The sequence below is a fragment of the Triturus cristatus genome, chromosome 7, assembly GCF_964204655.1.
Source record: "Triturus cristatus chromosome 7, aTriCri1.1, whole genome shotgun sequence".
Classification (NCBI taxonomy): Eukaryota; Metazoa; Chordata; class Amphibia; order Caudata; family Salamandridae; genus Triturus; species Triturus cristatus.
In genome coordinates, this window is record NC_140590.1 from 1,508,676,027 (window position 1) to 1,508,748,115 (window position 72,089).

The following is a 72,089-nucleotide window of genomic DNA, read 5'->3' on the forward strand; positions in this document are numbered from 1 at the left end:
TGTGGGCCAGTGTAAGTGAACAGCCCGACACATCACAGGAGTGACATACATCTACATATCTGCATTCCAAGGATGACATTTTATAAAGACAGCTGGCGGCCAGCTAGACGCACAGGTCACATGTCATCATAAATTTACAGATCACACACATTGCAATGAAGGGGTACACGTGATTAATGAAAACACAGACATGGAGACAACGCAGATATGTCCTCATGTAAAAAATATCATGTTCGGACATCCAGACACACGTAACGTGTGAAGCCACATGTGGCATGGTGTGCGTATATGTGTGCCATGCCCATATACACACAGACACATGTTGGATGCAGCAACAGCAGATGCAGTTGAAGGAACACCAACAGCAAGCTCATGGGAACACATGACACACACATGACATAGTCACATCGGGGCACGCTGGTAGTTAGATGTCAGGTGTTAGTGTCCCTGTCCCTGGCATCATGGGACAGTTGCGGGTGTTGGAGACTGTGCCATACCAGTGATGCAGTGCTTGACACATTTGTACTACATGCACACATGTGCAAAGTGGGAAGGGGAAGTGTGCCACATAGTGCCCCATCACACATGACATGTGGACACAGGTCATCACACATCTATTGTGCTAACACATGATGAGACATGTGCCATATCACTGCCTGACACGCCTAGGCCCTGCACATGAAGGACTGCACTGACAATGACTTGATGTACAGCTGTGTGCGAGTCTGAGACCTCCATTGGTTTCGTGTGAGCCTCCTCTCACCAGTGTAAGCTGTGAAACTCACGGTACACACGCTCTGAGGGCATGTGTATGGTCGTATCGCGTAGGAATATGCGTATGTGTACGGACCGTACACACGTACGTGCACGACCAGTGTGTACGCGTGTGTGTACGACCAGTGTGTACGCGTGTGTGTACGGACCATACACACGTACGTGTAGACACTGGTCGTACACGTACGTGTACACACTGGTCGTACACACACGCGTATACACTGGTCGTACACACACACGTACACACTGGTCGTACACGTACGTGTACACACTGGTCGTACACACACGCGTACACACTGGTCATACACACATGCGTACACACTGGTCGTACACGTACGTGTACACACTGGTCATACACGTATGTGGGTATGGTCCGTACACACACGCGTACACACTGGTCGTACAGGTACGTGTACACACTGGCCGTACACGTACGTGTACACACTGGTCATACACGTATGTGTACACACTGGTCGTACACGCACGCGTACACACTGGTCGTACACGTACGTGTACACACTGGTCGTACACGTACGTGTACACACTGGTCATACACACACGCGTACACACTGGTCGTACACACATGCATACACACTGGTCGTACACGTACGTGTACACACTGGTCGTACACGTATGTGTACACACTGGTCATACACACACGCGTACACACTGGTCGTACACACATGCATACACACTGGTCGTACACGTACGTGTACACACTGGTTGTCAAGTGCGTGTACACACTGGTCGTACATGTACGTGTACACACTGGTCATACACGTACGTGTAGACACTGGTCGTACACATACGTGTACACACTGGTCGTACACACACACGTACACACTGGTTGTACAAACACGCGTACAAACTGGTCATACACATACGTGTACACACTGGTCGTACACGTACGTGTACACACTGGTCGTATACATATGTGTACACACTGGTCATACACACACGCGTACACACTGGTCGTACACGTACGTGTGTACGGTCCGTACACACACGCGTACACACTGGTTGGACATGTACATGTACACACTGGTCATACACACACACGTACACACTGGCCGTACACACACGCGTACACACTGGTGGTACACACACTCGTACACACTGGTCGTACACGTACGGGTACACATTGGTCGTACACACACGCGTACACACTGGTCGTACACACATGCGTGCACACTGGTCGTACACGTACGTGTACACACTGGTCATACACACACGTGTACACACTGGTTGTACACACACGCGTACACACTGGTCGTACACACACACGTACACACTGGTCGTACACGTATGTGTACACACTGGTCGTACACACACGCGTACAAACTGGTTGTACACGTACGTGTACACACTGGTCATACACGTATGTGTGTACGGTCCGTACACACACGCGTACACACTGGTCGTACACGTACGCGTACACACTGGTCGTACATGTACGTGTACTACCGTAGTACACGTACATGTATGACCAGTGCATACACGTACGCGTCAAACGCACTGTGCAACTGGTGCCATAGGGGTACGTGTGAAACGCACCGTACCTGTGTGTGGATTAGAAAATTAAAGAGGGGACACATGGGGGACAAGTATTCGGGCCTAAATGCATGCTGGTTGTCATGGATACAGAGTTCCCAGTTCCAATTTTCCATCAGGTGGGCTGCAAGAGTCGGTTAGCCACTAAATACATTGTTGCAAAGTGGTTGTTGACTTGACATGATGCTCAGATTTTCAAACCATCCAAAGTCCCTCACTGGTGTATGTTTAAAGGGATTGGAGAAAACGTAGGATGCAAATGAGCCTGACCAATCACTCGGTACTCCTGTAAATGAAAATGCCCAGCAAGGCAGATATAAGTCAGGCAGGACCCATGAGAGGGCACTTGCCTGCACAACCTTTCATTCCACACCACTGCTGCTGTCTGTGCTTCCTCTGGAACCATGTCAAGGTCTGTGGAGAGGGCCCAGCCATTCACCCATGAGGAGAATGAGACGTTGCTGGACGTCATCCTCCCACAGTACCCCAGCCTGTATGGGAGAATAGGGGAGCAGGTGAGTGCTGACTCCACTACCTTTGACTGTGGCCCTTGTTTGTGACTGTCACTCCTGGCATTGTGTCCAGGTGTGACAGACATGCAATGTTGTTTAGAGTGGGTCCCAGGGGTGGGATTGGCTAATGTCTCTCATACAGAGCATGATGTAGTTCATGTGTGCACTCCTCACTTGCATTGTGCTTATTCTGACATTCACTGCATAGTGCATGGCACATTCAGCAAGGCTAATCCTTTTGGCAATTTTTGGTATATAGTCCTGAGGTGATTCAGTGGTCCCCCCGGTGTGACAGGTGACTGTACCCACAGATGTGTGTGAGTTGAGTGGAGCTGTGTTGAGACTGTCCAAATGATGTGTACGCCCCCTGGACATTGATGTGTGTGAATGTTCCTTGTCATGTGGTTGAGGGTCTATGTGGAGTGTTGCACCACAGCTGCATGGAGGAGGCAACAGCTCTACCCATCTGAAGTGAGAAGTAAGCCGTGCTGTGCGTCTGACTTGCTGAACTAGCCCCACACCTGTGACACCCCACAGGCAAGTGGCACATGTGCAGAGTGAGGTTTGTAGCTGCTGTTGCCTATGGCAGGTGATTGATCTGTGCCTGTGTGTGTCTGTGTACTCTGCTGAGGTTGTGTCAGTGGCCAGGGGCATGTGACTGCTTTGAGGTGCTGTCCATCAGCCTGGTGTTGCTTTGGATGCACAGTGTGTGCCATGATCAGGGAGTGCATCGCACCCCTCATGCCACCTGTGTTCTTTCAATGCCATGTAGTGCATTGGGGCTTCCACAGAGGCAAATGTCCCTATGACAAAGGTGCTATTGGTTGGCACCATCCTATGCTCTGTTCAACATATCAAAGATGTTCAAATGTGTGTCTCTGTGACATGGAGCAGGTGTAGTGATGTTGTCTCACTTTTTCATCCTCACAGGTAACTGCCTACCAGAAGGGGGAGATATGGAAGCGGGCCGTCAGGGCCGTGAGATCTGTGGAGGGTCACAGTCGGCACCTGGCACAAGTGAGGAAACGCTGGCAGGACATCCGGTGCTGGACCAGGAGGATCGCCCGGGTCCTGCTGGAGGACTCAACACCACACCCCCACGGCGGGCGCCGACGCCTGACCCACCAGATGAAGCGTGTCCTGGCGGTGGTCTTCCCTGACATGGATAGGCGGTTACAGGAGGGACAGCAGCAAGGAGGGGGTAGGTACATGTGTGTTTGTTGTGTGTCACCAGATTTTGGAAGTGCTCAGTCGCATGGATACACTGCCAGGGTTCATATGTGCAGTGCATATCCTGTTGCCCAAAGTCAACCGGTGCTGTTCTTCCTCCCTTACCCTCCTTGACATGTGTTCCCTGGTCTGTGTGCAATCACTATTGCACATGGTCATCTAGGCTGCCAGGTAATCCAAGTGCACACTGCTTTCTGCATCATGTGTGGGGGTGGTCTGTGACATGTGTTGGTACCTTGCCTGTGCCCTGTCCTGTTCAGTCAGTTGGGGGTCCATGTATCTTGGCACTGATGCTGAGTCTCAACCTAGGAGTGTGAGGATTCAAATGAACAGACTTGCAGCATGCATGAACGATGTTGTCGCATCAGACATGATGTGCATGAGTGGGAGATATATATAGTGCCGGGACGGTTGCTCATGTTACAGTCAGATCATTCCAGGACCATGGAGCAGTGTGCCCACTACAGTCCCCTGAGACACCCTTGCCTCATAATCATGTGTGTCATCCAACACTGTGCCCATTTTCTGTGTGTTCAGCATCGGTTGGCCTCTGTGGCATTGTTCCCTGGCCTCAATAGTATTTATGTAAAATGTGCTACATGTGTCCACTGTACAGGCTGAGCCCATTTTGCTTGTGCATCCTCACACTGGCCAGTGCCTGTGTGTCTATTCACAAATATCTGTTGATGGTTGTTTGTCACAAATATGTGTTGCCAGCCTCACAAGGTGATGTGGAGTACATTTGGGAATTCTTGCTGCACATTTTTGTAAACCCTGATTAAGAGTTGTCACTTCTGTCTCAATCACATTGTCTCAGGTATGGGGGGTTTTTGCGGGCAAGGCCTACATGTCCAAACCTTATGTCTCCTTGCAATGTCTGACCTGTGTGTGATAATTGACAGGACAGACACTCAACGTGCAGTGACCCAGTCATGTTGTGCAGGGTTCAATGTTTGTGCCTTGCAGCATGTTTCAAGAGTTAAAATACATGGTTCCTGCTCATCCATTTTTGGCACCAGTGTGTGGTCGAGATGCTACGTAGTTTGGTCTGTGTGTGCTGACATCTGTGTGGACATTCTTGGTTCCCATGAGGGTGTCTCCTCAGTGCCGGTGCTCCTTATTCCGACACAATTGCAGGCCCATTTTCTTATGCATTGTCCTGTATTTGGACATGTGTGCCACTCCACATGACAGGCAGTGGGTCAGATGTGTTTCCAACTGTGGCATCATGGTACGGATGGCCATGTGACAGGTGGCATGATTCAAGTTGTTAGTCAAGAAGTGTTGTACCTTGGCACTCACTTCACCTGTTAACATGTCCCAATTTTAGCAATGCTCTACTTTTCTGTTTTGTTGCGCAGGACAATAATGTGCCTGCATGACAGATGTCTCCCAAGGAAGTGCACAAGAAACCACCTTGACACATTCCGGGGACACGCTAGCACATTTAAAAGAAAGGCACAGTTCGAATGACACATGTTTTGAGATTATGCATAAACATGTTCCCACAGTGTGGTTGCATTTGGGTAATTCCTTGGTTGTTGCTGATTACAACTTACGAGTGTCAAGTCATCCAGACCACCGTTGTGCCATGTATGTGTAATTACTGATACCCCATCTCTTCTTAACAGTGGCTTTTGTGATTTAGGCTGCAGCTCATACAATGACTGTGGAAATGTAGTTTAGTGTGCACCTCCTTGTGTGACTTCTGTTATACAGGCACATGTGTGTTCTGTTCACAAAGTGGCACATTCACACATTCTAAACATGTAGATTGTTTCAATAGTTGTGATTCCCAATGGATCACAATGTAATTCTTTTGGGTTTCCAATGTACTCACAGGTCTCTGATGGTGGGGACACCTTCAGCATTGGCGTCTGTTATTTGGCCTTGGGTGCACCAATACTGTTTCGTTCACAGTGAACAAGAGGTGGCATGCCTTCATAGTCTTGCTGTGCTCAAATGTTCCCAGACACTGGCTTCTCAGTATAATTCGATATCAAGTTATTTGCTGTTGTGTCCTAATTTTCATTGTTACCAAGTGGCATGGTGGGTCAACCAACTGGGGAGTGCAGGGCTTACATATGTGCGGAGTATTCTAGATGTTACTCATGATGCATTTCCTGATGTGCACTGTGACCTATTTTGTTTGGACTCATGTGTCAGATGTATACAGGTGACTGATTATTTTCTGTTTCTTCACCTTGCCCACAGCATCATCGGAGGACACCGAGGGCGACACCTGCACGGAGCTGGAGGAGGGATCCAGCACCGGTGCCACCACTGCTGGCGAGTCTGCGGAAGCAAGTGGCACGGAGGGCAGTCAGGCGGAGGACCTGTCTAGTACCAACACTGACTACAATGCTGACGGGCCCGAGGCTGAACTCCCTGAGGGGGCGGAGGCTGCTACAACAGCTGGCAGCAGCACTACATCTGTCACCGCCCCCTCCATTCCCATCACCGCCCTCCCAGTTGCTCCGGTCCCTTCTGTCCGTGCAGGGCACCACAATGTCTCCTTCGTGCCAGGCACCGCTCCCCCTGCCCCTGTCCCCCCTGCTGCCCTCACTGCAGAGTCTGTGGACATTCAGCGGCAGTTGCAGGTTGGCCAGACATCAATGCTGAATGTCCTCCATGGCCACACCAGACTGCTGACACAGATGGTGTCGTACATGGAGGGCATGTCATCAGCGATGTCTGACCAACGGATGTTGCTGAGGTCCATGGACTCTTCACTGACGGCAGCAGTGAGTCTCCTGCAGCTCTTCGTCCCCCCTACCCCTGCACCATCCACACTTCCCACTCTCATGCCTGTCCCAAGCACACCCAGACATTCCCAAGCAAGCACCCCACCAGACACAGGCAGCACACCAACACGGAAGGGCAAGCGCACACCCCCTCGCACGCACACTCAGGGGGAGAAAGGCACACCCACTGGGTCTGGGGCACACAGGCATACACGCAGCCACAGTCCGAGTCCACATGCCTCACCACCCAGTCCCTCCCATCGCACTCCCCTCAGCTCCCCTGCCCCACAATCGGAGAAGGAGAGCTACTTTGCTGTGCTGGGCCTCAGCCCCACTGGCTCACCAGCCCGCAAACGGGCAAGGCACTCCACGGGTAGGGGAGTTGAGTCCCCCCCTGTCCACCCCCTCCCCCAGTAGTGCTGCACCCCATCCCTCCGACCCCCCCCCTCCTTGGGGCCTGAGGTTTATTCGGGTGCAGGGGAGACGCTGGGCGGCCTGGCAGTAGTGTGCAGCGCCGTGCTCGAATCCACCTTTGGCGCTGCCCCACCCCCTGTGGTGAAGTCGTCCGGGCCTGCACCCACCACACCTACCCTTACCCCTCCTGTCCCTGCGGTGCCTGGTCCTTCCCCACATGATGCCCCCCCACCAGTGGACGAACCTGAGGGTTCGGATGTGCAGGCAAGCTAGGGGAGACATGTGCCCCAGTGTCCCCCCCAAGGACTTCTGAATATGGACTGGTCATGTGCCTTTGTAAATAGTGTCCTTTTATGATTTTGTTTTTAATGCTGAATAAAGCATTTTCTTTTCTCTTTCAACACTATTGCATTTCAGGTATTGATGTGGGTGCTGATGCTCCAGGAGTTTGGGTTGTGTTAATGTGTTATGTTTCAGGGTAATGTTGTGGTCTGCTGCTCATGGGGTGGACCATGGTATCTGCGTGCCATCACAAGGTCTCTGCAAAGAATCTTTGGTTGTGTGTGCTATTTGTGTTTGGAGACATTGTCCCAAGGAGTGTTCCTTCCTCTGTGCCACCTGACATCTTCCCTGCACGGAGTTGCCCAATTGTTGTTCTGACCTGTGTCTACATTTCCTTTGTTGGTGACGGATCCCTTCAACTATGGCCATGCCTGCTCATCAGTGTCTCCGGCTGCATCATCTGTGCCATCCTTGCTAGTCACTGTACTTGTGTATTGAGTATGTTGCCATGCCTTGATGGAGAAATTGTCCCTTTTCCGCACACTGCATGTGTGTAATCCCAGCCTAGCACACATATGGTACTTGTTCTGCAGGGTATCTGGGCACCTGACTCACATTTGTGGCCATTGTATCTCTGTGAACTCCACCCTATTCCGGCCATGAGAGACAACATCTTGGTGGCTGTCCCAGCACCTGTACATCCCTATCAGTCCGGGGATGTGCGTGACAGTGTGTGTTCCCTTTGGCTTTCTTTGTCTATTGGGCATAGACATGACTATACAGTCTTGTTGCATGGTCTCTGTGTGTGTATTGTGCTGCATCCACCAGGGGTCTGTATGCATGTCTCATTTGTCCTCACACCCACATGTGGTGTATCATGCAGTGGGGGAAAGACATCCATCCTCATGGGAGTGGGACACTGCTGTCTGTGATGTGTTGTTATGGCACTATCAACATAGTCCATTTTGAGGGATGCGTACATACACCCATGGAGTTGTAGCCATCTGATTATGATGCACCCACCCCTCACATGTCTCTGTCCACTGCTGGTATTCCTCTGCACCCACCCCCATGTCTCTGTCCACTGCTGGGAGTCGTCTACCCACACCCCTCACATGTCTCTGTTCACTGCTGATATTCCTCTGCACCCACCCCCATGTCTCTGTCCACTGCTGGGAGTCCTCTGCACACACCCCTCACATGTCTTTGTCCACTGCTGGGAGTCCTGTGCACACACCCCTGACATGTCTCTGTCCACTGCTGGTATTCCTCTGCACCCACCCCCATGTCTCTGTCCACTGCTGGGAGTGAGAAGCACCCACCCCCATGTCTCTGTCTACTGCTGGGAGTCCTCTGCAGCCACCCACCCACCCACCCGCCCCCTTGGTGCAGTACACTGCTGTCCTGTGCATACACACACACCAATATACTGCTTATATGCTGCACCAGGCCCTAAGCCAACATTCGTGGCTTGTGTACACCTTGTATCCATTATGTACTGGTGCCGTAGGGGTACGGGTGAGATGGACCGTACCCCTGCATTCATAGGGTGCATATGGTCCGTACCACGCGTACCCCTATGTCACCACTACGATGGTGGTACAGACCGTACCCACGCCCTCAAAGAGTGGGTACAGTCCGTACCACGCGTACCCCTACGTCACCACTACAATGGTGGTACGGACCGTACCCACGCCCTCAAAGCGTGGGTACGGTCCGTACCACGCGTACCCCCACGTCACCACTACAATGGTGGTACGGACCGTACCCCCGCTCTGGGGGCGTGGGTACGGTCCGTACCACGCGTACCCCTACGTCACCACTACAATGATGGTACAGACTGTACCCACGCTCTGGGGGTGTGGGTACGGTCCGTACCACGCGTACCCCTATGTCACCACTACAATGGTGGTACGGACCGTACCCACGCTCTGGGGGGCGTGGGTACGGTCCGTACCACCATTGTAGTGGTGACGTAGGGGTACGCATGGTATGGACCATACCCACGCCCTCAGAGCGTGGGTACGGTCCGTACCACCAATGTAGTGGTGACGTAGGGGTACGCGTGGTATGGACCATACCCGCGCTCTGAGCGCGTGGGTACGGTCCGTACCACGCGTACCCCTATGTCACCACTACAATGGTGGTACGGACCGTACCCACGCCCCCCAGAGCGTGGGTACGGTCAGTACCACCATTGTAGTGGTGACGTAGGGGTACGGACCGAACCCACGCCCCCAGCGCGTGGGTACGGTCCGTACCACCATTGTAGTGGTGACGTAGGGGTACGCATGGTACAGACCGTACCCACGCTCTGAGGGCGTGGGTACGGTCCGTACCACACGTACCCCTATGTCACCACTACAATGGTGTTACGGACCGTACCCACGCCCTCAGAGCGTGGGTACGGTCCGTACCACCATTGTCATGGTGACGGGTACATGTCCACGTCCACTTCCGTTGTGGCGGTACGTAGGGATTGGTGGACACGCCCCCCGAAGTGACCAGACCCTGGAGGTAATGTATGCACAGGACATATATACTTTTTTAATTGGGTGGGGGTTGTTTCCTGCCCCTGCCCCCCCCCTTTGCCCCTGGGTGTTGTTCTGACCTTCTGCTGCGTCTGCGTGGGTTTCTGTGCACCACGTCGTAGGCTAGGAGGGCCGGGATGACACGTAGGATGGGGTCCATGGCTGTCCGTCGCGTACCGGTGCTCCTTCGTCGCGTCGTCCTCAATTTCCTGGCAGTTTTTGGCTGCCATAAAAAAAAAGCCGTGCGGAGTGACGTAGGCACGAATCGTACTTGCTGGTCCGTAAAACGCTGCCTGACTCCATCCGGACGTCACGTACGCGATGTCCCGGATCAGAATTGTGGGTATTTTTTCCCCGCTCGTATTTTTTTACGATTCGTACAGAAATGGTATTTCTGTACGAATCATACTTGCTGGTTTGTAAGGTGGTTTTCCCGGGTATGAGCCGTACGGAGAATACGCTCCGTACGACCATTCGTACCTGGGTTTTACAGAATCGGAATCGGCACCTAAGATGTTAAATTGTGTTGCAAGAACGTATATGGGTCCTAGACAGTGAAAAGAGCCCCTGTAACACCCCACATCAAGGATAATTGTGAAAAAAACTTTTGCACACCCCAACTGGGTAGTAAAAGGGAGCTGACCAGTTGTTCAAAGACTGAGCCAAAAGGATGAAGTCACGGCCATTACCATTAGTCTACTGTTATGAAAACCACAAGCTCAACATCAGCCCACAGAGCCCATTCCAGTTAGAATGTAAATAGAACATGAGCGAGACAAGAACAGAGATCAAGACTAGGCCTGGGCCAAAATTCCGTTCCGTTCGCGGAAATTGTGATAATTTGGCATTTTCGCGTTCCGTGGAAAGCGCGAAAATGTCAAAATTTCCGCAATCCGCAGCATAGCGATAATTTGTTTCTTGCTCGCGCTGTAAAAAAATACATTTTCGCGTGCGTGCGAATGCCTTACCTGAATCCCTGCGCTCGCTGACAAGTTTTCCCGACCCGGTCGCGTTCTCCACGAGATATTGGATTGTTGGTAGCCATTTTGCGCTGTCTCGCAACAGTTCGCGCTCGCATTATTGTCACTTGTCGCGCGATCACGTCATTTGTCGCGCGATCACGTCATCCTTCTCGCGATCATGCACCGCGCGAGTATGAGAAGATTGAGATCTCGAACACGTCATTCTCCACCGCGAGCGAGAGAGTGAGGACGCGGGCACGTCTAATCGAACGCGAAAAGGAGAAAGAGACCCCGAACACGTCATATCCAACGCGACAGGGAGCGAGAGAACACGGTCAAGTCATTTTGGACACGCCATCGACATCCGGCAGAAGTATTGTGAAGCTTGAGAACTCGAACATGTAAAATTTTCAATTTGGAGAAGAATATCAGCTCTAGCAGCATGAAACCTTCTGCAAATGATGATTTTGGATGAAAACAACTCCTCAGATTGACATTTGGCTGTCCTTTTTTGTGCAAGGAGTCCTTTTTTTTTAAAAGGTGGGGAGAGGGAGGAAGTGACACAGAATCTCCAACTTCCTGTTCCTGTCCAGCAGGCTCCTCCCAGTGCTTTGTCCATCTCCTGCTCATTCTGCCTTTGGATTTTGAGTTGGAAAGATCACTCTTTTTGTCTGCTGCATCATTGCAATTGGATTTGAGGATTTTTTGATTTGGATATTTTACAAGTAAGTGGTTGTTGAGTCTGTTTGATTGTGGGCATTGCAGTTGTTGTAACTACAATTTATTTTTGGTAACTATCATCATTCCATTTTTTTAAAATGTTGTGGGTAGTAGTAGTCAGTAGTAGGCCCGAGCTAGTCATGGGCATGGCCTCATGGGTGTGTGCTTGATGAGGCAACTGTTCCTTTGGTGTCTTTTTAATGTATTTCATTTTCAAGCATCATTTAGGGCATGGATGGCATTGGATTCAGTTGGGGAAGTGTGTTTTTTTGGGGTGGGCTTTCTGATGTTGTTGGGCCTGGCCATGTGGCTGGTGGCCATTTTGAAGCCTAGGCCTGCAAGCTTGCCTGGCCTTGTCTGCCAACAGGCCTGCTTTCATCCACTAGGATCAGAGCAGGTAGCCACAGCTTTATTAATCAAGTGTTTTCTGTGTGGTCTGTTGAATTTAGACATCATTTATGGCATGGATGGCATTGGATTGAGTTGGGGAAGTGTGTTTTTTTTGGGGTGGGCTTTCTGATGTTGTTGGGCCTGGCCAGGTGGCTGGTGGCCATTTTGAAGCCTAGGCCTGCAAGCTTGCCTGGCCTTGTCTGCCAGCAGGCCTGCTTTTTCATCCACTAGGATCAGAGCAGGTAGCCACAGCTTTATTAATCAAGTGTTTTCTGTGTGGTCTGTTGAATTTAGACATAATTTAGGGCATGGATGGCATTGGATTGAGTTGGGGAAGTGTGTTTATTTGGGGTGGGCTTTCTGATGTTGTTGGGCCTGGCCATGTGGCTGGTGGCCATTTTGAAGCCTAGGCCTGCAAGCTTGCCTGGCCTTGTCTGCCAACAAACCTGCTTTCATCCACTAGGATCAGAGCAGGTAGCCACAGCTTTATTAATCAAGTGTTTTCTGTGTGGTCTGTTGAATTTAGACATCATTTATGGCATGGATGGCATTGGATTGAGTTGGGGAAGTGTGTTTTTGTTGGGGTGGGCTTTCTGATGTTGTTGGGCCTGGCCATGTGGCTGGAGGCCATTTTGAAGCCTAGGCCTGCAAGCTTGCCTGGCCTTGTCTGCCAACAGGCCTGCTTTCATCCACTAGGATCAGAGCAGGTAGCCACAGCTTTATTAATCAAGTGTTTTATGTGTGGTCTGTTGAATTTAGACATCATTTATGACATGGATCGCATTGGATTGAGTTGGGTAAGTGTGTTTTTTTGGGGGTGGGCTTTCTGATGTTGTTGGGCCTGGCCATGTGGCTGGTGGCCATTTTGAAGCCTAGGCCTGCAAGCTTGCCTGGCCTTGTCTGCCAACAGGCCTGCTTTTTCATCCACTAGGATCAGAGCAGGTAGCCACAGCTTTATTAATCAAGTGTTTTCTGTGTGGTCTGTTGAATTTAGACATCATTTAGGGCATGGATGGCATTGGATTGAGTTGGGGAAGTGTGTTTTTTTGGGGTGGCCTTTCTGATGTTGGTTGTCTTAAAGACATGCTTTTGTTGTATGTGTCTGGTGTGCACTGTGTTGGTGTGCAATGCATGCACCCTGCAGACCTTTTTGGGGCCTGTGAATGTTCGTATTTCCATTTTGTTGCATTAAAAAGGCAGAGCAGTGTGCTTTAGCATGCATCCTTTACCTGGCTTTTATAGGCCTTTTGTCAGCTCCTGGTGTTTCCCAGGCCCCCTGCTTGTTTGTGATTTGTGAGTGTCCATGTGGCTGGTGGCCTTTTTTTGTGTTTGGACTGGGAGTTATTAGTGTCCTGCTTTTGCCATAGGCCTGCATGGTTTTCCTATTGGCTATTTGGCTTACTGCTTCCATCCATCCACCCCCTTTGCCAGAAGCAGCTCCATGGATGCTGAGATGCTCAAATAATTTAATGGCAAATAGGGTCCACCCCACTTCCATTACATTTTTATTTTGGTGGTTATTATTAACTTTCATATCCTTCCTGAGAGTGTAGTGTGTGACTGTACACAGTAGTATAACATAGCCCTTGTTAAAAAAAAAGTCATGACTGGCTAGACTATATCTTTTGTTTGCACTAGTACAGTACTAAGTAACTGAACCACAACAACAAATGCAACATTTCACTGATGTGCTTCTCCTAGCTTATTTGCTTTTAAATGCACAAAAGACAGAGGAGGAGGTGTCATCAGCATCACCCGACTACCCGTTGTACTGCCAGCCAGACAGAAGTCCTGCTGCGCATCACGTCCACGTGTGACCAGAACCTGTTGTGCATCTGCATCCTGCCTGACATCTGAAGAAGATGGCCCCAAAGAAAGGTACCAGGTCCAGTACCAAGAAAGTTGCCGGTGAGAAGAAGGAACAGAAAAAGGAAGTGCAATTAACCACAACTGGTGGTGTGCCGGCCAATGTTTTTTTTGGCACCAAAAAAGTTACGCCTGCAGCAGTGTTGTCCGGGAACCAAGCTGGGAGCAGCACAGCGGTCCAACCCCACTTACCTAGGCCCAAGGGCTTTAGTGTTGCAGAGGTAGCCAGTCTACTAACGAGCAGCGATGTTGAAGAAATGTCATTACCGCAAAGTAGTACACAATCAAGTTCAACGCAGGCGCAAACTCAGCAGATAAGTGTGCAGCCGCAACAAGAACAGCAGCAGCCACAACAAGAACAGCAGCAGCCACAACAAGAACAGCAGCAGCCGCAACAAGAACAGCAGCGGCCGCAACAAGAACAGCAGCGGCCGCAACAAGAACAGCAGCGGCCGCAACAGCCCACCATAGTAGTTGTTGCTCCTGACGTAGGGGCATTTCAGGAAATCGAGCTTCCTGCAGACAAAGTGGAGCAAAGTCAAACCACTGTTTCAGAAGATCTATTGTCTTCCAGACCACCAGCAAGGAAAAGGAGGCTTAGTCCATCATCTTGTTCTTCAAGGCCCGCTTCTGATGATCGTGATGCCACTTGGCTCCCACCAGCTCAGTCTAAGAGTGATGTACGCCACATGACAATGCTTCTGAAAAGGAAGGTCCCAGAAAAACTTAGAGTTATGGAGGTAGATGTAGAAGAGGGCGGTGATGATGTTGATGAAGACAAGCCAGTCATCACGCACATTACTCCCGCCCCAAAGGGATTGGAGACCAACATTCTCACCCTATCCAGAAAGGCTGCTACTGAGTGGGATGGAGCACGGATATCACCAACACAGGTTACACCACCACTACCTCCAGCTGCCATATTTTCCAAGGCACACTCTCCAGTTCATCTGGTATTGAAAGTGGCACATCCAGCAGTGCCAGAAAGTTCTCCACCCCAGTTTGGGACTTCTTTTCTGTTAGCGCCAAGGAGGAGAATGTTGCTATATGCTCAATTTGTTGGCAAGGTGTTCGGCGTGGTAAGCTTGGTACAAACTATGGTACCGGAGGACAAGCAAGTCATCTCAGAATACACCACGCTATCGTGTGGGAGGATCACCTACTTCAGTTAAAAGAAAGTAGAAAAACTCAACCCATTGAAGTTGGTCAGGAAGAATCAGGGAGCGATATTATTGCGGTGGAAGGTGAAGAAGAGGGAGGCATTTCTAGCCCTGTCCCCAGTAGTGGAGCCATACTCTGAGTCAGGCTGAGACACCAAGGCGACCGAGTACCGCAATGAGGCAATCTGTGTCATTGAGCCTTAGTGGGTTAATGAAAACAGCACCACAAAGGAAAGTAATCCAGCCTACCATTGAGAGCATGTTTAGGTTGGAGGGGCAATTCCAACGCAACCACCCAACGGCACGATTGTACAATGCGAAGCTGGCTAAAATGTTAGCGCTGGACCTTCTTCCTTTTTCATTTGTGGAAGGGGTGGGTTTCCTTGAATTTGTGTCTGCCATCTGCCCTAAATGGAAGGTTCCCAGCAGGTCCTATTTCGCAAGAATTGCTGTTCCGGCACTACATCATGATGTGCTGGAATTGGTTGGACAAGCTTTGCAGCAGAGTGCTGTTCACAATATCCACCTGACAACAGCCATGTGGACCAGTTGCCAAGCCACAGATTACATGTGCATCACTGCACACTGGATCTCTTTTGTGGGGGTTAGAGATAAGCTATCTGCACGAGGTGCTGTTGACACAGCTGCGATTTTTGAAGGTACTCAGAAACATGCCACTGTAGCCATGTTCGCCATGGAGAAATCTCATACGGCTGAAAACATATTACACGAGTTTCACAGCAAGGTTTTGGAATGGCTGCAGCCAAGAGGACTTGGTGTTGGTTTTGTTGCCACAGACAATGGCAGTAATGTACTTAAGGCCATGGAACTTAGTTCCTATTTCAGGGTTCCGTGTTTGGCGCACTGCATAAACATTATAATTCAAGACTTTCTGAAAAAAGAACCCATAGTCAGCAATTTACTGGCCATCTGCCGAAGAATATGCACTAATTTCAGCCATTCTTTTAAAGCTCGGAAGCAGCTCAGGATCATCCAATGTGAACATAGGATGCCAGTCAAGGCACTCATCCAGGAGGTGGCAACACGTTGGAACTCAACGTATTACATGTGCTTGATCGTCTGTATGAGCAGTACAGGTCACCCCATGAATATGTCTGGAAAAGAAGAGGGGGTGCTACTGTTAAAGGCATGAACCTTGACATGGAGCAATGGATCCTAATTAAATGCCTGACTGAGATGCTTTGTTCTTTTAAGGTCTTCACACATGAAGTCAGCAAGGAGGACTGTACAATGGGCCAAGCTATCCCATTATTGCAAATGCTAGAGCATCAGCTTAATAATGTGTCTGATTCATACAAAGGTGTAGAGGACAAAAGGCAAGCCCATGACTTGGTGGAGAGCTTATCCCGTCGCTTAAAATTTTGTCACAAGAACATTACATTTGTGCCACAATTCTGGATCCACGTGCAAAATTTGGACTGAAGACATTCTTTGCTTTTTCCGAGATTGATGTTGCCCTCTATAAAACTTGTATAGCTGAAGCAGCCAGTAAGTTGGAAAACCAACAGCTGCTAATTAAAAGCCCGCAAGATCAACCCACAAGAAGTACTGCAGCAGGCTATGCAGGTTCAAGTGCAACTTCGTCGGCTGAGGGCAGTGCGTTTGGATCACAACACTCACCATCACTATCGACCACAGAAACAATAACTGGATCATTAGGCCGAGTACAATCATTACACGATTGGTATGTAAAGTTAGGCACAGTGCTGATGCACAGAGAAAAGAGCACAAAAGTTTACCAGCAGCAACCCTGAACATTGAGCGGATGGCCCAGGCCTATCTGGACGGCCCAACAGAGGTGCACATTTTTTTTTTTTTTAAGTTTTATAACTTTTTAATATTTTTGTTGTTTACATCCTGTTTTAGTTTATTTGGTTTTATTGAATAAAAACAAAACTAACAAAGTCTAAGACTGCTGTTGTATTTCTTTTCTCAATCTATTTATCATGTAATCCTTCCATCAGTTGATCCTCTGGAATGTCTTAAGATCCTTAAAGGTCTAAAGTCAGGCTCGCCTTCGGACCCTTGTCCTGCTAGGATTCTGGCAGCGGTAGCTGAGGTTGCTAATGCAGAAGTGACCTCCCTCATTAATTTATCCCTCCAGAAAGCGGTGGTTCCTCTGGCTTGGAAGGAGGCCAAGATCTTACCCCTCCTGGAAAAGCAGTCATTGGACCCCCTTTGTCCGGGGATTTACTGGCCTATCTCCCTCCTCCCTGCATTGGTAAAGGTGTGTGAGAAGGTGGTGAACAATCAGCTCACCGACTTTGTGGAAAAGGGGGCGCTTCTAAACCCAGCTCAATCTGGGTTCCGGGCGTCACACAGCACAGAAACTGGACTATCTGGACGCAGGCGGGAGGGCTGCGCTGATCTTGCTCGACCTCTCGGCTGCGTTTGACACGGTCCCGCACTCACTTCTTTTGTCACGTCTGGCCAAGATTGGTCTGTCAGGCACTGTGTGGGGCTGGTTTCGATCCTTCCTGGAAGGCCGGGCCTCCTATTTAATATCTATGTGACTCCTCTGATTTACCTGACAGAGGAGCTGGGGGCTAAGATGTTGGCATACGCGGATGACACCCAGCTGCTTTTTACCTTGGACAAAGGTTCGGACTCTGTAATACTGGTCCAACATTGCCTTTCATCTATCTTCAGATGGCTGGCGGAGGCACAGCTCAAATGCAATGAAGGGAAATCCGAGATTCTGCTTTTTGGCACATTTCCCCTTAACTTCAGAGAGCGGCTCTGGCCTCCCAATTACCCACTACCGACTTCAACTGGGAAGCCAGTCAAAAACCTGGGGGTTTGGTCTGATGGAGGCCTTTCCTTTTCAGTACACATCAAGAAACTGGACGGCGGTTGTTTGGCCTGCTTAAATCTTTTAGAATATTCTTTCCCCTTCTGCCGCTTGCAGCGAGGGAAACAATCACTTGTGCGTTACTCTTATCTCGGCTGGAATATGTAAAAAAAAATTTAAATATTTTTTTTAAACTTTATTTATAATTTTAACATAGAGCATTACAATATATACCAATACAATGTACAGTGAATCACATCAACCTTACAATAGTTTCCTCACTCTGGTGTCACAAATGCAATATAGGCCAAGAACCCTCTCCTCAGTGTCATCACACCGCCAGGGAAGACACAAGAGACACAACAAAAATCATCGTTATACAGCAATTCAGAGGGAGCCCACCGGCTGTAAACACCCAACGATGTAATGGTTATATCTGCTGCTGACAGCCCAAGACCCAGGGGGGGGGCACCAGATTGGACCCTCACTCTTCCTCGATATTCTGGAAAACGCTTTTGTCCTCCAGCCACAGCTATTATTACTCAAGGGGCTGCACTTTAACCAACTTGCACAGCTGCGGAGTTCTGTGATAGCAAGTACCCCGGGAGAGGCCCCCATATGTCTCTAGGCCTAGAGTTGTGTGGAACCGTCTCAGCATAGATGGTGTTCTGTTCCTGGCAATAGGCTAAATCCGCCAACCACTCCTTAAATTTCGGGGCTCTCCCTCTTCCCCAACGGCATGCCACCCTTCGTTTGGCCAATAACAGTGAGATCGTAAGGAATTTCCTATGAGCAACGGGTATCTGTGCCGTGTACCCTAGGAGTGCAAGTAGAGGGTCTCTTTCTATTAACCTGTTCGTCATTTCTCCCAACGCCCCCAACACCCGCTCCCAAAATTCTTGTATTGCTGGGCATGACCATGCCAAGTGCAAGAACACCCGGCTGTCTGCATCGCTCACAGCTATCAGTGTCTGCCAGCTGAAATTTGTGTTTCTTAAGCAGCGTGTAGTATAAGCGATGCAGAAATTTATAATGTATCACTCGATGTCTACAGCTTGCCGAGATCTGCGCTGTTTGGAGGCAGCAGTATTTCCACTGATCATCGGTGATTTCTCGCCCCAATTCCTCTTCCCACTGCACCCGAGACGGATTGTGTAGTCCCTCCCTCTGTGACCGTATACTGTGGTACAGGGCTGACACCAGATGCTTTCCCTCCGTAGAACCTAGCATTTAATGCAGTGGAGGGAGACTCAAGGGTTCCCGTGGGAAGTCAGGGATAATCGTCCGTATTCCCTGTCTTAAACGCACGTAGAGGAATACATCCAAAGGCGTATGAGACGTATTCTGGAGCAGCTGCTCGCAAGAGCGAAACTTCCCAGCATCAAATAAATCTCCCCATGTAGAAATGTGGGCTCTACGGCACAGTCCCAAGAAGCCCCCCTCCTGCAACAGTGATAGCCCAGGGTGATGAGTCAAAGGAAGTCGAGGAGAATACAAGAAGGGCAAGCCCAACACAGCCGCTATCCGATACCATGCATCGACCGTACCTGTAATAGTTGTGGATGCTGTCGCACGTGTGCTCACATGCCCATATATCAAGCCATTCAGTGGGATAGGGTCTGCCAACCAGTCCTTGACCGCCACTTGCGGCATATATCTCGGGGGGTATATCCAGTAATAGGCGTAATGAGCCTGCGCACTTAGGAAGTAGAGGTCAAAATTGGGTATGTCAAACCCCCCTTGTTCATAAGGTCGTGTTAGGGCCGACCACTTAAGCCTCGGCTGCTTCTCTCCCCAGAATAATCTGATCAGCTCAAAACGTAAGGTCTGGAAAAAATTCCGTCCAGGGTGATACGGGATATTAAGAAACAAGTAAAGAAATTGCGGCAATATGACAATCTTTATGAGGGACGCCCTGCCTGCCAACGACAGCGGCAAGGAGATCAATCGTGTAATGTTGGCACTGAGCCTTGTAATAGCCGTACCATAATTTGCCCTTATAGTTTCTTCCTTATCTCTAGTGACCTGTATTCCAAGGTAACGCAGTTCAGCGTCACACCAGTCTAGCGGAAAATCCAGTGGAAATTTAGACACCGCGGGGGTAAGCGGAAAAACCTGTGACTTCCCCCAATTAATATGGATACCCGACAACCCGTCGAACTTAATAAATTCACGCAGTATTGGGTTCATGTTTGTCATGGGGTCTCGAATATATAGCGTCATATCGTCCGCGTACAATGAAATTAATATTTGCCGCTGGCAGCAGCGAAATGCCTTGTCCTTATGGACTTGTCGCACCCTGGACGCCAACAGTTCCACCGCTATGGCGAACAGCAATGGGGATAAGGGACATCCCTGTCGAGTGCCTCTCAAAATCGTTATCGGCTGAGATAAGTGCCCGTGGATCAGAATCCTGGCAGCAGGGCAATGATACAGTAACTGGATCCAGGATATATATAGCAAAGGGAAACCCATTCTCTGCAAGACCCCAAACAAATAGTCCCACACCACCGAGTCGAACGCCTTGGTGGCGTCCAAAAAAACAGCGGCAAGCGGGAATTCAGGGGCCACCATCTGGATGAGAGAAATCAAGGTGCGCAGATTATGAGAGGTATTCCTGCCTGGCACGAACCCTGACTGGTCGGGCAATATTAGCTTATCTATTAGGAGAGTTAAACGGTTAGCCAGTGTTTTTGCCAAGATTTTTGTATCACAATTTAGTAGCGACAATGGCCGATACGAGTCACAGGACTCAGGATGTTTACCGGGCTTCAATAGAGACGTAACTATTGCCTCCCTCATCGAGGGGGGGAGTACTCCCACTTCCAATGATTCTTCAAATACCTCCTTTAAGACCAGCGCCATGATGTCTATATAGCTTTTATAAAATTCTGCTGGTAGTCCGTCGGATCCTGGAGCTTTTCCATTCTGTAACTGCATTATGGCATCTCTAATTTCATCAACCTCCAAGGGGTGCATCAGGAATTCCCTTTGTGTATCACTGAGCCATCCAAGCGCTATATCTCCCATGAAGGCATCTAAGTCTGGTGGCTCTTGTCTCTGGGAAGTGTATAATGTACCGTAGTGTGCAGTGAACGTATCTAAAATGGCCATTCTATCACGGTGCCGTAGACCCCAGGTCCCTGTATTTCTAAAATGTGCGTAGTGAAACGTGGGCTTCTCGTCACCTCCGCAAGCGCACGTCCCGGTCTCTCCCTCTCCCCATATTTGCGAGCTACCCAATACCGGCCTTTAAATTTGGATTCTCTGAGCGCCGTGGTCTCATATTCAGATAATTTCTACCGGAACGCAGCCTGCACCCGCCCGAGTCCCCCCCACCATGCGTCCCTTCATCTCCCTCAATTCTCGCTCAATTTTGCGACGTGTGTTCCGCAAGTCCCTCAGTACCCCAAAGCTCTTAGATATGCAAAAGCCCCTCATGGTTACTTTGAAGGCCTCCCAAATCACCTCCACACTGTCCACCATTCCCTTGTTCCTGATAAAGAAGTCTTTGATCTCCTCCCCCAGCTCCGCCTGAAACACTGCATCCAGTAAAGCTGTGGGTTGGAGCCTCCAACACGGTCGGGGCCTATCATATCCCGGGGGTGTGAGCGACACCCAAACCGGACAGTGATCAGAGAACGTCCTGGCCAAGTGCGACACCTTACACAGATTGGGGCCCCATCCCTTAGAAAGGAGACAATAATCTATCCGTGACCATGTTCCCCTATGGGCTGTGAAGTGCGTACCCTCCTGTCGTTGTGGATGCACGTATCGCCAACTATCTATTAATCCACCCTCTTCAATGATGCCGCACAGCGCCTCCTGAGCATTGGTGTAATGATGGGTGGCCGCTTGTGATCTATCCTGAACAGGGTTCAGGGCAACATTAAAATCCCCACCCCAAATAACATGCGTAGACCCAATGTTCAATATTTGGCCCAAATAGTATGAAAGAAGGTAGGGTTATCGGTATTGGGCCCGTAACAATTTGCAATTGTGATTGAGTCCCTACCTAGCCCCCATGTGATGACATATCGCCCTTGCGGATCCTCCACCACCCCCGCCATTTCAAAGGGTGTCTGTTTCTTAAACAAAATTGCCGTACCCCAGGCATACGAGGAGTAAGATGAGAAAAGACGACAGCTGGCCCATTTACTGGCAAAGGTATTAGAGGCCCTGGGACTAATATGGATCTCCTGCAGCAGAGCAACCTGAACCTGCTGTCTGTCCAGATAGGCCAGAACCTGCCGCCGCTTCCTTGGGTCCCCCAGTTCCCTGACATTCCACGACATCACTCTCAGTGTGTTGTTATCCTCCTGTACCATCGTGCCATGGCAATATCATCTGACCGATAAGATTATGCATGTGCCTGTAGTAATAGACCCAGTCATGAAGAAAGATATGTATCACCAATAAAGCATACGGTTGTTTCACTGTGCTGAACAGTTTCCCCCCATCCTCCCCCTCCCACTGAAACATCCCAAACATGCCAGTATCATCAACCCCTCCCCCCTCCCAATCAGCCCCTTGTGGCTCCAACACAACTCTGAAGTCCATAGTTCCCTGCAGAGAACCCGGAAAACAAATTCGAAGAATAAACAATATTGATAAGAACCAAAAGGGGGATCTCCCGGCTGGGGGAAACATCTAGGTGGCACACTGCTACCCCGCAGTCACCCGGGAACAGCACACCCAGGTCCTGATCCCCGGACCACTTCCGGGGTTGTCTGGCTATAATGTGTTTATATGCTCCCTGCGGGATGTGTAAAGTCCTGCAACCTTATGTCCCCTCCGTAGACTGTGCCCAAATGCAACGGGGCAATAGGGGGAATCACCCATCCTATCCATGGTATACAGATATGCTCCCCACCGTACCCCCAGCTGTTGACAATGTTCTGCAGTGCTCAGCGCCTGTCTGGCCTATGGGAACGGGGCGAACCATCAGGTGTCCCCGCATGTCCTCTAGTTTTTTTAAGTTGCTTCAGGAAGTCTTCAGCCTGCTGAGGCTTAGTGAAAAAAGATTGGGTTCCCTGGTGTGTTATTCGTAAACGAGCGGGGTAGAGCAAGGCATAATCGATCTGTGCTTGTCGCATTTTCTGTTTCACTGCTATGAACTTGCGCCGTTCTTCCTGTACCAGCAAGGTGAAATCGGGATACATGGTAAATGATATTCCATCATAGGTCAGCTGTTTTTTTTCTCTGGCCACCCGCAACACAGTATCCCTGTCTCTGTAATTTAACAATCGAGCAATGATGGGCCGGGGCATACTTCCAGGGGGCGGCCTAGGCCCGAGGGAGCGATGGGCTCTTTCCACTATAAAATGAGAAGACAGTGAGTCAGCACCCACCACCGCCTTCAATAACTTTTCAATATATTCCTCCATCTTGCCTGTATTGGTGCTTTCCGGTATCCCCAAAACGCGTATGTTGTTACGCCGACTTCTTGCTTCTATGTCCTCGTTCTTAGCCGCAATGACTTTAAGCACCTTGTCCAGTTGTGCCGTCGTCTTTTGCACCTGTGCCGTTGTATCTTCAACATCGGAGACACGTTGCTCCACCTCTTTTAGGCGATTGTCATGACCCTCCATCCTGCGAGCGATCCCATCCATTCGGGTACTCAGCGTATCTATTCTGTCCGCGATAGTCGCAAACCCCTGTCGCACTTCCTGCAGTACGGATTGAAGGTCCCCCTCCGATGTCACCCGCCGCTCCTGTTGCGGATCATCCACAGCAGTATCACCCTCTGCGTTTGCTGTTTCGCGGCCTTCTTGCCCTCGAACGTTAGCCGCGATTGGCGCACTTCTGCTTTCCCCATCGCGCCCGCTGTTCACAGTACCAGCCCAATAGTCGCAGCTGAATCACCAATCCGATAGCCTTATCTCAGGTATAGATCACCTCGAGTGGGGGGGGACCATCAGCGAGAGGGCAGCTTAGCTGTATACCCCACTCTTTAATATGCTCAGTCCACACGGTCCAGGCCTACTCTCCTCTTGCTTTTGACCAGGTGTGGGGATCTCTGCAGCCAGCCGCCCTCCGCAGTTTTGGTATCCTGCGCTCCGCTCTCCTATCTGTGTCCCTTCTCCACCCCGCTCTCAGAGGATCCGTCGGGGGTATCCGCTTACACTATGGTTCGGTGTACTCCCATGCCGCCATCCACAGCGTTCAACAATAGGGCTCTGCAGGAGCGTCTCGCCGCCATGCCCAGCGGGGGCATCCACTCCTATCTTCAGCCGCTCCACCCGTCATCAGGGGAATGGCACACTCCCACCGCTCCTGTTTCCCATCCACAATCGGGAAGTCGCTAGAATCTCACCCAAGAAAGCCGCATGTACTCGGGCTTTGCATCCGTCCACACACCCGATCTATGTCGCTCACCGGTAATCACTGCCTCCTCCGGCACCATCTCCCGGCTCACCGCTAAGCCCCGCAGGCGCTCGTCGCAGACACTGCAGGGAAGCCTCCGCAAATTACAACGGCAAGCCAGTCCACCATCAGCGCAGGTCGCCGCCCACGAACCACAGCTCGTCCCGCCGATCTCTGTGGGCCTGTGCACCACCGCGAGACCACGACCCTCGCGTAGCTCCCGGCGCCGCTCCGCAGCTCCAGAAGGTCTTAGCCGGCGCTCCGGACCGCCACGCCTCCTCGCAATCCCCAGCGACCTCTCTCAGCCCCGAGCACCGCACCGCTCTGTTCCTGGGCAATTCACAGGTAGGGCTCACACAGTTTGTGCGTGCTCACCCGCATCGGAAGGCAAATAAATGTTGGATAATGAGCCGGACAGTGGGAGCCTCACAATGTAGCGGCCATTCCACACGTGCGCCACCTAGCACCCCGAACAGAGGTGTACATTGATCAAAACCCATTGCAGTATTGGTATAGGAAAAGGTCTGAATGGCCACAGCACAGCAGGCTGGCGATAAGCTATCTGGCTTGCCCTGTCGCAAGTGTCTTTTCGAACGTGTTTTCAGTGCTGCTGGTTCCATTGTAACATTGAGAAGGACCAGTCTCTCGCCCAAAAACGTGGAGAGGTTAACAATGATCAAAATGAATCAGCACTTCATACCACCGAATTACACAATACATGAAGCAATGGAGGAAGATGAGGACAGTGGCTCAGGTGACGGAAGTAGTGTGTCACATGATGATTACCTACTACTGGCTGACCCCCCAGAGTCTGAGGACGAGCTATACTTCCCTGACAATTAGGCTTGCACTTATGGCTTCCTCCCTTTTTTCCCACCGTTATTTGTGTGTCTGTCGTTCCGGTTACAAACTTGTGAATCACAACAAATCCAATACCACTGTCTTCTACTCTTCTTATTTAATATTCAATTTTCAGGTGTCTGCAATTTGACAGTACAGTCCTCTGAATCCAGCTCCTCCGCTCCATCATACTGAATCTCCCGCCCAAATCCATTGCCCTCATGAATGATGATTGGATGATGGTAAAATACTACAAGAACAAATTCAAACTTTCCTAGTCCTGCCAAAAGAAGTGGAGCATGAATCAGATGACTACTATAGCTATCCTCCTTTCAGAGCGGAGAGAGACTGGCCATTAACTGAAAATAAGATGGAACAGGTAATGATTGATGCCATGCATTGGACGCAGAGTCGCAGACTGAATGATTTTGTTGTGTTTGTTGTGCATGAATTTATGTAACTGTGCACTGCCACTAATCAACTTTCTACAGAACACACTAAACTTAACTCAAGGTGAATTCAATTTCCCCTTCTTGCAAATAAGAAATTTGTACTTCTCCTGCAGCTTGGTGATACATTGCTTTTAATTCAATACAGGAAGGGGACTCACTCTATCTGCGCAATGAGTATGATTGACACAACACCACCGTCCATCATGATGATGGCGAAATAGACCGCCCGTTAACTTAAGATGAGAAGGAACAGGTATTGACAATGAATGGCATGCATTAGACACCTGACTCTGAGCGATTGGTCTTTGTGTTTTCGTTGTTTGTTTGTTGTGCACAAAGTGAAGTCAAAGTGTACTAGTAATCTATCTTTCTGTACACACTAAAGACTGACTCAAGTCAATAATATTTCTACTCTTGTTGTGTAATAACAATTTTACTTCTACTGCAGGCCGATCTACACAGTCAGTCAGTAAAAGTATCGGAGATGATGATGAAGTCAGGAGGACGTTTCATGAGTGGCATAAACTTAAAAGCCTAAAGGTAAACACGTCAACAACAACCACAGCAGACCCAAATGTCTGTGTTGAAGTGGAATAGAGTGTAGCGGTGGGATGACTGCGGTGCATTGATTTACTAACTTAAACTGTAAAATGCTATGTTGGAATGGATAATGTGCTTTGCCTTTGTCCAACTCTTAAAAAAATAAAATAAATAAGTACTCTAAAGTCTTAACGTAGTATGTGCTACTGCTAAGCACTGTGGGCCTGCTCTCTCCTGGTATTGTTGAAGGTCAATGCTGGAAACAGACTAGAGTAGAGATGATGCATACATGCCACCTCGGAAAGTGTTCTTGTTGCACTACACCATAACTTGTGCATATGTTTCAACTTTGTTTCTCAATATCCCCTTTGGTTTTCCATCTACAAATACAGGCCGGGCCTTGCCCTATACTTTGGAAAACATTACAATGCACACTTACCTTACCAATAAATTGAAATTTTTTTCCCAGCCGGGCAGTGGCGAGGCGACACACCCAAGATTGATGGACGAGAGGACCAAGAGGAATGCCGAGTTGCAAATCCAGTCCACATTTTTTACCAGTATAACACAGTAACAGTATCCACTTTTATCTTCTTTTAAATAATTTGATTAATATTTTGTATACAATCTTTACAACAGTATGTTCTTGGAGTTGTTATTATCATCATTAGGTTTGCTCTCTGTTTACGATTCTTCCCTACCAATATTTAAAATTTCTATTTGCTATCTGTAAAAGTATTAAGGCTGGAACAACAGAACAAGAACTAGAAGTGTATGTAATCCGGGTCTCTCATCATCATGCATGCATTTCCTTTTTCTCTCTTAACATATGGATATGGTAGTCTTCAATGATTGTCGTTTGTTTGTCCATGCATACTGTTTTTCTATGTCAAACCTTTCCCAAAAAACCCCTTCCCATCCATTCAACAAACCCTAACCCTCTTTCCCCGGGCTGTGTGACTTATTGTCGAGGTGTGACTAAATTAAATGTACACCAATACTTAATCACACACTTGCTGGGGCGGATGTGGCGAAAGCAACAGAACTTCAATTTCAAGGCAGAGCGATGATCTTCTTCTGCTTGCCCACCCATGAGTAGGATATTTTAGAGGTTATTTTATTTAACAAAGGAACATATACCTCAGCATTAATTGCCGGCATTGATTGGATTTGTTTGTTGTCATTCCTCATATACAGCACTAACTGTTAGGCTGTAGGCCTAGTCAAGTGACTCGACACAACTATAGTTTGTAACTCTGTCTAGTAGGCTATCCCAACCACCATTCTGTTTTGTTGCAAAATATTTTAGCATATTATTGTTGCTCGGTAAGTTCTGTACTGTACTTCATTCTACTACGCCTCTAACAGTCTCTCAAAGGCGATTGACTGTCTCCTTTTCTTTTTTGCAAATGCTGCTGCCCTGCCAGTGTCTACTACTACTACTATACTACCACCACCACCACCCCAATCATGGCATGTTAGAAAAAGGAAACCATCTTCACCATGCAGCCATTGCTGTGCCAAAATTAAACATAAACATCAAGCACAGGTAAGAAAGAAGTTTGGGGGAGGCAGAATTAATAATGGACATGTTGTCAATGATTTCAATTTCACACACCAGTCCAGATAAAGAATGCATAGACTAGAGGACAGACTGAAAGTACTAGAAGGACAAGTCAATCAGTGAGGTGTGTCGCATCTATCTGTTTGTGTCTTACACAGTCAGCCAATTATTGAAATCAAACACAAGCTATGGGCGGCCCTGCACAAGCAAGGAAACAGTGTGATGTAAAACAGTTACCTCACCTACAAAACATTAACAACATTGCATGTAACATAGAAAAATATATTTAATTTACCCTAACAAAAATAAACTAAACCCACAAAAGCTGACCCACCCCCCTCCCTAACCCCAAACAATGTCCATAGGAAAGTCCAGGAGAAAAAGTCCGTAAAGCAAAAACCCAAACCCAATGCCCAAACCAGTTCCCACCCACCCAAACAAGAATTAAGAAAGGGGCAGAACTTGATGACAGGGACTAAGGTGTGGGGTGGGACTCAAGGAGGACACGCATCTGCTCCTCTAAACGGGGGACGCGGCGTGTGAGGGTGCGGCAGTTGCAGCCACAGTGGGGGGGCACGAGAGATGGCACTACGGTGGCGGCGGGCAGCCGCCTGATGGTGGCGCCGTACTGCTGGAGGGCGGTGGCTGGGGCCCAGGGCACTGGAGGAGGCTTCAATTGCTGCCGCAGTCTCCTCCTCCTCCTCTGCTAAGACCACCAGCCTCCGGTATTCCCGCTGGATTGCCTCCAGCTTCCGGCGCCGTGCCTTGGCGGCCAACTCCTTTTGGTAGAGTTTAGGAGTAGCTGTGTATCAAAAAGAAAAAAACAAGACAATTGTAAAATATACTCTAAGAAAAACAGTAAGACAAGTTAATTATTTATACACATAGTGGCATGGTAGAGTAGCACTATAAAGCACAGTAGTGCATAACATTATAAATCTCACCCGCCCTTCTTCCTTCCACCCGTCTTTCACTTTTTAGTTGAACAGTGCACCAGGTGCTCTTCTCCACAAAACTTTCAAAGCGGAGTTGAAATCAGATAGATGAGGCCATTGGTTACTCAATACTCCCGCTCCTATGACAATAAAAGGGATTCTAGTCTTCTAGTTCACTCTTCAAACGTTCACAACAACTCATACTTACTTACGACTTCGGATGGCGGGCGGACTTTGTCCGCCCGCCATCCTCACGCTAAAAAGGGTGGGGGTCCCGTGGGGACAATTAATTAGGATGATGCGCCTGGCACAGTGGCGGGCGCATTATGTTTTTTTTACATTCTGGTTGGCGGTGCCGAAAGCACTGCTAAAAATACATGTTGCGCTGCTTTTCCAAGCACAACCAAAGGAAATGATGGACGGAGTGTTGAACATTGCAAGCACTGACCCCCAGTCAACTGATCTGGGTTTAATCCACCACCGTTCTTTAGCCCACTCTGCCAGCCCAGTTCAGACATGGCCATATGCAAATCAGTCTGACCCTGTGCCTCATGGGAACAGTCCATCCCGAACTGCCAAACCATGTCTTCCCTGGACCGGAAACAAGCTTCCTAGGAACGGTTTCTGGCATTTCAGCCGTCTTCAGCCAGGCTTGCTTGAATCCAGTGTCAAAGTGAGCAAGGGACTCACGTCTGAGCTTCCCCTACCAATTTATGGCGAACAAAGCAAAACCAAAGGAAATGATGGACGGAGTGTTGAACATTGCAAGCACTCACCCCCAGTCAACTGATCTGGGTTTAATCCACCACCGTTCTTTAGCCCACTCTGCCACCCCAGTTCAGACATGGCCATATGCAAATCAGTCTGACCCTGTGCCTCATGGGAACAGTCCAGCCCGAACTGCCAAACCATGTCTTCCCTGGACCGGAAACAAGCTTCCTAGGAAAGGTTTCTGGCATTTCAGCCGTCTTCAGCCAGGCTTGCTTGAATCCAGTGGCAAAGTGAGCAAGGGACTCACGTCTGAGCATACCCTGCCAACTTATGGCGAACAAAGCAAAACCAAAGGAAATGATGGACGGAGTGTTGAACATTGTAAGCACTCACCCCCAGTCAACTGATTTGGGTTTAGTCCACCACCGTTCTTTAGCCCACTCTGCCACCCCAGTTCAGACATGGCCATATGCAAATCAGGCTGACCCTGTGCCTCATGGGAACAGTCCAGCCCGAACTGCCAAACCATGTCTTCCCTGGACCGGAAACAAGCTTCCTAGGACCAATTTCTGGCATTTCAGCCGTCTTCAGCCAGGCTTGCTTGAATCCAGTGGCAAAGTGAGCAAGGGACTCACGTCTGAGCATACCCTGCCAACTTATGGCGAACAAAGCAAAACCAAAGGAAATGATGGACGGAGTGTTGAACATTGTAAGCACTCACCCCCAGTCAACTGATTTGGGTTTAGTCCACCACCGTTCTTTAGCCCACTCTGCCACCCCAGTTCAGACATGGCCATATGCAAATCAGTCTGACCCTGTGCCTCATGGGAACAGTCCAGCCCGAACTGCCAAACCATGTCTTCCCTGGACCGGAAACAAGCTTCCTAGGACCAATTTCTGGCATTTCAGCCGTCTTCAGCCAGGCTTGCTTGAATCCAGTGGCAAAGTGAGCAAGGGACTCATGTCTGAGCATACCCTGCCAACTTATGGCGAACAAAGCAAAACCAAAGGAAATGATGGACGGAGTGTTGAACATTGCAAGCACTCACCCCCAGTCAACTGATCTGGGTTTAATCCACCACCGTTCTTTAGCCCACTCTGCCACCCCAGTTCAGACATGGCCATATGCAAATCAGTCTGACCCTGTGCCTCATGGGAACAGTCCAGCCCGAACTGCCAAACCATGTCTTCCCTGGACCGGAAACAAGCTGCCTAGGACCGGATTCTGGCATTTCAGCCGTCTTCTGCCAGGCTTGCTTGAATCCAGTGGCAAAGTGAGCAAGGGACTCACGTCTGAGCATACCCTGCCAACTTATGGCGAACAAAGCAAAACCAAAGGAAATGATGTACGGAGTGTTGAACATTGCAAGCACTCACCCCCAGTCAACTGATCTGGGTTTAATCCACCACCGTTCTTTAGCCCACACTGCCACCCCAGTTCAGACATGGCCATGTGCAAATCAGTCTGACCCTGTGCCTCATGGGAACAGTCCAGCCCGAACTGCCAAACCATGTCTTCCCTGGACCGGAAACAAGCTTCCTAGGACCGGATTCTGGTATTTCAGCCATCTTCAGCCAGGCTTGCTTGAATCCAGTGGCAAAGTGAGCAAGGGACTCACGTCTGAGCATACCCTGCCAACTTATGGCGAACAAAGCAAAACCAAAGGAAATGATGGATGGAGTGTTGAACATTGCAAGCACTCACCCCCAGTCAACTGATCTGGGTTTAATCCACCACCATTCTTTAGCCCACTCTGCCACCCCAGTTCAGACATGGCCATATGAAAATCAGTCTGACCCTGTGCCTCATGGGAACAGTCCAGCCTGAACTGCCAAACCATGTCTTCCCTGGACCGGAAACAAGCTTCCTAGGACCGGTTTCTGGCATTTCAGCCATCTTCAGCCAGGCTTGCTTGAATCCAGTGGCAAAATGAGCAAGGGACTCACGTCTGAGCATACCCTGCCAACTTATGGCGAACAAAGCAATACCAAAGGAAATTATGGACATAGTGTTGAACACTGCAAGAACTCACTCCCAGTCAACTGATCTGGGTTTAATCCACCACCGTTCTTTAGCCCACTCTGCCACCCCAGTTCAGACATGGCCATATGCAAATCAGTCTGACCCTGTGCCTCATGGGAGCAGTCCAGCCCGAACTGCCAAACCATATCTTCCCTGGACCGGAAACAAGCTTCCTAGGACCGGTTTCTGGCATTTCAGCCGTCTTCAGCCAGGCTTGCTTGAATCCAGTGGCAAAGTGAGCAAGGGACTCACGTCTGAGCATACCCTGCCAACTTATGGCGAACAAAGCAAAACCAAAGGAAATGATGGACGGAGTGTTGAACATTGCAAGAACTCACCCCCAGTCAACTGATCTGGGTTTAATCTACCACCGTTCTTTAGCCCACTCTGCCACCCCAGTTCAGACATGGCCATATGCAAATCAGTCTGACCCTGTGCCTCATGGGAACAGTCCAGCCCGAACTGCCAAACCATGTCTTCCCTGGACCGGAAACAAGCTTCCTAGGACCGGTTTCTGGCATTTCAGCCGTCTTCAGCCAGGCTTGCTTGAATCCAGTGGCAAAGTGAGCAAGGGACTCACGTCTGAGCATACCCTGCCAACTTATCGCGAACAAAGCAAAACCAAAGGAAATGATGGACGGAGTGTTGAACATTGCAAGCACTCACCCCCAGTCAACATATCTGGGTTTAATCCACCACCGTTCTTTAGCCCACTCAGCCACCTCAGTTCAGACATGGCCATATGCAAATCAGTCTGACCCTGTGCCTCATGGGAACAGTCCAGCCCGAACTGCCAAACCATGTCTTCCCTCGACCGGAAACAAGCTTCCTAGGACCGGTTTCTGGCATTTCAGCCGTCTTCAGTCAGGCTTGCTTGAATCCATTGGCAAAGTGAGCAAGCACAACATGACGGGCCCCGCGCGGAGCCTGTCACGTTTTGCTTTGGAAGGCAGGGGGGCTACCATAGCATAGGTAGGTACCCTCCATGGGGGCCCCCAAGCATACTCTGCAATGTCTGCATGCCTTTCCGTGGGGGACGGCAATGCCGCCACGCAAAGGCATTCCAAAATGCAGCTTATATGGCTGACGGTGTGTTCAGAGAGACACCACCGCCATATTGAACCCTTTTCCGCCTGGTCGACATGTGGGGGTCTGACTCTTTTCTACAGGGATGGCGGGAGGTTTGCCCCTGCGGTGTCGGCGGGGCCCTAAGTCTCAACAGTACAGTATAAATATACATACAGTACACCCTTGCAGTGAGTGTACTGTCAAGTTCAACAATAGTTAAGGATTATGAATCTAAATTACCACCGCCCGCCACTGGTGCTGCCACTCCCCCTACCGCTCCGTTGGTATCTGCAGCAACTACCGCATCTTCTCCCTCCGCGTCGCCTTCGCTGGCCCCGACAATGGTGGTCGGTAGTGCGCCTAGAAAACATTACACATTTATTAGGCGTCATGTACACCTCCCCCCTATTGATCAGTAGCAAGGTTGAAAAATGAGTTAATACTAACAAACATCACTAGTACAAATCAGGTAGTAGTAGAGTAGACACTAATAGTTATATATGGTCATTCTAGCCTTTGCTTAGTTAGCCCGAGCCATGCAACCATTTTACCTTTGTCTCTTTTATTTTTACACATGTGACGTTACCTTGCAGCTTTTTGTATAAGACACCTTTTAGCCCACATGACCTGCCTCACACTGCTACTGTCTAGTCTACGCACTGCGTACAAGCGGTCAACAAAAACATTAACAAGCCACTTTTTTATGAAGTACTGGTGTACTGTTAGTCCATATTGCTTATCAATAAATGCTACACTTTTTGGCACGGCTGAGAAATGCTTGCAAGTTGCAATGTACTAACGCGCACCATTTCATTTTTCGCATTACAGACGGAAGATTCCCTTCTACGAACCAGAATTTGAATTTGAATTTAAAAATATTTCTTGAGCGCTCGGACAACAAACGGTTTCATGGCGCTGTAGAGGAAGTGATACCTGAATGAGTGGGAGTTGCGGCTTAGATTTTAAAAACCTGTGCAAACAAGTTGGTTTTCAAGGTGCTCCGGAACTCCTGATACGATGGTGTTGATCAAATTTGGAAAGGAAGAGAATTCCAAAATTGTGGAGCAAGAACGGAGAACATTGAACCTCCCATTCTGCGCTACTTGAATCTGGGCGCCACCAATAGGGACAGAGAGGAGGATCGGAGTTGTCTGCTGGGGATGTAGGGACAATTGTTGACGTAATAAAAGCTAGGGCTGTTCCTGCAAGAGCCTGGAACGTGATACATCCCATCTTAAAGAGGGCCCTTTCTCTGATTGGGAGCCAATGGAGGGATCTGAGAAGGGGAGTAGTATGGTGTGATTTGGGTAAACCATTTGCCAGGCGGGCAGCTTGGTTTTGCACCAGTTGGAGCCTCCGGATGGCGTATAAGGGGGCGCCGTTGTATAGGGCATTCCCATAATCCAACCGGGAAAGGACCATGGCCATCAAGATCAATTTAAGGGCTGAAAAGGAAAAGAACCGTGAGATCTTGCGAATGATGCGCAAAGTAAAAAAACAGGAAGAAACCACTGTGCTAATCTGGGAATGTAGGGTCAGTTGTTGGTTGAGAGCAATTCCCAATGTCTTGACGGTGGAAGAGGGAGAAGGAGGGGGACCAAAGGTGGGGGGCCAAAAAAAGGGAGACCAAGGGTTGAGTTTGCCGCCAGTGAGAAGAAGCTCGGTCTTATCAGGATTGAGCTTGAGGTGGTTAAAGCACATCCAATCCCTGATAAAGACCATCACCGACTGGAAATTGGAAATAGAATCAGGGGAGTTAGAGAGGTTAAAAATGAGTTGGAGGTCATCAGCGTAATTAAACACAGTGACCTCCATCCTCTGCAAAGCACGAATGAGCGGGCAGATGTATAGATTAAAAAGAAGGGGGGAGAGAGAAGAGCCCTGGGGGACGCCACACAGCACTTTGCTGGCCTCGGAGGAAAAGTTTGCCAAGTGGACTGCTTGTGAGCGGTCGATCAAGAACGAGCTGATCCAAGCCAGGGCAGAACCTCCAATGCCTGCCGCCTCGACACGGGAGAGGAGGATGGTATGATCAACCGTGTCGAATGCGGCCGACAAATCGAGGAGAACCAATGCTTGAGAAATATTGGCATCTTGCCCCGCTCTGAGTGTGTCAATAACAGAGAGCACCACTTTTTCGGTGGAATGGAGGGGGCGGAATCCCGCTTGGCATGATGATAAATAGCCGCTGTCCTCTATAAAAGAGCTGAGGACTTTGGTTACGTGGCGTTCGAGGACCTTAGCCAGGAAGGGGAGAAGGGAAATGGGCCGGTAGTTTACAAGCGCTGTGGGATCTGCGCCTGGTTTTTTCAAAATCGGAACGATGGTGGCTGATTTATGACATGAAGGGACAGTGCTTGATTTGAGGGTCTCATTAAGAAAAATAAGGGGGGGAGATGGGCAAGTAAGGAAAATATCGCACAAAATGTAGGCCGGGCAGATGTTGGCGGGGGATCCTGACTTGACGCATGGGAGCAAGGAAAGGAAGGATGCTTTGGACAGTGGGGCTATGAGGTCAAGGTGAAGAGCGTTGGGTTGGGGGTCGGGGTTTAGGAAAGCTTGGGAATGTGGAGGTATATTGGCCTTAATATCTGCAATTTTATTAATGAAGAAGTTGTTCAGTGAGTCTCACAAGTGTTGGGAGGGTATCGGTTTGGGTGAAGTCCTATCCGAAGAGGCTAATTCAAAGACTGTGGCAAAAATTTCTCTGGGTTGGTTCTCAGCTCGGAGGATCTTGTTTGAGAAATAGCAAGTTTTGGCATCAAGTATGGCTTTCTTGTACTCTGCCTGAGTGGAGGAGTACAGTGATTTGGAGGCTGTGCAGTAAGTGCGTCTCCACGCACGTTCTGCACGGCGAGCGGACAGTTTTTTCTCCTTAAGTTCTGGGGTGAACCATTTGTTAACGTCATGGGCACGTCTTACCCTAATGCGTCTTAGGGGAGCCACCTGATCGCAGGCGTTGGATAGCCAATTATTTAGTATTGCTGCCTGAAGGGGCGGGGCCTGTTCCTCTATAGCTGGACTGGAAGATAGTAAAGAAGAGCACAGCAATGGAATGTCAACTTTGCCCCAGTTACGGGCCCAGGTGTTTTTGGGCAGGGGAGATTTTGTGGTCGAACTTGAGTCCAAAGAGAAGGAGATCAGGTGGTGGTCTGACCACAAGCAAGGGGTAACAGTAGGCTCAAGGATAGGGATGTTGAGGGACCAAATTTGATCTAATATATGGCCCTGAGCGTGAGTGGGGGTGTGAATATGGGATATAAAATTCAGATTTTGAAGTGATTCCGTAAAATCTTTGGAGGGGGCATCTTCTGCTGGGTCCGATGGCCAAAAAGCAAAAAGCAAAAAGCTTTGCAGAGCTTCTGAATGATGCAACAACTACCAGTACTAGGTTCTTCTAAGGTGAGGGGTCCCTTCACTCACATCTTCATTTATAAATTTATATAAACTCAATTCCTAGGGGATGGTGGTGCTGCCTTCCACCACTGTTCAGTTATCATGATTTAATTCCCAACTGTAAGTAAGTGTAACAATGTTTATTGTTTTAATGTTATTGATTTTCCGGTTGGTGCTGCATTTTATAATAGAACAATGTACAGAGCTTCTCAATTCAAAATAAACATTTTTAAAGTACATACACTTGGTGGTATTTGGTGTGGACTAACTTACACGAGTGAGCAAATTAAAGTAAGGGTGTGCATGTGCATTGCTTCCACGACTGAGAGGTTGGGTGTGTTATGTTCTGGGTTGTGTACTTGTTGGGTATCTTGCAGGGAGGGTTTGGAGACCTAATAGAAATGACAAGACAGTACTATAGTCGAGCAGGGGATTGTGGTGGGTTCTGAATTTCTGATTGAGGTGTGTGAGGAAGGTCCAACCTGCCATCACCAGCATCCTATTTTCTTGTGCAAAGGTCTGTGTATGTGCAAGTTCCCTACAACAGTAGTAGTATGTCCTATAGGCTATCCTTTCAAAATAGTAATAAATCTGGTTGGGCTTTTGTTGCTGTGAATTTTCAAAGCCTCAAGATTTACAAAGACTCAAGATCAATAAGACTAGAAGTAGTACAAGAGGACGACCCAAAGGATTGGACTCAATGGCTAGAGCTACTGGTGAATTTGAGTTTTATATTACAACCTTTCACATAAAGAGTGGCACTGGCCAACTGGGCAAGCTTAGCTACTACAGTACAGACAGACTGATAGTAGTAGTAGTACTGAGAGTCATCATAGCAGAGGCAGGGATAAGATTTTTGAAACCGTACAGATCGAAGGATAATTGTTGGTAAAAAAAATAGCATTTGGAAACAAACAATAGTTCGTGAAAAATATGGTGCAGTAAAAGTTATGGAATAAGAAATATTATTAAAAACAAGAAGACTTACTGGGGCCAGCAGAGGAGCCCTCATTGGTGTCCTCCTGGTGGTGCTGTTCGGACTGTTGTCCCGCCGACTCCCCACTCCCTGTCTGTCTGCCCCTGGGTGCTGATGAACAGGAAAGATATAAGAAAGAGACAAACATTGATGGATGGTGTCAAACAAATACAATATTTTTCAACAACGGTCAAAAAACACTTATGTAAACAACAATTGCAATAACTAAATTGACCGATCTCATCTGGTCAACAAGTAGTATCGGGGGATTCGCGGATCGACTACTTAAGTTACTATTTATCAACAGTAATCCAGTCTTCCATTCTGATTCCAGAATACTAAGTTACAAACAACTAAGCCTAAGTACGACATACCACCCAACCTAGCCCACGTATTCCAGGCATGCCAATTGAACATTAAGTATGCATTTCCACTTCTTTTATTCCTCAACAATGCATATGGTCAAATGGAGGACACATGACTACATTTTTTGTATACACCAAATTTTGGGTTGATTGATTGATGCTGATGTTCTGCTAGTGCTAAGCCAATTACCACCACTCATTGAACAAACTAGAAAAGGTTCAAATAAAGACTGCCGTACTAGCAGCACGTCACGTAACTGAGGGGGCATCACGCATACCACTAACAAATTAGAAACTCATACAAAGTACCTAAACCTAAGTATCAATCAATCAATCAATCAATAATTAGTGACAGGACAAAGTAAGGAGTGGACTAGAGTCACTGTAGCATTACGTAACCTAATTTCTCTAAAATAAACTCGTACAGAATCACGCTAAGCGAGCGCAAACGCAAAGTTGCAAACAAGTAAGATTAGTAGTAGCGCAGAAGAGCACCAGTGTCATAAGAAAATAAAGATATTCACAATATATAACACAGAGCAGAAGAACAGACACAAATTAGTAATAATTAAATAGTTACTCACCAAGCCCCGGGACCTGCACTCCTAGCAGGTCCAGCAGGTCCTGCTCACGGTCCAGGATGCCGGAAACAGGTGCGTCAGCTGCGCCTGGGTGCGCCGGACCCCAGAGAAGCGTGACACTGCCCGGCGCACCTTCCCCAACCGCTGCTGACGCTCCCGGAGGCTGTACCCGGACCCAGGCCTGCCACCTGCTGCCAGGGTTGAGGGGAGGTTGCGCTGCACAAAGAAAATCAGTGCAGCCAACTCCACCTCCCCAAATAAGGCCCGTGCCTGCACCCCTTGTGGGCGCCGCCTTCCGCAAGGAAGGCGGTCGCGGCTCTGGCTGCGACGGTGACCAGCCCTACCCTTAGACATAGTTCTGGGGTAAGAAAAGGTAATAAAATTAAAGAAGTAAAGGAAATAAATAATAGCAGGCAATAGAAAGAGAAAAAGTAGCTAAAAAACAACAAAAAAAGGAGACAAAAACCAAAAATATAGAAGCAGGAAAATAGTTAGAGAAATAATAAATAAGAAAGATCAAACAAAAAGTGGGACTAAACAAGGGATTGAAAAGATGTAGGGAGGATTCAAAATCAGGCCCCAGAACCATGCAATAGAGTAAAAAACAAGATGGCCGCACCCATTGCGACCACGTGCGCAAGTTCACGCAATAGTTTCTCCCCGAGCAAGCAAAAAGCAATGCGATCAAGTAAAAGCGGTGGCGAACAGGAAATATCTACAGCGAACGGGCGCGAACATGCATTGCGCGACCCGAAACAGGAAGTAAGCATCACGTGAGGGTGGGACAAGTGAAAACAAGATGGCCGCGCCCGTGAGCAACCGCATGGGTAAGTTGGTGACCCGCGATCACGCAAAAATTACCGCGAACAGGCGGGAAAAAAACTTCTGCATCTTTGCGATATTTCCAGCGTGTTTGCGGAGATTTTTAGCATTTTCGCGATAAGTTAATTTCGCAAATTCCGCCCACCCCTTCTAGCACACTGGAAAACTCACCTATCCGTCGGTACTCCGTGGCCAATTGAGCAGGTGACCGGAGGTGAGTTAAGCCTGGGACCCTGCCTTCTTTTATAGTCGGCTGCATGTTGTTAATTCTTTGCAGGTGAGAAAAAACGACCCAACATAGGGAACAAAACAGCGCAGGCGTTGGCTCAATAATGCTACACAGCCACGCCTGCGCGCACGTGGAGAAAACGTGCACAGATAGTCAACTTCTTGATCATGCAGCCGTAATTGTCCAAAGACTCAAGTATAAACAGCTGCGACTTTAGGATTGTAAAAGCGGTACTGTGCAGCAAAATTACTACAACCAGCACTCGTGTTGTGCTAAATTCAAGAGAAATACTACTGCGCATATGTGTGTAGAAAATACTTGATCGGCTGCCGGCTGTGAAATACTACACAGCCGCGCATGCGCATGATTAGCAAGAGACGCGAGTAAATGACATTCTCCTTAGTTTTTCATCAACACATTCAAGGGAATGAAAAATACCTGCAATACCGATGACACTCTCTTTAAACATGGCCACTAATATGCACCACCAGTAAAGAGTGCAGATAGTCAGATGGCACCAAGGCAATCATGTTGCACACATGCAAATGCAAGACTCATCTTGATAACGTTTGCCAATAGCGTTACCACCAAAACCCAGTCTCCATCAATAGTACATATACTACGCACATCACATGTGTTATGACCACACTACAAAACCTAACCACAGAAAACAACACATAGGACCATAATTGCCCAGAACTAAAAACAGTGTGGAAACAATCATTAGAAGGAAAATAATCTCGTTTGGAAAAAACTATGGCTATGTTCTATGCAGAATGCAGAGTGTGGTTCTAAAGGGAGATCCACGGAATCTCATCGTTGAGACCTGTACTATCACTTTTTAGTTTGTGCACCCACCATTGCTCTCGTCTAAACAAGTACGTTGTAAGGTCAGTAACGTGTGATGGAATAAACGGTTTTTCAAGCACTGTCCACCTAAGATCTTGTGGATTGTGATGAGCTGAAAGGAAATGACTGGTCAGTTTCGTAGAAGCCTTTTTGCACCTGATGGTGCTTTTATGTTCTAAAATGCGTGTTTTGACTCTATGTGTGGCCATCCCCACATATCAAAGAGTACAAGGACAGGTGATTAAGAAGAGCAGATTATCACTGTTGCAGTTCGTGTGGCTCGTCAAAATCCAAGGTCAAGGTGATCCGATATGAATCTCTGTAGTGTAGGTTGTAAGTGGACAGGCAGCGCATGACCCGCAAGGAAAATGACCCTGCACAGGAGGTAAACCCCACAGGGTATCTTGTAGATTTGTTTTGTCAACACGTGGGTGTGTGTGCACCAATCGATCTTTGATATTGGTGCTGCGTCTAAAAGCAAAGAGTGGGCGAGGAAGTGTTGTGTCACCAATATTCAGAATTTTCCAATTGGACAAAATGCTCTTCTTAATTTGGTTAGAAAAACTACAGTACGTCTTGACACATGTCAATCTGTTCAATGTTTCTCAAGGCGCACCAGGTTCCAAGAGAGCTGCCCGATTGTTATTGGCTGCGCGCTTCAAGGACCTTTTAACAAGTTTCTTAGGATAGTGTCTGGCTTGCACTTGGACCGCCAGATTCTTAGCATGTTCTTGATTCTTGGTAGTGGATGAACAGTTCCTCTTTAAACCCCAAAATTCCCCATATGGCAAATTATCCCGTAGAGCTTGAGAGTGAAAACTCTCATATGATAAAAGAGAGTTCCTGGCCATAGGTTTCTTATATAGCTCAGTGCTCAGGATGCCATCTAAAGGAGAAATCATGACATCTAAAAATGGCAATTGGGTCTTGCTGTACTTACAGGTGAAATACAAATATTCATTACGACCGTTCAACCACACCTTAAATTCAGTAATCGATGCAGATGTACCTCTCCAAACCACCAGTACCTCATCGATATATCATTTCCATAAACGTATCTGATTTCTGTACGGATTATCGATGTTGAAAATATGCTGCTGTTCGAAAATGTGGACATATAGGTTCGCCAGACTGGGGGCGAAAACGCTCCCCATGGAAGTGCCTGACACCTGGAGAAAAAGTCGGTCTTCAAACTTTAAAAAGTTTTCTTTCATGGCTATTCTAGCACAATTAATAATGAAAGAGACTGGGGTGATTGAGTCTTGGGCTCTGTTCAGCAAGAGAGTTTCCATGGCAGCGAAAGTCTTGTCCTGAGGAACGCATGTATATAAGGATTCCACGTCAAAAGAGACGAGGAAATCACTCTCTGTCAAAGCTGATGTCGTCCACTTACCTCAACACATCCTTTGTGTCCTTCAAGTAGGTAGGCATCTCTACTACCAAGGGCCTTAGAAAAAGGTCCACAAAACTGGAGAGTGGTTCAAGTAGAGAGCCTAATCCCGAGACGATTGGACGGCCAGGCGGAGGTCTTTGAGTCTTGTGCACCTTGGGAAGTGCGTAAAAATAAGGAACAATCGGATGAACTCTAATCAAAAAGGTAGCATCATTCGCAGTTATCCAGCCGTTAGAGCGTGCTTCTTCCACCATTATCTTGATCTCCCGTTCAAGCCTCTAGGTAGGGTCTTCTCTCAATAGTTTGTAAAAACATGTATCTTCCAATTGTCTCAAGCATTCCATTCTATAGGAGGAGGTATCCATTATACCGATTGCTCCCCCCTTATCAGTGGTTTTAATCTTTATAGTATCGTCAGACGCCAAAGAGAGCATGGTCTGTCGTTCATTCTTGGTTAGATTCTGAAACTGCCTGTTATTACTGGCACAAATGTTCGTGATTTGTGAGGTCACCGCCTTTTCAAAAGTGAGGACCTGCGGGGGAACCTGATTGGCAAGAGGATTAAAAGTTGATTTGTTCCTGAGACCAGTATTAGTGTCCACCTCATCAGTGACCTCTCGAGGCCTGTCTCTAAAGAAAAAATTGAGACGGATCTTGCAGAAAAATTGGGCAATCTCCTGTCTGATCTCAAAAGTAGATAGGAAGGTACAAAGCCTAAACCTTTATTTAGGAGGGCATGCTCATCTGTATTCAAAATCCTACTGCTAAGGTTGATGACTAAATTGTCTCGTTGCTCATCCCTGCTTGGGCTTTTGTCATGCACTGGGTGGAGAGAGCTGGCGGGTTGTCTGCCCAATGCACCTGGGCCTGTTGATTCCACCGTTTGCCTCTGGACCTCCCTCGGCCAAACCCTAAAAAAAACTGATTCTGGTACATCTGGGGTTGCGGCTGATACAGGAACATGTGCCCTTTTGGTGGTAACGGCAGGTATCCAAAAGGTCCTGGCAGCCACCATTGAGAAGGTTGTAATGATTGGGGACCGCCGCAATAGCCTCTCCGCTGCCCTCTGTTTCTGCAAGTATAACCTCTGTTCGTAGGTTCGCCTTGGTTGGAAGTGTCAGAATCACTGGACCACTCATCACTTGCTGACTTGGAATAATTTGAACCATATCTTCTCCCTTGTTGATTGTACTGAGGGGGCACATGCTCCGCGCTAGTGTACGGATACACTTACTCCATTGAAAAACGGGCAAGGTCCTTTTTGAATTTATTGATCTTAGCAGTCAGTACAGAGTCTTTAAACTCTTTATTGTTCTTGTTTCTCTCCTCATTCTGTTTCTTAAATATCGGGCCTGACAAAGTTACTCTGATCTGAGACTCCAAAGACTGTATCTCAATCAATATGGTGTCCGCGATTCGCTTGGCTGTATTGATTATAGGAATTAGCCAATCACGGGTACACCGCGAGGCCACCAATGAAAAGTCTTTGAGGAACACCTTGTTATCCAAAAACAACCTAGGAGCGTTAGTGACTATTAGACCTGTAGGTGCAAAATTGCCCCTAAAGTACTCTGTCATAATAGCACCATGTATATAAAACTGGGAGTGGGATTTCTTAAGTACCAATAGTTTAGATCAATCGTCACCTTGTGATATCGAACCTCCTTGATAGGTGTCTATTATACTTGGTGTACACAAAATGGACTGAGCCATCATGTCATCAAAAGCTAGGCCTTGTCGCTCGGCCATTGCAAAGCTCAACAGTATGGAAAAATATTTGGAAAATGGTGTACGTGCCTACCCAAAAGACTCGACCTTCGTATAAAAAGCTCTTGTTTGTAACAGAGTATCCTGCTGTAATACCCGTATGGAAAGCTGCTTGAAGAACTAACAAACAAAAAGAGGTTCAAAACAGGAGGGTCCTAGGGAAATTTTAGAGACCACACAGGATTTACTCCCCAACAATTACTTACAAAACAGTTCAAAATCCTTGGGACTATTCAAGAAAATCATCTAAGTGTGTGGCGAACCACTACTAAAAAAGTTGTAATAATATCAATAAAAAATCAATGGCTATACAACACAGCATTAGCTGTGGGCACTCCCCTTTTTAGGACGGAATCCCTCACTCACCAGAGGTGACATGCTTCATCATACAGGATTCTCCTCTAAAAGGAAAATCCTAGTTCCTTTGAGGGCTACAACTCCCTCTCTGAGAGGGAGGAGCTCAGGGATGTTTTTCAATGTTAGTAGGATATTCTAAATCCACATATGAAGAGAAAACTATGTGAGTGAAGGAGCAGCGCTAAGAAAAAATAATGTGAGAATGGTGAGTTTAAAAATAGCTAGGGGGCGTAAACTATTAAAATTTATTCAGATACACCCACTGCCAGGATTAAAAACAGTGCACCAGCGGTATGGATTTTAACCGCATTGGAAAGGTGAAAAATAGTGGTCAAAACCCAATCGTGGGCGAGGCATTCATCAGGACCCAAATTGATGTAGGTGATTCAACAGAAAAAGGATACAAGAACAGACTCTGTCCTCAGTACGTCTGTTCAATTGGGAAGATTTCCCTATAATCAGGAAGAAAGCCAAAAGAATCAACAATCAAAAGAGTGCTACATGAAATGATGTCAATGTTGATTCTGTGAAGATAAAATTTGTACCTTACCCGCAACTGCTGGGTAAACAATCCCACCTCAACCTGGCAACCACTCAGGAAAGCGGCACCTCTCTGCAAGGAAGCAGTGTATAATGCCATTAGCAAACCATGTCCTAAGACTGTCCAGGGGCATTATTAACCAACATCAAAGGACCAGATAGGCATGCAATTCAGAGCAAAATTAAAACCAGGGAGCCTAAAGAGAGACACATACCATTATTAAAATGTCAAAGAGTTATTTACCTGATCCACTAAGCACAAGCCACAGGGATGCTGAATAACTTTCTTGGAATACTACATTAAGATGTCAAATTGTGTTGCAAGAACGTATACGGGTCCTAGACAGTGAAAAGAACCCCTGTAATATACCACATCAAGGATAATTGTGAAAAAAACTTTTGCACACCCCAACTAGGTAGTCAAAGGGAGCTGACCCGTTGTTCAAAGACTGAGCCAAAAGGATGAAGTCATGGCCATTACCATTAGTCTACTGTTATGAAAACCACACGCTCGACATCAGCCCACAGAGCCCATTCCAGTTAGAATGTTAATAGAACAGAAGCGAGACAAGAACAGAGATCAAGACTAGCCCACAGGAAAACTCACCTATCCATCGGTACTCCGTGGCCAATTGAGCAGGTGACCGGAGGTGAGTTTAGCCCGGGACCCTGCCTTCTTTAATAGTTGGCTGTATGTTGTTAATTTTTTGCAGGTGAGAAAAAACTACCCGACATAGGGAACAAAATAGCGCAGGCGTCGGCTCAATAATGCTACACAGCCACACCTGCGCGCACGTGGAGAAAACGTGCACAGATAGTCAACTTCTTGATCATGCAGCCGTAATTGTCCAAAGACTCAAGTATAAACAGCCGCGACTTTAGGATTGTAAAAGCAGTACTGTGCAGCAAAATTACAGCAACCAGCACTCGTGTCGTGCTAAATTCAAGAGAAATACTACTGCACATGTGTGTAGAAAAGACTTGATCAGTCTCTTTCATTTTTAATTGTGCTAGAATAGCCGTGAAAGAAAACTTTTTAAGTTTGAAGACTGACTTTTTCTCCAGGTGTCAGGCACTTCCATGGGGATGGTTTTCGCCCCCAGTCTGACGAACCTATAGGTCCACATTTTCGAACAACAGCATTTTTTCAACATCGATAATTTATTTATTTATTTAATTAATTAATTTATATGGCGCAACAGCTACCCAACAAGGGTTTCCCGGCGCCTGGACAAAAAGCTGAAATTATAATAATTATTGATTAAATAGCCAAGTCTTCAGTGAACGACGAAACTGGGGATACAAAGTTTCCTTGCGTATGGCAAGAGGAATTGAGTTCCAAAGAGTAGGGCCCAGAAAGGAAAAGGATCTACCACCCATTCTGGAAAGTCTAACCCTAGGAACTTGAAATTTTTCAAGTAAAGCAGAGCGAAGATGACAGGTCGGAACATAGGGACAGACAAGAGTCTGTAAATAGTCCGGTGCTAGACCCCATTTGATTTTAAACATAAAGCTCAATGCTTTAAACTCAACCCGCTTTTCAATTCGAAGCCAATGTAGATCCCGAAGATGTCCAGAGATAAAAGAACATCTGGGAACCCCACAAAGGAGTCTGGCAGCAGAGTTCTGTACAAGTTGCAGCCTACGGGACACAGCCTTATTCGCACCCAGGAACAGAACGTTTCCGTAGTCCAGCCGTGATGTAATGAGAGCATGGACTACGGTTTTTTGGGTATCGCTGGGCAACATCCAAAGAATTTTATGCAACCATTTTAAAATGGTGAAACAAGTAGCAGCAACTTTGACTGCTTGATGATGCATTGTCAAAGAGTCATCAATATAAAAGCCCAGGTTGCGAACATGATCAACAGGCCGAGGAAGAGCACCCAACTCATTTGGCCAATGAAAGGAGCCCCAAAGATCTTTCTGCTTGCCTAGAATAAGGACCTCAGTTTTATTGGCATTGAGTTTCAGGTAATTTTTACTCATCCAAATAGCAATTTGGCGTAAGCTCGACTGAAGGGCAGAAATAGAGCAGGAGTCAGATTTCGAAAGCGAGAAGATGATTTGAGAATCATCAGCATACGTAAAGAGAGACAGTCCAGCACTGTCAGCAATATCAGCAAGCGGCCTAACATACAGATTAAAGAGCAAGGGGCTTAAAATAGAGCCCTGAGGAACTCCAAAAGGCGATGGAAAGACATTAGAACTGTCCGACGCAGAAAAGACCTGAAAAGTGCGGTCAGCTAGGAAGGAAGTTAACCAGTCCAAAGCAGAGCCGCAGATACCAAAGGATTTCAGAGTGTTAATTAGTATAGGGTGGGAGATAGTGTCAAAAGCCGTGCTCAGATCTAGTAATATGAGCGCGACTGTGTCTCCAGCATCCAAAAGAAGTCGTAGTCTTTCTGTGACCCATACGAGCGTGGTCTCAGTCGAAAAGTCAGCATGAAAACCAGATTGTGAGGAATGAAGTATTTTGTTAGTTTCAACAAACTTGGAAAAGTGTATATGAATATGTCTTTCCAATAACGTAGAAAAAATAAACAAAAGGGAAATAGGTCGAAAATTCGCAAGGACTTTGGGGTCAGCAGCAGGCTTTTTTAACAATGGGAAAACCATTGAGTGCTTCCAGGCAGACGGAACAGTAGACGCTTGCAAAGAAGAATTAAGAACTTCCATAATAACCTGAATATGAATGGAATCAAGTTGTTTTATAATGGAAATAGGTAACGGGTCATTGGGGGAGCCAGATTTTATTGTATCAAGAATAGAAACAAAAGAGTCAGGTTCCAAAAGAGGCCAGAAGGCCGATTGGGAAGAGACATTAGGATGTTCAAAAAAAGTGCTAACCGAAATTGAAGGTGACATCATACAGGTCCGGGAGGAATTAGCTATTTCAGAATGAATATTCTCTATTTTATCTGTAAAAAAAAGAGCGAGATCCTCACACAAGTTCTTGTCTAATGGCAGAGGCTTAGCTATGGTTTGGGCACCGGCGAGATTTTTTACTAAACTAAAAAGTGTCTTGGGACGGTTTGTAGCAGTAGTGATAGTTTTACAAGTGTACGTAGCTCGCGTAGATTTACATAAATCATGATAGATTTTAAGAGATTTTTTATATACTATTTTTAAATCAGGGGCATAGTTTCTTCGCCATTTTCTTTCTAGTGCTTTACATTTAGATTTTTCGATTTTGAGAGTATCAGTATACCATGGAGCTGGGGGGCGATGATAAGTCAATTTTTTCTTTGTCTGAGGAAGGCATTCATCAACAGCATGGGACAGCCAGTTATGAATATTTTTTGCAGAAACATTTACCTGAGAAACGACAATAGGGGTATTTTCACTAAGCAATTTGTTCAAGGTAGTAATGTCAATTTTTTTCCAGTCCCTATTAAAAAACATGGACTGGGGGAAAGCAGAAGGCAAACTAACAGGAGCCGGAATTTTGAACTTCAATAAGAAGTGATCCGACCAAAGAATAGGTATTGCTGGTTCACATTCAATAGAAGAAAGATTAGAAAAAATAGGATCTAAAAAGTGGCCAGCCTTATGTGTAGGGCTGGAATTGCAGAGAGTAATATTCATAGCTAAAAGATCAGCAATGAAATTAAAGCATATAGCATTAGTGATGTCCTCCAAATGAAGGTTCAGATCACTAATTAGAGAGAAATTTGTAGAATTCAAGAGTAAAGAGGATACCAAACCAGGCAGAGTAGCAGACCACAAAGAGGAGGGACCTGGAGGGCGATAAACCAAAAGCCCAGAGAAAGAGAATTTAGGAGTAAGTGTAAGTTTAAACAAAGCAGCTTCACAATTTGGAAGGTTAACAGAGTCCAATTTGCACTGAAAATGTTGTTTATAAATAATAGCAATCCCCCCACCTATCCCAATGGCTCTATCCATTCGGGCGATGGCATAATTAGAAGGAAGGGCAGTAGCAATATCGGGCCCCGAACTGTCATGAAGCCAGGTCTCGGTGAGAAAAAAGGCATCCGGTGACTCATCCAGGAGAAGGTCAAAGATGAATCTTTTGTGCTGGGGAAGTGAGCGACAGTTTAAACTAAAGAATCGGAACTTAGGAGAAAAGTTCTCAAACATCGTAATTGGTCTACATTCATAGTCCAAAGGCTGGAACAAGGAGAAAGAACATTTAACACCCGAACAGGTGTGAAAGATAGCGTTGTCAACAGCTAATTGAATGCAGTCCACACGGCTGGTTGGCCGTAAAGCAAGGAGTTGTGGGGTAGAATAAACTAACCTTAAAGAAGACAACTGGGCAGGGGTCATAGCCCCAGGCCCCGATCAGCCGCGGACGGGCGCAGACGGGCTTGCCTTTAGCGCGCCTTCGGCGCGCCCGCTGCGCGGGGCGAGAGGCATGAAAGTTAAAGCCTTCGATAGGCCATGTGACCGAGCGCCCGCTATTCCCCGCCTCCCCAAACTCTACCCAATCAAATTGTACCACAATCTCCCTCCACAACAAACTGGAAAGCCCGTGGTGGAACGGGGAGTAGGCGGAGCAGTGGAACAACGGCCAGGACCAACAGTGAGTAAAAGCAGCAATAGTAGCAGCAAGCTAAAATGTCTAAAAAACAGATTATATTTTTACAATTTAAAATGACATAAGAGGACTAACTTTCAGCGCGCATACAGAGATCAGATACGTTTATGGAAATAATATATCAATGACGTGCTGGTGGTTTGGAGAGGTACATCTACATCGATTACTGAGTTTAAGGCGTGGTTGAACAGTCGTAATGAATATTTGAATTTCACCTGTGAGTACAGCAAGACCCAATTGCCTTTTTTAGATGTCACAATTTCTCCTTTAGATGGCGGCCTGAGCACTGAGCTATATTAGAAACCTATGGCCAGGAACTCTCTTTTAACCTATGAGAGTTTTCCCCCTCAAGCTCTACGGGAAAATTTGCCATATGGGCAATTTGTGAGTATAAAGAGGAACTGTTCATCCACTACCAAGTATCAAAAACATGCTAAGAATCTGGCGGTCCAATTGCAAGCCAGTCACTATCCTAAGAAACTTGTGGAAAGGTCCTTGAAGTGCGCAGCCATTAACAATCGGGCAGCTCTCTTGGAACCTGGTGCTCCTAGAGAAACATCGAACAGATTGACATGTGTCAAGATGTACTGTAGTTTTTCTAACAAAATTAAGAAGAGCATTTCGTCCAATTGGAAAATTCTGAATATTGGTGACACATCACTACCTCCCCCACTCCTTGCTTTTAGACGCAGCACAAATATCAAAGATCGGTTGGTGCACACACACCCACATGTTGAGCAAACAAATCTACAAGATCCCTGTGGGGTTTACCTCCTGCACAGTGTCATTTTTCTTGCGGATCATGCGCTGCCTGTCAACTTACAACCCACACCACAGAGATTCATATCGTATCGCCTAGACCTTGGATTTTGAAGAGCCACACGAACTGCAACAATGATAATCTGCTCTACCTAATCACCTGTCCTTGTACTCTTTGATATGTGGGGATGACCACACATAGAGTTAAAACCCGCATTTTAGAACATAAAAGCACCATCAGGTGCAAAAAGGCTTCTACGAAACTGACCAGTCATTTCCTTTCAGCTCATCACAACCCACAAGATCTTAGTACTTGAAAAACCGTTTATTCCATCACACATTACTGACCTTACCATGTACTTGTTTAGACGAGAGCAATGGTGGGTGCACAAACTAAAAAGTGATAGTACAGGTCTCAACGATGAGATTCCGTGGATCTCCCTTTAGAACCACACTCTGCATTCTGCATAGAACATAGCCATTGTTTTTTCCAACCGAGATTATTTTCCTTCTAATGATTGTTTCCACACTCTTTTTAGTTCTGGGCAATTATGGTCCTATGTGTTGTTTTCTGTGGTTAGGTTTTGTAGTGTAGTCATAACACATGTGATGTGCGTAGTATATGTACAATTGATGGAGACTGGCTTTTGGTGGTAACGCTATTGGCAAACGTTATCAAGATGAGTCTTGCATTTGCATGTGTGCAACATGATTGCCTTGGTGTCATCTGACTATCTGCACTCTTTACTGGTGGTGCATATTAGTGGCCACGTTTAAAGAGAGTGTCATCGGTATTGCAGGTACTTTTCATTCCCATGAATGTGTTGTTAAAACACAAAGGAGAATGTCATTCACTCGCGTCTCTTGCTAATCATGTGCATGCGCGGCTGTGTAGTATTCCACAGCCGGCAGCCGATCAAGTCTTTTCTACACACATGCACAGTAGTATTTCTCTTGAATTTAGGCCGACACAAGTGCTGGTTGCAGTAATTTTGCTGCACAGTGCCGCTTTTTCAATCCTAAAGTCGCGGCTGTTTGTACTTGAGTCTTTGGACAATTACGGCTGTATGATCAAGAAGTTGACTATCTGTGCACGTTTTCTCCACGTGCGCGCAGGCGTGGCTGTGTAGCATTATTGAGCCTACGCCTGCGCTGTTTTGTTCCCTATATTGGGTAGTTTTTTCTCACCTGCAAAAAATTAACAACATGCAGTATAAAAGAAGGCAGAGTCCCGGGCTAAACTCACATCCGGTCACCTGCTCAATTGGCCACAGAGTACCGACGGATAGGTGAGTTTTCCTGTGGGCTAGTCTTGATCTGTGTTCTTCTCTCGCTCATTTTCTATTTACATTCTAACTGGAATGGGCTCTGTGGGCTGATGTTGAGCGTGTGGTTTTCATAACAGTGGACTAATGGTAATGGCTGTGACTTCATCCTTTTCGCTCAGTCTTTGAACAACTGGTCAGCTCCCTTTTACTACCCAGTTGGGGAGTGTAAAAGTTTTTTTCACAATTATCCTTGATGTGGTGTGTTACAGGTGTTCTTTTCACTGTCTAGGACCTGTATACGTTCTTGCAACACAATTTAACATCTTAATGTAGTATTCCAAGAAAGTTATTCAGCATCCCTGTGGCTTGTGCTCAGTGGATCAGGTAGCTAACTCTTTGACATTTTAATAATGGTATGTGTCTCTCTTTAGGCTCCTTGGTTTTAATTTTGCTCTGAATTGCATGCCTATCTGGTCCTTTGATGTTGGTTAATAATGCCCCTGGACAGTCTTAGGACATGGTTTGCTAATGACATTATACACCGTTACCTTGCAGAGCGGTGCCCCCTTCCTGAGCGGTCGCCAGGTTGAGGTGGGATTGTTTACCTAGCAATTGAGGGTAAGATACAAATTTTATCTTTACAGAATCAATATTGACATAATTTCATGTAGCACTCTTTTGATTGTTGATTCTTTTGGCTTTCTTCCTGATTATAGGTAAATCTTCCCAATTGAACAGACGTATTGAGGACAGAGTCTGTTCTTGTATCCTTTTTCTGTTGAATCACCTACACATTTTACGCAGCAGCATCAATTTAGGTCCTGATGAAAGCCTCGCCCACGATTGGTTTTTATGGCTGAAACAGGTTGACCACTATTTTTCACCTTACCAATGCGGTTCAGATCCATACCGCTGGTGCACTGTTTTAATTCTGGCAATGGGTGTATCTGAATACATTTTATTACTTTATGCCCCCTAGCTAGTCTTAATCTCACCATTCTCACATTATTTTTTCTTTGCGCTGCGCCTTCACTCACATAGTTTTCTCTTCATATGTGGATTTAGAATATCCTACTAACACCGAAAAACGTCCCTGAGCTCCTCCCTCTCAGAGAGGGAGTTGTAGCCCTCAAAGGAACTAGGGATTTCCTTTGAGAGGAGAATCCCATATGATGAAGCATGTCACCTCTGGTGAGTGAGGGATTTCGTCCTAAAAAGGGAAGTGCCCACAGCTAATGCTGTGGTGTATAGCCATTGATTCTGTATTGATATTATTACAACATTTTCAGTAGTGGTTCGCCACACACTTAGATGATTTTCTGGCATGGACCCAAGGATTTTGTACTGTATTGTAAGTAATTGTTGGGGAATAAATCCTCTGTGGTCTCTAAAATTTCCCTAGGACCCTCCTGCTTTGATCCTCTTTTTGTTTGTTAGTTCTTGAGAATATGCCCCATAGGGCGTTTACATGCAACTACCTTCTCCTTAGATCATTAACACCTCATGTCTACCTAGGAAGTAAAAAGTATAGTGGATGGAAACTTCACAGGTTTGCCCAGTAAAACCATAAAACAAACCTTTTGTTTTAGGAAACTCAGGATGGGCTTTTGGGATGTCCAATATGTCACTGTGCACCTTGGGGATAATGTTCTAAACTCCAGGACCATTCCACTGAGCTATGGACAGGTATAAGGGGACCTAAATGCTTACATTTCTGGCTGATTGGCACAACTAGCTATGCTGGCTCTTTTTATCCTAGAGTAAAACATACATTATTTCCTACTTTTTCCTAATACTCGTCTAAGCTAATGTTTTACTCTCATTTACAATAATTGCTTTTATTTTCCATGCTCTACGTTAGTATCAGAGAAATTTAAAAAATACTATTGTGATTTTCTTTGACTTTGAGGAAAGCTGACAATCAAACACATCTTAATTAACCCTACAGAGTCTCTGTCATGTCTGAGTTAATATCTATACTAGTCCAACCTTGTGAACTACGGTATGCCACTGACGGGGTTGGTCAGGCCCCTTTCAGTTTTCCCTGCTCTGAGAATATGTCGGCTAGGTAAACAACAGTTCCAAGGGCCAAAAGAAATCTAGCTGAGTATAGAGCAGTGAACCTAAATAAGTGAAAGTTCTTCCCTATTATCCTGTTGCTGGATTGTCCTGCATGAATTAACCAATGGTTTTCGTTGAACTTCTGCCAGGTAAGTGGTCTGTTATGCCTCTGTCTCCTGGAGCCCTCAGCCATTGGATTTCACGCCTCTCAGCAGCACTACATATGGGGCTATTCACAAAGGTAAGTTACACTCAGAGTGATTTCCGCATGGAAATTGAGACTTATATAATTAAACATTTTAAAAATATAAAAATAATACATGTATTCATTTAAATCTAAACTATTTTAATTCATTTTTTCTTTTAAAGATGAATGTAACAAATAATGTCATTGAAATAAAAATCAAATTACTTATAATTAACTCTTTACAGCAGTTTGATCATTATTAATTAATAATAATAATGACATTCACTATTTTGACGTTAGGGTAATTTATTGTTTAATTTAACTTCAAGAAATTTCATTTGAATCTAAATTTAATATGTTTTAAATCATTTAATATTTGAATAAAAATTGAGTTACTAGTGCTGTAGTTTTTTTTCTTTAGATACCCATTTGAAATAAATGTATACAAATATTTAAATTAATATAAAACATAAAAATATTTTAGAAAACTTATTTCAAGTTGAATAAACGTTTCTACTCTTCTCTGTATGTTACTATGTGGTGATATCTAACCCAAAGGTGAAGATATCCTTATGGGAAAGTATACAAAACCTTCCTCTGTACTTTACCATGTGGAGATCCCATCCCAAAGAAGGTTCTGATCTTGGCCAGATTATCTTTTTTCAGGCATTCAGGTGTGGGGATCTTCCTTGGTTTCTATATGGATAAAGACCCAGGTCTCAAGGAGGAGGTCATTGCAGTGGTGTCTGAATGTTAGTGTTAAATTTGGCGCATAAGGTAAATACTGCAATTAGGTCCCCAACAACTGAGGGCACAAGTTATGTGAGACAGAAATGTGAAAAGTAATAATTATGCTATTGTGTGCTAATTTGATCCTCCGGCTGGTTCTAGTCGGAAACTCCTGGCAGTTTCTTGTTTTATTTTCTGATTAAACCATTTTTATTATAGGCCTACTATGCCATTTGGTGAATGCAAAAAGGGTTTGCTCGCTCACTCATTCACTATAAAATACATGTACACGTAAAAATAATCTTATTATATGTGAACTATGTCTACAGCAAGAGAGGCTGAAATTATATTTCAATTTGAAATCGTACCTGACATGAGATAGGCATTGTTAGAAATGGGATTTCGGGTTGGCTAGGGCAAGCGCCTAAGCCAGGCAGAAAACCCCACTCTAGTCAGGGCAAGGGAGTTACAGGCTGAAGATAACCCCTGCTCAAACCTTTGGTAGCTTGGCACGAGCAGTCAGGCTTTTCCCAGAGGCAATGTGTAAAGCATTTGCACAACACACTCACACAGCAGCGACACACTAGGCACACCACAAAAGAAACTGCACACAAGGTTATATCAAAAATAGCCTTTGTATTACTCACAAAACACATTCAAAAGTAATCACATATTTACACTGTGCCACCTGGCACTAGGTATGAATTTACAGAGGATTATATCCATTACAGAGCCAACCGGACCACTGTCATAACCATTAGAAAGTACAGTTAGCAAAGCACCCAGTTACTACCAGTAAAACACGGTACTGAGAATAAACACATTAGGCATACATCATAGTCAGCAATGCATTATTCCCAAACACATCATGCCACTCTTAGGCATAAACATTATTGTTGCACATTACACTGGTGGAGTGCACACTTTAGGCATAACCCCTCATCAGCAGTATACGGTAATCCCTTATTAGGTGCACACATTACTACCACAGCATAAACACATTATGCCTAGAAAGCCTAGCGTTAATTAGCATAGGATGCAACATTGATCAGCAGAAATGGAGTGCATGAACACTTGTAAATTATATACATCACATGGATTTCCTTCCGGATCACCATCACCATATAGGGTGCGGTAGCTCTGCATACCTTCCTGGTAGGCCCCTGGGCCACTTGCCCTCCTACCGGCAGAAATGCAGTAACCTCTGATCCCAACCGGGACCACCTTTGCCCAATGGGAGAAGCGGGAGCCTGCGTCGATGTTCTACCCCGAGCTGCCCCAAGCAACAATGCCCCTGAACAGCAGGCCGGCCCGCAGCTGCCTGCGATCATACATGGCAGCCAGAAACACATTCAAAATATGCTAGGCTTGGAGACCTCCGTCGAGGATCCACTCTGTTCCCCCACCGGTCCCTCACAATACCCACGGCAGGTCCACTCTCCAGGAGGAGGACCTTGTACTGGCCATAAGTGGCAGGAGGACTCCCCTATGTCTCCCGCCCACAGCTTCACTTCGGGAGTGGTCTACCAACTTACGGACCATCGTTGCTCCTGGCTCACCTTCCTGCAGCCTCAGGAGTCCAGGTGAGTCTCTGGGATCTTCCACGATCCCCCTCTCGGTTGGTGTCGGTTCCCGCCACGTACACTGTGGCCTCTCGGACTCCTTCAATGTGGCCACACATGAGGCTCTCCCTTCCTCCACTCAGTTTGGGCAGACAGGCAGGGCTCTCCTTGTCGCTTCGGGAGCCCCGCCCACCAAAAGGCTGCAACTTTGCCTGACTTATGCGGGGATCTCCTCATTCTCCTGAGAGCCCCGCCCGCAACCAGTCAATCATTGCCTTCCTTCTGGTTTTGGCGCTAACGCCATGTCCGCCACAAGATCCCTCTCCTTCGGCTTCAGGAAATGCTGAAACCGTTCCACAGAAGTGCCCAACACGCTTCCCTGAGGCACAAGCCCACCCCAGGGCCAAACACTCGGGGCACAAGAATCCTGTAGTGCCTCAAACTTAGGCCTACAGGACAAGGTAAAAAGAAAATACAGCACTGAGCTTGTCTCCCCCTTTAAGGTGCAACCAGGGAGCAGGCAGTGCTTTTCTCTAGTACCCTGGCAAGGGTTGAGCTGGCACAGGCAGGCCAGCACGCTGGGTCTCCTCCGCAAAACAGCAGCCCCTTCAGTTGCCCAGCAAGGCAGAAGGTCAGTCCTCCAGTGGCGGTTCCTCTTGCCAGTCCAGCAGCCTGTTGGCCGCAGGCTTCAAGTAAGTACCCAGTAGCACTGTTTCATGGGGTCACAGCCCCAATATTTATACCATGATTGGCTTTGTGCTTCCTCCTGCACAGAGCTCTGCGTGCGGTCTAAACCAGTTCTGGGGGGCACTTAAGCATTACTTTACAGTGCTCACACACCCTCATTGTTAGGTTAGGCTCTGGCCCCAGACACACCACAGGCTACTCCTCCCACTATTCCAAATGCAGATCTGCCTATTCAGCTTCACGCTGACTCACCAAGCCCCTCTGGAGCCACTGCACCTCACCAGCCCCTGTCACTCTGGAGCCAGACATGCAGTACACATCAGGCAGACACAAAGACACATAGCATACTGAAATGTCCACTTCTAAAAGTGGCATTTCTAAAATAGTGACAATAAATCTGTGCACACTATTACACAGCATTTATTACCACTATTCCAAACTTGACCACGCTGCTCCTCTCATATCAGGAATTACCACTGAAACACTTATAAGGGAATCCCCAATGCATTCCTATGAGAGGGCAGCCTCACAGTAGTGAGAAACCAAAATGGCTGTTTGTCACTACCAGGACATGCCACACAGTTAAGGCACATGTCCTACCTTTTACCCACAATGCACCCTGCCCATAGGGCTAGCTAGGGCCTACCTTAGGGGTGACTGATATGTAGTAACAGGGGAGTCACAGACGTGGCACCCACTTTATGTGCCACGTCACAGCAGCAGTAAACTGTGCGCACAGGCCCTGCAATGGCAGAGGCCTGAGACAGGTTTGCAAGGCTACTTTGCTGGGTGGCGCAATCAGCGCTGCAAGCCCACCAGTAGCATTTAATTTACTGGCCCCAGGTATATGAGATACCCGTTTACTGGGGGCTGATGGGTAAATTAAATATGCCAAACAGGTGTAGACCAATCTTACCACATTAATCATAGAGAGCACATGCACTTTAAACTGGACAGCAGTGATAAAGTGCCCAGAGTCCTAAAACCACCAACACCATGTCAGAGAAAATACTAGGAGGAAGGCAAAAAGTTCAGGGATGACCCTGCAAAAAGGGCCAAGTCCAACAGGCATGCTTTGACAAAAAATCTCATATTGTTGAGCTGTGACATCGTGTGCAACCAGATTGGTAAAATCCATTTAATTTCTAGCGAATTAGGCCAACTATTTGACCAGATATTACATATTCGGTCAAATGCTAAATAAAATATGCTATTTGTAACGCCATATTTGTGAAGAACTAAAATTATCTCTCAACAGGAAAGCAAATTACTTTGAATTTTACCTTTCTTAAAAATTCGATAGGTTTGTGCCTGAGTTGATCTCGAATCCATGCCAAAATGTATGTGTGTTTTTGTTTAAAAAGGGAAATGCTGATTTCTTTGCGAAATAATGCACTGCAACCCAGCTCTTAAGTAAAGACAACAGGCTGCTATTTGCCCTTGAGCTGAACTACAGCGAACAGGAAACTTTAGAAGAGCAGCAATCCTGAAAACCAACGCAATGTTTTAAAGGCTCTGAATCAGAACAAAATAAATAATAAACAGTTCGGGCCCGATTCACAGAACTAACTTAAGACAAAATCCTAAACTTACTACTTTTGGTATTCACAGAAGTTAGGATTTTGTCTAAGTTTGTCTCAAGACAAACTTAAGACAGACTTAAGACAGACTTAAGACAAACTTAAGACAAACTTAAGACAGACTTAAGACAGACTTAAGACAGACTTAAGTTAGGATTTTGTCTTAAGTCTGTCTTAAGTCAGTCTTAAGTCAGTCTTAAGTTTGTCTTAAGTTTGTCTTAAGTTTGTCTTAAGTCTGTCTTAAGATTGTCTTAAGACAAACTTAAGACAATATCCTAACTTCTGTGAATACCAAAAGTAGTAAGTTTAGGATTTTGTCTTCAGTTAGTTCTGTGAATCGGCCCCTTCACCTTTATCTTTCAACTCTTTGATACCCCAATGCCCTACTCGGTCCCGGACCCAGATATGTTTTTATAGCTCTTCCTTCTTTCTACTTGCCGTTATTGATAACCACACACACCAAATGTCAACAGCTCTGTTCACAGGCACCACACGCAGGCAGATGAAGTCACTGTCTCTCTGATATTGCTTAAAAAATGACCTTCACTTCAGAACACCAACTAAAAAACTTTGCATTTCTGAGCTTTTCATTCCGCTCTGATACACCTTTTAAATATTAGTATTCCAGCTAAGTTTTCATGACCACACCAGCACATTCTTAACCCATAGCTTGCTGCTGCTACTTGTGAAATCGATTTTCATTGATTTCTACCTCAAAACAGTTTATTTCTATTGATATTATATTCCTCTTCCAGTCACAATTGAAGGTATCAACCTATTTCAGAAGAAGTGAGCGGTTTCTGCACTAACCTCACCTACAACATTTGTACTTTATTGGAATCTTCACTCAAATGATGCACTGTTGTATAAAAACTTTAATAAGAAAATGTGTCTCTTTAAAAAAAAAGTCTCAGCTGGTTGATGGAGCCACCCATCCGGTGGTTACAACTCTAGATGAAATGTTAGCCATTTCCTCTCAGAAATTGTGCTCCCTCAATCACCTGGTTTGATTATTATAACCCGCACAAGAATATTCAAAAAATGTTACATCAAAAAATGCAACTTTCAACTTTGTTAAATATTTGTTTGTTTGTGATTGGTTCTTCAGGGTACTGCAGCTTCTAAATTCCAGTTAATTACTCCCATTTTGACAATAGGTTATCTCCCTTAAGATGTTATAAATTCCGTTCCAGCTTCTCAACTTCCTGGTACTTCTGATCTTCCTTTTGAGAAAGACACAAACCAAAAGACAAACAGTTTAAGAGTGTGGTGTGGTGTGGTAAGTTGATGGCATTTAATCACAAGGAAAAAATGTTCGGTAGTGAAGCACGGACTCAACCATTTTTCCAATCTTCCATGTGCCCCTTCAGTCTCTTATTAGCGGATACTTTTTTTAATAGCTACAGTGTCATACTGGACACAACTCTTGTATAAAGTGGTTGGAGGTGCAAGACCCCTCTCCCTGAGCTGTATAAAGCTTGTGCCTATAATGGCCCCAGGACCCAATCCCCTGGTGCCAGCTCACTTGCTCTGTCCCTGGGAAGTCCACCTCGGGGACAGAGTGGTTTTCCTTCCCGCACCTACACGGGCAGGGAAAAAAGTGTTTCCTTCTTTCTGGGGGAGCATTTGCAAATATTCTGCCAAATAGGAGCATACACAAAGCTATCTCCCAGCAAGCAGAATCTTTAAAACTACTCCCATAGGTTGAGTGCAGATTTGAGAACTGGTTTCCAGGCTGCACTAATGTGGGCAATGAAACAAAGCAATAGATTGCTTCTGCCTGGAGGGAGCAACATAAATAGCTGCTTTCTCTGGGTGGGAGCAATGCCAGCTCCCGCAACATGCAGCGAGCCAGCTGAGGCCACAGGGGCCCGAGGACTTCCTCCACATCTAACAACGTCTGCATAGTGGATGCCCTGGGTGGGCACTGGTGCACCTACCTATTATAACAACAGGACTCTGGGATGGGGTCCATAGGACCATAATGGGCTCAGAGATGAGCCCCACACAGCTTATAATGCCTCAGGGAGCGGACATTGTGTTCCCGCTCCTCAATCTGTAAATTAGGCTCTGGGGTGGGCTTCCCGGAGCTGAAAATGTCTTTGGGAGGGAAACTAGACTCCCATATTAAGTAAATTGGGCCCCGGGGATGGGGCCTGGGACTAAAAATGACTTGGGTAGGGGGACCACACTGCCCCTCCCCTTAAATTTACTCTGCCCTGGAGCATGGGGACCTCAAGGACCTATATGGGCTGGGGGGGCCCTACTGACGCCCCTCCCTATATATATTTTATAAAATGGCATCTGCAAATTAGTTTTTGCTTTTAAAAAAAGGGAACAGCCCCAGGGAAAGGCTCAGGGGGCCACAAGCCCCCCCTAATATTAATTACTCTGCTCCAGGATGGTGTTCCAGGGACCTAATATACCTCAGGGGTTGGCTGCATGCCCCCTCCCCTTTTATTTGCATTCTGGCCCTGATGGTTAGGGTCCCGGGGGCCTAATTAGGCATGGCGAGGGGGACTGCATGACCCCTCCCTTTATTAATTTCATAGCCCCAAGGGATAGGGTTCTCAGGGCCCAAGAAGGCTTGGAGAGGGGGCCACATACCCCTCCCCTTTCAACAAAAAGGCCTAAGGGATGGCTGACCACAGGGCCTGGATGCAGGCCATGTGCAACATGGAGTTGTCTGTCTGTCGCCAACCGCCTGTTGTGCATGGCTGAAGACTATGCACAGTGTGCAGTTGGCTGCTTGCTGCCAGGCCCCTTGGCCAGCCTCTGCTGTGCATGGCTGAAGGCTGTGCGCAGTGTGGGCCTGGCTGCCTGCTGGGCATTAGACGCAGGCCCTTGCTGCAAGCCAGGCCCTGCACACATCCCCACGCTGTGCATGACCAAAGGCTGTGGTTTCACACACAGGGACATACTAAACATGCAGCTTCCTGTGTGTGAACACAATTTGTCTGTTTCCCTGCCCACTTGACAGCGGGCTGGGGAACAGACTAATGCTCTGCTTCCAGCAAGCGAGAGCATTTTCACTGCTTTCGCTTGCTGAAAGCAGAGTGTTTGCCGTGGCTTGGTGGGAGCAGTTAAAGCTCCTGCCAAGCCCCATGGAGGTGGCAGTTGCTGGGGCTTTCATAAGCCATAGAAGAGAGGCCCCATGCACCCCCTTCTATTTCACTGGCATGCCTCCGGGACCTGTCCCACATGTGGGTTGATTGAAAACAGGCACTGAAGTCTACACATTACACGAATATTGCGATTTTGACTTTTTTTAAATAGCTTTTTTTGCCTGTTGGGGTCCTTCAGGGACCCCAGGAACAACTAAGTGGGGTCAGGATATTCCTACCCTACCCCCATTTCTTTTTCTAATCTTTTTTGGGGGGGCATGGCTCCACCCCTATAAAGATTTTGGCTGTCAAGACCACCAATGGCGTGAATCTTTTGCCCTAGGACTACTGACATATGCCTTGTCGACAGCATTGTCAGTGTGAATCATTGCCTTCAGGCTTTTAAGAAGATCAGTAGGAGATCGAGCACTTCCAAATCACGTACAACATTCTCCAGTTGGAAGAACCGTTGCATTCCTCTTAGAACCATATGATCTGAAACTCCATCTGACTCAGGGCAACACCCCAGGCAGCAGCACTGACCTCAATGGTCAAACCCAAATGAGTGTAAAACACATGAGTGACCCCTCAAGGTCAAGAGCCAGGGTACTGTAATCGATTCTCAAAAATATACTCTTGACAAGTAAATATCCAACTTTTGTACACTATTCTTCAATCATTCGCAGCATACCTCTTCACCAGTCTATAAAGGGCAAACCAAAGCAAAGGTATGTATACATCAAATTTAATTAAAACATCATCATAGTGTACATCAAATCACAATAACAAAAAGGGATAAAAAATGTAATTAAAAATTGATCATACAAAGATTTTACACATAAAAAACATCAAAGAGAGATAAAATCCAAAGACATGTATTTGTCATTAACAATGGATTATTCCGAAAGAATCAATCACAGTATTCGCAACATTGAATTGTTTTACAGACAATACTTTGTTCCTCGGATGTAACCCCACAGAGACAAAAGTCGATGTCTTTCGGTGGTGTAAAAGGAGAATAAGACCAGCTTCTTCAGGACAATTTATTATCTACCCCTCTTTTATGAGCAACCTGTTTAGAAAACATAAATCAAATATCAATTCAAATTGTCCTCACTATATATATGTTTTTTTACTACACATAATTCATTTATGACCAACCTAGGGACATTATAATCAAAAATCCCTCAAGTCAATTTTGGTGTTGCTTAAATATACATAAACACATGCCCCGTGCCGTCCTACTCCAGACTGGGAGGTGTACACACTAATCATTCATTTATTCATCAACACTCATCATTCTGGCCCTTTGGTATTATCAAACTCACCTCTAAAATCAAGGTGACTTTCGCTTTTATAGATTGTTCACAGTTGTATGCCTGACGAATCGGCTGTTTGTCTCAATTAAAACCTAAAAACATAAATCATAAATTATAATTTAGGGGACCATCCCATTTCCTAAATAGTGGTCTTCCCCAGGCCTAAATAGGTTTTACCTACCAATACTGACATGGGTCCATAAATATTCCTTGTGCATCACTTTTCCAATTGGGGAGTAGTAGGCAAATCAGCAGTATCGACCTAGTTGAAGACTAAAGGATATAAAAATATGAAAAACCCATACATGGATGTCTAATATTATCTATATAAATCTCCTCCTGAGTATAAACACAGGACCCAATAAGGTTGACCTACCAATGTTTTACAAAGGAAAACTTATTTTGATACAGTTGTATAGTACCCTATTCCTTTGGGTCCCTCTCATTTTTTTACTCTGTGCCTGGGAGTCGTTCCAAGGGCTTTACGGTGGGTTTTCCCATGCAACACCCATGGAATTTGATGCTGCCCCAGATTAACAAAAACATGTCAACCTGAGGAAGCCCCAAATCCATATGCCTCCAACAGGAGTAACGAGGAGAAATAACTTCATTTATCCTTGTTTTTTCCTCTTTCTATATGTACTGCATTCTGCAGCACACATAGGAATATGAAACTGCCTCTTAGGATGGTTTTTGTGCAGGAAAGTGCCCCTCCCTGCACAATAAAAATGCCGCCTGCAAAGGAGTCCCCCTTGTACCATGGTGCAAGGGTGCCTACATTGGCGCTAGGCTGCAGAAACTGCACCAGTGCAGGCAGAAAGAACAGGAATGCACTGTATTGCTTACATATGGTGCATTCCTGCCCTTTCAATTTGGCATAGGACAGCGCAAGGTGCCTTGCTGCTCTGTCCTATACCAAAATGCCATAAATGAGGAACTGTGGGCCTCATTTACAATCTTTTGACAGAGGACAGTGCCGCAAGCCTTCCTGCTGTGCTGCCCTATGTTAAAAGAAAAGGGAAGGAATGTGCTGCATCTATCAGATACTGTGCTTTCCCCTTGCGCTGGTTCACAAATAGCTGCCATGTGCCAAAGCAGGCATCCTTGTGCCATGGTGTAAGGTTGTCTGCATTTTAGGGGTGATCGTTTTTGTGCAGAAAGGGAAACCTTCCGGCACAAAAACAATCAATGGAGGCGATTTCCTCTTCCTACGTGTGCTGCAGAATGCGCGCACATAGAAAGATGAAAAACTAGACAAACTTTTGTCTAGTTTTTCCTCCTCGATGCGCCTCCCCTATGCCACCCCTGGGGAGTTGTAGGCTTTTGACACATTCCCAGGTTTAAGAAATCTTGTAAATCTGGGAATGTGTCAAATGCCATGGGTGTTACGTGGAAATGCGCACCGTAACACCCTTGGCACGCATCCCTATCGCAGGGTGAGGCAATGCAGTGACTTACACTGCGTTGCCTCAGTCCATATCTAAAAGGCCATGAAAAGCCACGCAAGGTGGCTTCATGCGGCCTTGTAGATATGTCCCTGCGGTGGGTGCCACCGCACCACCACTAAAAGTGACGATACAGTGGCATAGGGGCCTTGTAAATGATGCCCTATGCCTTTTAGGAGCTAGTACTCTCATGGATTAAATGCATTTAGATAAGGAGAGGAAGGGTTAATAATAGATTGAAGAACAGTAAAATGTCATTATCTCCTAGAACATAGTTTACTTTCTGCACAAAATACAGAAAATAACCTTTCAGCAAATGTAATTAAGTTAGCTGGAGACAGCAACATCATAAACCTTCACTGATCTCCAGAGAGTTCTGTAAAAATATCACGGCTCTTTCACTGTTTCAGAATGATTACATTACTTTGAAACTATATCATTAGACGTGAGCGCATTGCAATAAAATATATATATATTATGAAAGCTGAGATTTTACTAGCAACTGTTTTTGCGACTTTTCAGATGCACGGCAGGGATCAAGGAAGGCTGAGGTTTGAACATTATCACACAGGGCTGATTCGAAAAAAGAGCATCCAGACAGAGAAAAGGACCACAATCAAAACAAGCCTAGCTGAAATGACTCACTGTAAAACCAGAACCTATTCAGATATTTGGCGTGCTTCAGAGTAAAAACGAGTCGAATGCTTTCCAAGTCGGGGACGGAAAGGTAAGTAAGTAATGATTTGTCATATCTTCTTCGTGATGTAAACAAACAGTCCAATAAACAAGATAAATTAAAAACTCAAAAGCCGCCCTTTTCATTAAGTCCAAATGGGGCACTATCCTAACGCGTGCAAGCTTTAAACATTTTATGTTGTGTACATTTGTTTGTGTGTCTTGAAGCACTGGAGATAAAAATACCTCTTGTTAAACAGCTGCTAGATCTTTGAAGTAGTAGAGATGCATCCTTCAAAGAGATGTTCATGGATATTAGGCATGCGTGTTGTGTTTCTCTTAGCATTTTTTTCGTTTCTCTAGTTGCAATAACACATAGCTTAGATGCAATACTCATTAATTTGAAAGATGTCCATAACCATGGTATCATCAAATAAGAATCAATGGGCCTGACGTTGGCTGCCACATTCTTTGCTATGCCAATGCTAGCTTTGTCATTGCTTTTGAAAACTTTATTGATGCAGGAGTTGCCAACACTCACCAACATATTGAAAAAATCATTGGCTAGCAGTAACATTTTGCTGGTCTCAGAAAGCACACAGTGCCATGGTAGAGCATGGTACTGAAGGGAAATACTTTGTGTGAGGATGTGTTCCTTGTGAAAGAGAAAAGGGCATCATTACACAGTGAAGTTAACCAGTGACTGAAGTGGGCTGGCACATTGCCCCATGCTGTATGCTATAGAGGGTGGAAGAAAAATGTGAAAGGCACTTAGACTAATGGATGAAGAGGGCTGCTGAAAGTCTCAGAATCTAAGTGCATTATATATTTAAATTTACCAAAATCAAAAGAAATTGGCTAATGTTAGACCCACAAACTGCTGCACTGTCTCAAGCAGGCATATTGCTTCTCAGATCAAGAAATATTCTTGGTCTACTTACTGACTGGGCAGGTTTCTTAACCTTTCATGTGAGAAATTCTGAAAAATGGGTGAATTTGGATGGATCTCATTTATGGTCATTAGAAACCAGGCAAGGATTGGCAGCAAAGAAATAGTCAAATTTTTCTGAAACTTAAGGACCTTCTCTTGTTTCTGGTTTGTTGTAGCATATAGAGTCCAGAGCACAGGTTGGCTAGTTAAAATGATAATCGGGAGTGTTCAGATTTACTAGGTAAATTCGAGCATCGACATACCCTGTTATAGTACTGCACTCTGTACTACCAACTCTTTAAGTAAATGGAGCTCAAGATGGTGGAGAGTGACACAAGAGTAAATTTAGCAACACTTTGCACCAGTGAAAAGTCAGTAAAAGTGATGCAAACCAGTGCAAAGTGTTGATGAAGTATTTACTTTTGTGCTCAAAGCTTTATTTGCGGAGAGCGCGTGGCGCGACGATCCAAGATGGCCGCCGGGTGAGGAGCTCCGCTCGAACAAAGCCGACTCGAGCGTGAAGGCTCCTCTTTACTGCAACGGAGCTTTGCTTCAACCATGGATTTGGTTATGGGACACTGCAGAGACTGTTTTCGCAAGTTTTTTTGACCGAAATGCGGTCTTTTTGTCACTTTAATTGCGCATTTTCTGCTCCCCTCAGATGGCGGCCGCCATTTTGTTTTTTCTGCAGCGTTTTTCTTCTATTTTTTTGCTGCCACTGAGTCTTTTTGCCAATTCCCTGTTGTTTTTTGGTGGCACTACGGCGGTTGCTGCGTTAGTTCACATTATGCCATCTTTTTTGCACAATTATTTGTTAGTGGTTGGTCTCTTTAGCTGCTTTTGTGGATTCCTCGGATTGTATCTCCTAGCAATTTTTTTAGAGGGAGCCAGTTGTGTTTCCAGCGTCCCAGTACCCTTCGCTGTGTTGTATCTTGGCACTTTCATCGTTTGCTACGCCTCCTCTTGTTGCTGACTAAGCAATATCACTGCTGTCCTGCCTGCATTCCGCCATTGGTTATTTCTGTCATAATTGGTTGAGGTACCATCAGTATGGAGGGCGTACATTCAACTAAACCTCACGGTGGTTCCACTGGGGGAAGGAAGGATTCAAGCAACCCTTCTGTCAAGCGTACCGAAAAAGACCCGCCTTCCCCAAACAAGTCTCCGCTGCCTCTCACTCTTGAGGATATTATGGAAGAGTTGCGCCTTATTCGTCCTTTTATTACAGACACTGTTGCCACGCTTCAGAGGTTAGATGATAAATGGTCTAGTTTGGATACGAGATTGTCTGAGGTGGAACAGAAGATCAGTGATGCACAGGATGTTGTTACTAAAGTTGACACTCTCACCAAAGAGGTCGGCCAGCTCAAGAAGGTAGCGGAGGATTTGGAAAACCGCAATAGGCGCAACAACCTGCGCATTTATGGTATTCCGGAAGGATCAGAGGGGTTGGATATGATCCAATTCCTAAAATCTCAAGTTCTTCAAATTGTTGGCCTCCCGAAATCCTCAGACTTTAACATACAACATGCTCATCGTCTGGGGCCAAGGAATGCATCTTCTGCATCTAAACCTCGTGGAATCATAGCATATTTCCTCCTCTACTCTGATCTTATGACGATTCTCCAGGCTGCCAAGCAACATAAGCAAATGATCTGGTCTGGGCACAAGGTCTTTTTCACTCAGGACGTTTCCAAGCCTACGGCTTCCCGTTGAAAGGAATTTTTGGACCTCAGACCTGCTTTGAGATCTATGAATGCACTCTATGGTTTAATACACCCTTGTTTTTTCAAAGTGACCTATAAGGAAAGGACTTTTAGTTTTGAGGATCCTGCTGACTTGCGGAAGTTCATTCATTCTCACAAGGGAGAACTTATGCAACTGAGCAAACCCTAGTTGTTTTTCGTTTTTTAAGTATATGACTACTTTGTTCTGCTAAAATATTCTGTTATAAGTTGGATAGTTCCTGTACTTCTTTTGCTCATTCCTTGTTTTTCCTTTTGTTTTGCAGGATTCCCCTTTGTGGTGTTCTTGTCAAGGTCACCCTTTGTCCCATCCTGCTGTTTACAGTGTTTACCCCTTCTGTTGCTGTTTCTTTCCCTAGATGTTTGGTAAGTTCCTTCACTTGTCCTATTTGATTTATATATTGTTCTGGTTTTCCAATTTAGAGTCTTTCGTCTTTCAGTTTTTTTCTATCTCTGTGGTAGTCTGTTCTCCTATATGCTCCTTTTAGTGCGGCTGTGTTGTTCTTCGTCGCCCCCCTCTCACAGTAATGTTTTTTGTTCAATTGCTTTCTGTGGCTAAAGTCTATTGGCTTTTCGTCACCCTCATTTGGATGCCTTTTGGGGGTTTCTGTACCCCTGTACCTTTCTCTCTATTTTTCCCCTTTTCCTCTTCGCTTCTTCCCCCTTTTTGCTGTTTGTCCTCTCTTTCCTCATCCCTTTTTATCCCTGTCATCTCTGCTCTTTTGGCAACTTCTTCATTATCTGGTACACACCACACTTCCTTTTTTTCTTTCTCTGACCATGGTACTTCTTTGTTTTTCTTCTCTTTTATATCTTTACCACCGCATTTGCGGTTGTTGCCTGCTTTAATTTTTCTGTTTCTTACTATTTATTCAGGCACATATTCATTTAATTTCTTTTTTCAGTTTTCTTCTCATTCTCTACCCTGTCTTAAATTCCATACTCCTTTCTGCCTATCTTTACTTTATTTACAGAAATGAATGGTCTTCGTGTTATTTCTTGGAATGTTAAAGGAGTTCGCAACCCTGTAAAAAAACAACGTGTCTTATCTCATTTAGCAAGGTTGAAATGTCATGTTGCACTGTTACAAGAAACCCACCTAAACTCTCAAGATTTGTCTTCGCTGTGTAGACAATGGGTTGGAGAGGCATTCTGTTCTCCAGCAGCAAATAGTAAAAATGGTGTTCTTATTTTGTTTCATAAGTCATTATCTGTTCAATTGCACAATGAATTACATGATACTTGTGGTAGATGGCTATTTTTAGATGTTACTGTTAATAATACACAATTTTCCTTCTGTAATGTTTATGGCCCTAACGGTGTGGATTTATCCTTTTGGAGGGATTTCTGTAAGCTTCTTTCCTCTCATGCAAGTGATAATTTGATTGTGGGTGGTGACTGTAACCAACTAATGGACCCATTTTTAGATCGTAAATCACACACCAGATATGTCCCCAATAAAATGCAAAAGTCCTTTTTTAATGCTATCTCCTCTAGAGGTCTTATTGACTCATGGAGACTTTCTCATCCCGATACTTTAGAATTTTCCTTTTTTTCTCCAGTGCACTCTTCACATTCCCGTATAGATTATATTTTTCTCACACAGCATTCATTCCAATTTATGACTAATTCAGAAATAGGCTCAATTCTTATATCTGACCATGCTCCGGTTATTACTGACCTGGACTTTCCCTCACCTACTCCCATCTCTAGGCGGTGGCGCTTTAATAATTCGCTCCTCCTAGATTCACAGTTTGTTGAGCAATTTATATTTTTTGCACAGGATTTTTTTATAAATAATCTTCATTCTACTTCTCACTTTCACTCTATTTGGGATTCTTTCAAGGCTGCTGCTAGAGGTTTTATTATTGCTTTTCTCTCACGGAAAAAGAAAACAGCTCTTTCAAAGTCGGCCCAAATTCTTAAACAAATCAAAGACCTAGAGCATCTCTACTTTACCACTAATTCCTCAGAATCGCTCTCTTCCCTCATCAAAGCAAAAATGCAATTTAACAAGCACTCTTGGGACTCTGCGAGTAATACTCTTCTCAATTTTCATTCCAAAATGTATGGGGGACGCAATAAGGCTGGTAAGTCTCTCGCTACTTATCTAAAAATTAAAAAACAAACATCTAAAATAATAACTATTACTGACTCACATGGGAATCCTCAGCATACTGATGATAAAATTCTCGATTGTTTTGTTCAATATTATTCCACACTTTATACGCCCGAATCTGTTCCCTCGCCTTCTCAAATTGACTCCTTCTTTCAGTCTCTCCCTAGGTCCTCGGATAGTTCTGTGGATCTCTCATCATTGGACGTTCCTCTTTCAGAGAAAGAGCTACTTAATGCTATTACTCTTCTTCCCAAAGATAAAACTCCGGGCCCAGATGGTTTCACGGTTCGTTTTTATCTCCACTTTAAAGATATCCTGTTACCACATTTATTTTCTTTGATTAACTCCTTTGTTGCTCAAGGGAGGTCCCAAGGTTCTTTCACTCAGGCTATGTTATGCTTAATCCCTAAAAAAGATAAAGATCCCTCCCTTTGCAAGAATTATCGACCCATTTCCTTAATTAATACGGACTGTAAAATTTACGCTAAAGTTTTGGCCTCTCGTATTAACAAAGTTATTCCTGATCTTACCAACATTTATCAATCCGGGTTTGTTAAAGGTAGTTCCATTACTGATAACTCGAGAACCTTCCTTAACATTATTCACCTGGCCTCAAAGATGGACTCACCAATCGCTGCCATTACCTTAGATGCTGAGAAAGCGTTTGACAGAGTTTGTTGGGATTTTATGTTTGGTGCTTTGCGGTGGCATGGCTTTAGTCCTCCCTTCATTCATTTTGTTAAATTGTTATACTCTGCTCCCTCCACTTCTATTTGGGTTAATGGGTCTCAATCCTCGTATTTTTCTTTACATAGAGGCACAAGGCAAGGTTGTCCTCTCTCTCCTCTTCTTTTTATTCTTGCGTTAGAACCCTTTTTGGAAAAAATTCGACGTTCATCATCGTATACTGGCTTCATATTTCAAAACATTGATATTAAGTTTACGGCCTATGCGGATGATATTTTGCTTTATATTTCTAACCCGTCCACTTCTTTGCCCACACTCTTTTCCTTGTTACAAGAATATTCTCTGGTTTCTGGGTATAAACTTAATATAGATAAATCTGAGGTTCTACCACTTAACAAATTTTGCCTTCCTCATATGTTTCAGGGTTCGGGTTTTGAATGGAACTCAGGTAATATTAAATGTTTAGGTATTCTGTATGCTAGCACTATTAGGGATACGATTAAGCTTAATCAGAAGGATAAAGTTAAAAAGCTCTCTTCCCTTATAGAACGTTGGTCCCCCCTTTTCTTATCCTGGTGGGGGAGGCTCGCCACTATTAAAATGATGCTTCTTCCTATAGTCAATTTTTACCTTTCAATGCTTCCAATCTCCTTTCCACTCTATTTTTTTAAAACTATAAACCGTATTTTTACCTCCTTTTTATGGAATAAACGTAAGGCGAGGATTTCTCTCTCCCGTCTTCAGCAACCTAAAGATCTGGGTGGAGTTAATTTTCCCAACATTGTTCGATTTCACTCGGCTTTTACTCTGAAACAGATTTGGCCTTTTCTATCTGATTTGTCTGATCCCCCTCTAACAGCCTGGAGTGCTATAGAACTTGCGCAGCTCTCGCCTTTCTCATTTGTTACGGCTGCCCGGTTATCTCATCCTCCGCAACGTTTTCTTACTCCTATCTTTAGACACTCTAAGGCACTTGCCCTTTCTGTCTTTCGTTCTTCCCTCTCGCAGTTGGAGTTTCATTCCTCAATCCCAATTTGGTATAACAAATCCGTTAAGATTAATCACAGAGCACTTTTTTGGAAAGAATGGATAGATAAAGGCATCATTACTTTCGATTCCTTACTTAGCAATAATTCCCTGCGCGACTTCTCCGACATTCGCGACTCTTTTCACCTCTCTAATGCCCACTCCTCTCAATTTCCCTTGCTCAAAAACTCTTTAGATCTCTTTATTTCTCAGGGCTCCTCACTCTCTACTATTGACTCAACCATTTTCCCTCTGCTGGACTTCTCTATTCCCCTTAAAGCTGCTGCTATTTATAAGCTACTTTCCTGTTCCCCTGTAGTAAGAACCAAGTCCAAACTTGAACTCTCCTGGGAAATGGATCTAGCCCAAGAGTTTCCCCTTCAAGTTTGGAATTCTTTGTGGTTAAAGTTACACACTGCTTCACGTTCTGCTAGTACCACACAGACTCTGTATTTTTTTTACAATAAACTTTTTTTTACTCCTTCTGATTTATATGGTTTCAAATTAATTGACTCTAAAAAATGTTGGTCTTGCCCCTCTGAGAATAGTGACGTTTTGCATATGTTTTTTCACTGCCCGTTGGTTAAATCCCTTTGGTCCCGTATTTGGTCTAAACTGAACGATATCTTAGCTACTGACCACACTTTTGAGATTGTCCATATTTTTTAGGGTGGTATGGCTCCTATATGGAATGTTTCTGCCAATGTACGTAAATTTATAGACTTGTATATAGCCATTTCTTTACAGATAATTACGACCAATTGGAAAGATACCTCCAAGATCTCATATAATGCATGGTGGAATCTACTATGCCATCACCACCGACTGGATCGTGCTTTTGCCACTACTGTACCTCTTTTGATCAAAAAAGATCTGTTATGGTTGCCATTAACTAATTTTCTCTCTCAAACTGTCCCTTAAACAGCTGTTTTTATTTCTTTTTCTCTTTGTTCATGTTATACATACAGCTTCATCTAGTGTATTTATTCATTTACTAGCTTACGGTATTTATATGATGCTTATCCTGTATAATGGTTGCATTTCCCCCTCCCTTCCCCTTCTTCTCTCCTCCTCTCTTCTCTACCCTCCCTGCCCATTAATCAAAACCTTAAAATGCTTTTTACCTTAGTATATTCTCTACCTTTCTATTGGCACTTCTTTCAGACTGTATGATTTCGTTTTTTTTTCTATTGTTCTATTACATTGCCTTTGTTTTATTTTTCTGTACTGATGTTTTACTTGGATTATGCTATTTAATAAAGCTTTCTAAACTAAAAAAAAAAAAAAGCTTTATTTGCACTGAAAAGAAGCCTGCAAAGAAACACACATATCTTTTTGTGACTAGTTTACATTACTTTGCATCAGGGGGGTGTCCCACTGCTGATTCATGGGTGTTTCCTCACTTACACCCATGGATTATGATGCTAAACTATACCTGCTAACAATGACAGGCAGTACTTGGTGCCAAAAGATAACCCTACTCCAAGGCAGGCATTAAGTTGAAGATATCTTTTAATTTCTCCTAATGTTTCAAGCATTACATGAGTGCTGCACTGCACAGCACATATCTAATCTGAGAAACGTTTTACACTTTGTTTATGTATAGTATTTTGTACAGGAAGGGTACCCCTTCAGTAAAAAACTAATGCTATATACTAACCACACCTTGCACTATTGTGTAAAGGTTTGTGTGTGGCACTAAACAGCCTGTCTGTGTGTCAGCACTAGGAAACAGAGCAGCAGTGAATTGTCTCTTACCCTCTAGTGCAAGGCAGCAAAGCAACGGTTGTTCCTGCACTGTATTTAGCTAGAAATTAGTAAATGTGCCCCAGAGTATCTGGGTAGCAGATACACGCCTGCTACATCTCCATTGAAATCCTGCTGGCCCTGTGGAGACCACATACATAGGAGAAGAGAAAGTG